Consider the following 72,089-nt stretch of genomic DNA (forward strand, 5'->3'; position numbering starts at 1 on the left):
CGCTTCGGGAAGCGTGGAAAACTAAACCCAAGGTACATTGGACCCTTCGAAATTACGGCAAGGATTGGTCAAGTAGCTTATAGACTTCAGCTTCCAATCAAACTTAGCAAGGTACATCCGGTGTTTCATGTATCTAACCTGAAGAAGTGTCTGTCCGACGAAACTCTCGTGATTCCACTCGAGGAAATCGAACTGAATGAAAATCTTAACTTTGTGGAAGAACCCGTCGAAATCATGGATAGGGAAATCAAACGAACTAAGCAGATTCGCATACCAATCGTGAAGGTTCGCTGGAATGCTAAGCGGGGACCCGAATTCACTTGGGAGCGAGAAGATCAGATGCAACAAAAGTACCCGCATCTTTTCCCTAGTCCATAAACTTTTACTTTGTAATTAATTTCGGGACAAAATTCCCTCTAACGGGGGGATGATGTAACAACCCGATATTTCGAATCAATGTAACGATCCAAAGTCGAGTTTGGTAACCTATCTTAATATAATAGGAATGATGCCAAAAATGAAATGTTAGAAAACCTCAATGTGAATGTACTAAGTGGTAGATATCGTATCAAGGTTTTCAAAAATATAAAGAACACAAAAATTCGAGTTATAACGAATAAGTTATGACCAATCAAAAATGCGCAACAAAACCGGCAAAACACTGTTAAGCGTAAATTACGAAATTTCAATAAAATACTTTTCAGCCTTAGGTATCTAAATGAAAGTCGTAGATATCATTAAACCGTAAACGTACATAAAAAGAACGCCCAAATCTGACTTCGTATGATGAAGTTATGATTTTTCGAAGTTTTAGACATAGCAGTAGACAGATAAAAACTCGAAATAGAGATCGAGCGACTTTTAGCCAACGCAACCTTGACGAGAATCGAAGATCTCAACAATAGTAGTACAACGGTAAAAAGACAGACAAAATCGGACGTCGGATGAAGAAGTTATGGATTTTTAACGGACTTTTCCAGTCCCGGCATGTTAAAAATATAATATTAAAAATAAAGTCAAAATTAGCCGACGGAGTCTAAATGAAAGTTGTAGAGCATAATCTCACCTTCGCGTGCATATAAATAACGTCGAAATCGGAGCTCGTACGCGAACGTTACGGATTTTACAAGTTCGGGACACAAAATCCGAGGCTGTCAGGCAGCTCACGACGTGAGCCAGAAGCTCACGATGTGAGTCTGTGATTGATGGGTTCCAGAGTTGGTAGCAGACGTCGTGTCCTTGGAAGTGGATAAGATCAAAACTCACGACGTGAGCAAGCCCATGCTCACGACGTGAGACCCCAAATTCAGCCTATAAATAGAACCCAAGGGGTTCCGGGTTTAATGCTCAATTCCTCTCTTCCTCGTGCTTATGCTCTGCGTTTAACCCCTCGAAGCCATCCCAGTTTGCACATCCAAGTTTCGAAGTAAGTGTTACGCTCCTGAGATTCCCGAGATTCCCGAGAATCCCGAGAAATCAGCTTTCTCCAGTCGAAGTTCTGCTCGATCTTTGTCTCACCTTCTTCAATCTACCAGGTGAGTTCATACCCCTATCACTAAGTTTTCAAATGCTTTTTAAATGCTTTTAAACGCTTTTAAGGGGGGGGGGGGGGATACAAGTAAACACACGGTTAAACTCGTGTGAAACACAAATCTTTTGCTATACTTTTCACACTGTTGTTTTAACTATCTTATGAAATTATTATCATGCAAAACATCATACATCGCAACTTTACCCTCATGGGGTACAATATGTTTTATAAATAGAAATATGTTTTATTTATATATATGCATACTACATCATACCAAGAGTAACCTTTTCAACTATAACATCATGTTTATATAAGAAAATGCAACTCATTATTATGCCTTTGTTAACACTGTAGAAAGGGTAATCATTTCAGAAATCATTCATATATCTTTCCAAATACGTGACTTAATTGAGAATATGTGAGTCAATCGTCTTCACCATACCTGTCAAGGTACCGCTAGAAAGCCATGTTTTATAACCAGAGTCTCTGTTGTGAGAACGTGATACGTGTATATAGATCTATACGGGACTGATGATCCCGCGCCCTGACTGTTAGCTACAGTCCGCGGGGTGACAAATATCATATCGCTTCGACGCCTGAAGAACGTCGCCGCAGGCAAACCCATCAAAGTACGGTTATGAAAACTCACATGATAGACAATTATTATGTTATTTATGTTTTTTGCGGGAAAAGTAATATTACAATTACTTTTACGCCAAATTACAAACTTCTTATAGTTTTGTTTACTAATAAAACTATGTCTCATTATTTTAAGTATGACATATTTACTTACAAAATCATAGTCTTGGACATTTGAGACTACTCTCCACTGTTAGGAAAATATAGGTTTTTCCTGGTTCGATACATTCGTTCTATACAAACAAAGATTCATAACTCCTTTTATGAGAAAATATCGAATTTTCTGGAAAACAAACACGAACTTTTGAATGGCATACAAATATATACTTATGAACTCACCAACTTAAATGTTGACACTTTTTCTTTGAAATAACTTGTATTCTCAGGAAATCGCTAAGCCAGGTAGCAACTAATTTTGAAGACTAACGCGCTGGCGTTAGTAACATATTTTTGGAACACCATATTGTATTTGATATTTAAACATGTAACACATACAATCATGTAAACTTTTCAAATATATATGTTATGGTGGTGTGTACTTTCTTTACTATTCAATTGTTATGATACTGAATATGACGTCCTCCGCCCCCGAACGTTTCCGCCGTTCTGGTTTGGGGGTGTGACAGCCACTAAAATTATGACAAATGTAATCGTTCTATATTTTTTTTTAACTATCTCATTAAGGTTGTCAAGTATAATAAATGAAGATCCATTTTGTCACATGTCAATCTCTCATGAGTTTTGACACTTTTCATTTTATGACTAGGCGTAACCTCGCGCGTTGCGCAAGAATGCATTTAAGTGGTTAAAATAATTATGGGAAAAAATAGAAATATGTTGAAATTTACGTTTTTAGTCATGTTTTGGGCATTAACCGAATTATCAAATAACATAAAAATCCATCAACTTATATTTTGATACTATCTAATATAGTTCATACCTTATAAACTTTACTTTTACTTTTATAATATCCAATATATATTATAAGTGTTTGTATAACATTAATATAATCTACTTTTCTTATGTCCGATAATATTTTTTGGATAAAATAAGAAATAAGTTGTTTTGAATGAGCTATTAATAAACAATATTGAACTAATAAACTTTGTATTACACTATTTATATTACACCAAAACATCCAAGTTTTTATATATGAACTTTCAAATATTAAACATTGAAATTAAGAATGAAGTCATACAAAATATATCATTATACATAAATGTCATCAAGAGTTTTAAAATAAGTCGATTAGTAAATATGATATTTAATTTTAATTACATATTTTGCAAGGCGTACGTTTGACTTTATGTTGGTGCGCCGAGAATCATCTTCCTTAATTTGTACCTAAAAAATTAAGGTGAATAGGAATATAAAATAGATATTACTAAGCATTAATATAAATAATTAAAAAGGGTATGTGGATCTCCTATTATCGGTTAAAGACAACATACATCTTTAGTGGTATCGATTCCTATGTGAAATTGAAGTAGTCATTCTATGTACACCTTGTTTTCTAATTACATAAACAAATATGAGTAACCAAACATAAAAATGTTATCTTTATGTAGGAAAAATATTTTAGTTAACTAACAAATTAAATAATATAAGTTTAAGAGTTAGGAGTTTCAAAACATTAATATTTTTATTAATCAATCAATTAAGTAACACATGTTGAAATTTTTACAATCATTATTAAAAAACATTTGAAATATTAGATTTTAAATGAATTTTGGTTGAAGTGTTTTGACCTCTATTATAATATATATATATATATATATATATATATATATATATATATATATATATATATAGAGAGAGAGAGAGAGAGAGAGAGAGAGATGGAAAGTATAACATATGTATGAGTTTTAATTAATTATCTTTTTGAAACGGTACAATTACAAAACAAATAAACATATTTAAAATATTTAATTAAATATTTTCGACATCACCCTATATAATATATGATTAATATATTAACGATTAAACCACAATATATAACGACTGTATTACAATAATCCAAAAACGAAGAAAATATAAAAATGAATTAGTATAACAAACTTACAAATTAAAAGCTCTAATATAATAGAATATCTCCAAAAGTGGTCATAAGACCTCAACCCAACTCAAAAACCTTTAAGTTTGTTTTCTTTATGAAAATTGTATATGATTTGTATGCATGTCTTCCCAAAAGATTGGCCTTTTATAGTAACTTTTCACTAAATGCTAATTAAACATAATATAAGTTATAAAACTTTTGAGTGTTAAATCATAATTAAGAAAACTTTTGAGTTGCATTAGTTAAAAAATGGGGTTTCAAATGAATATGGTTTGAGAAAGTTAAAAAATAGGGTTTCAAATGCATGGGATTCAATAAAAAATGTTAGCTTTATAAGTATGTATGATATTTTTGAAATAAATAATATCCACGTGTCAATTTCTAGGTTTTTCCAATTTTTAAAATTAAAAAGTCACATAATACTTATATATTTATATATGCAAAGTATTAAGTGTAATAAATATGATAGTAATTGTAATTAATACATTTTTTCTTATTTCAAAATTTTATTTAAAAAAATACTTAATGTTTACATTTTAATATTTAATTTTTTAATCAACTCGTGTAATACACGGGTTTTACACCTAGTGTAAAATTAAATAAAAATAATATTATAAGTCTTAATGGATATATATATATATATATATATATATATATATATATATATATATATATATATATATATATATAAGTTTGAATGTGTGTTTTGAAGTTGATGTGATTGTAATCAAAATCTACTCTAATAAATGACAATCTATTTTGCCACATGTCAATCTCTCATAAGTTTTGACACTTATCATTTTGTGATATTTTTGAAATAAATAACATCCACATGTCAATTTCTAAGTTTTTTTAATTTTTAAAATTAAAAAGTCATGTAATACATATAGTTATATAAATAAAATATTAAATGTAATAAATATGATCATAAATTGCAGTAAATATGTTTTTTCCTTCCTTATTTTAAAATTTAACTTTAAAAAATACTTAATGTTTATATTTTGATATTTAATTTTTTTTATTTAACTCATGTAATACATGGGTCTCACACCTACTATTATGAATATATCAAATAAAATTAAGTTGAATGGAAAAATGATAACACTTGTCATAGTTTTAATGAATAAGAATATTTGTAGGCATAAGATGTATGAGATAATTTAATTTCCCTTTTAAATAAACTTCCTACTAGGGAGAACTTTGGTGAGTAATTTAAAGGCTTTGTGATAATTTAATTTCCCTTTTAAATAAACTCCCTTTTCAATTTGGCACCAACTTGTGATATGGTGGAGTTTGTGTTTAAAGGTTTCTATTAAGGTGTACCTAGAAGGTACTTGTCTCACGATTAAGTGGTGTCGTTGTGCCTTAAGGAATTTGTTGTTGTTTAGTAAGGTTAAGCCTAAAAGACCGATTTTTTTTTTTTTTTTTGTTAAAATTGTTACTCAATCGCTTTTTGGATTTTCAATAGAAGTGGAAAGGTTAAACTAAATTGGGTTAAGATGGCTTTACGTAATCCTCTTTATTATTATTATTTTTTGTTTAGCTCATTGCTAGCTTAATAAAATCTCTAATGTTCTAAGAATTTATTGCTCCAAAATATTGTTTCTTGAAAAAACATCTCTAAATCAATATTTTCTAATTAGATGTGTTTAATACATCCAATAATTTAGCTCCAAACTCCTTTAAATTTTATTCGGTTCCCACTCTCATCAAAGTGAGCAATTACAACATAAATGTCTCTAATTCCATAAAACACCTTGTAATCCCCCCTTATCCCAACATAATCTACAATTCCCCTTGTGCCAGTAAGGACCTTTCAGTCATTTCACCACCATAAAATTATAAAATAGAAAGATAGATAACTATTAATTGCATTATCATGCTATAAGCTTTTTATCCACGACAACATCACTTGTGCCCCTTTTTCCCATGAACAATCCAACATCATATCATGTGCAACACCTTCAAGACACACCGGTTCCACACAGTAAAAACTCCCAGTCTCCTCAAGTCCTTTCTCATCCTATAAAACATCAAAACATAGTAAATTACCATTTTACCCTTTTGTCTAAAACACATAAAAACATAACATTTACTACCACAATGAAGTCATCGGCTGCACCCATGACAAGAAGTCGAGTAAATTCAGATGATGCAACCGGAAGTGAAGCATTAAGTTTTCTTAAATCAAACAATGGCATTCTTGAACTTTCTCTCATCAATTCTTGATAACTAAAATTAACAACAAAATGATTTTTTTTTTTTCATCACACAAAATAATCCATAAAAAAAAAAAAAAAAAATCATTAAAACAAACCGCAAAACAAGATGATCTTCCATTCCTTTAGAGAAAAATGTTTCTTTGCAAAGGGGTAAAGATGTCTGAAAAGCTTTGGCTGCTAAGCTCATTGTGACCTAAATAAACACCAAACGTATTATAACGACTTAATTTTACTCTCACCTAAGGAATATGATTTTGACTAAATGACAATTTTACCCTTGAGTCAATAGTGTACCTTAAAGGCAGCAATAGGTTTTGAAAAGAGATACCTCCATACTAAGCCACTGACCATGAAAACAGAACTTGTTAGCTGTGACACGTGTCAACAGGAAAAGAAAAGGGGATAATCGTAAAACATGAACAGCAACCTATTTCCGGTAGGCGGCACAGAGCAAACAAGCACAGCTCCGGCGAGTTCTGCATATCACAATTAAATCAAACCTAAATCGACTGAATTTCAATTTTCACATGAATCGATTCAAATTTCATCATATTCACAGATCTAAAACACACGAACCAGAGTATTCATTGGCGATGTAGTACTGGACGATGAGTCCTCCGAATGAATGTCCAATCAACACCGGTGGTGATAATTCCGTTTGTTTCTGGATGAAATCAGCAATATCGGCTGCGTGTGTCTATTGATGAAGCAACGAATTAATTACAGAATTTGTTGCAAAAAATCAGATGAATTATCAATGGCGATGATGGATAAAAAGTACCTGAAGAGAACCTGCCACCGAACCCTCTGGAGCATCGCTTTCACCCTGGAAATGTTCCAAATTGTGATTTGAATGAGTATAAAAATGATAAATTTGCACTTTAATTCGAGGTGATTATGAATTTTAGTGATAATTTGAGCCAATTGAGTATTGACCTTCGAATTTCACGTACATAGAAATGGTGAAAGCTAAAATTGAAACCCTAAAAATGAAACTACGGAGGAAGGGGGAATTGAACCTGACCCAAAAGGCTGAGGGCGTAAGAATCGAACCCATTTTGGGAAAAGAAAGGCAACCAGTGTTCGGCCCAGCACCAAGCGGCATGAAAGCTTCCATGGACGAACACTAATGGAGGTGGATTCCATGATTTCTGTGTTTTACTTTTATCATCTTGCAGACATTTCTGGTAGATAACCTCCATGTTGAGACCAGAAGGGAGCTTGTGAAAAATACGAGATTGCCCTTGCTTCAACTTGTATGGCGCCTTCATTTTGTACTCCTTGCTGAGAATAGCTTGGGGCATTTTGGTGATTCTTGTAGTGGGTATGCTTGCGAGAAGACAGCCATGAGCAGCAGCAGCCATTGTTTTGGTTTGAAGAAAAGCGTTTTTGGGTACATTTTTATCACTCCAGAGTTCAGAGTTTGAGATTGAGCGTTTTCTAAATAAACCCTTTGAATATCTATTTTTTCTTTTATACACCCTTTAAGATTTCATTACAACATATACACACCTATTACTATCTTAATTGGCAATTAACACCTATAGTGTTTGATTTCAATATTCTTTAGTAATTAGTTAGATCAAAACATGTCAAATACCATAGATTATTGTTATCAAAGAAATATATATTAAGTCGTGAAAAATTAAAAATTCTCCTACATTTTATTTCTACAATCCTCCTACCTACATTAAATAGTGACAAATAGACTAAAATTAAACCAATGGGGCATGATTTTCGATCAAAGTTATTTGGTAAGAAGGTAAGACCATTTGTTGTAGAATGGTTTGATTAATTTCTACGGTTAGAGTTAAAATAAATTTAAAATAATAACAATAATAATAATAATAATAATAAGTGGTGTTGTTGAGATCTATATATCCCTAAATAGCTTTAGAATTTCTTCATTTGAATTCTATTTAAATGAAAGGTAGAGGATTTTGAGGGTTATCAAATGATACATAGTGTGATACAGTCAAAACAAGGTATTATAGTACAAACCGAATAAATACTAGATTCCTCAGATACAGATAAATTTATCAACAAATTCTCTATCCTCTCTTTTTCCATTTAAGTTTCTATAATTATGTTCATTTTCATTATAAGATAACAAAATGATTAGAAATCCTTTACTTTTTTTTTCAACCCAGTTGCTCTTTTGCATGTTGTTTGTGTTGCTGCTTGTCAAGAGACATGATAAAGAAACAAAAGGTGGAAGAGATACATTTATAACAAAGACACATGGTGTGTAATAAAAGAAAAAGCATTGTGAAAACATCATTTGGGTAATGTTGAAAATTATCACCAACAGGGACAACAAGTGATTTCTATAAGTAAAGTCATTAGTATGTAAAGAGAACTTGAGCAAAATAATTATGAAATTTGATTTAATGCAACAATTCAAAGTTGTAGACCTTTATTGAATAACACATTACCATTTCATGATCATGATGAGTTGGATAACTCTCATTTAAAAGTATTTAAATGAATGTTCAAATACTATGTTTATCAAGAAATTTAGAAAAAAAAAAATTCAAGAAATGCTCATCTTCATACAAAATGCAAGTTCAACAACCAAAATAACTTAAGCCAAACAAACTAAATAGAAAACTTTCAACCAAAACAGTATTTTCCTACAAAGAAATAAAGCAAGGTCTGATTCTTTTAAGTTGAAATTTCAGACAATTAAAAAAACAACAAAAATGAAACACCATGAAATGACACGAATTCATACTTTTTAAACCTCTGTGATTGGATACTCAAACACAACATCTTTTCCACAAAGCTTCCTGTAAACACCCGCAAATGTCTCCAACTTGTACTCTGTGTCATTTCTTGCCTTTGGGTCCAAATAAATCTATAAAACAAACACGAAACAAAACATTTGAAAGTCAGTGATTTGTTACCCAAAAAACAATTAATTAATTGATTAATTACCTTGATGATTTTGGATCCATCAATTCTGAATCTGATACGTTTTCCAACAATCTCAGCTGGATAAACAATATCTTCCAGCATGGCATCATGGACAGCTGTCAAAGTACGTGAACGTGGCCTTGTAGCTGCTGAACCCTTCTTAGGTGGAGGCACCATTCTTCTTGTTGCAATCAGAACAACATCCTGAAATTTATTTAAATTATTAAATCCACTTTATAATTTTAAATTGATTCAAGAAACTCAAAAATTAAAAAGTTTACCTTTCCACTGAACTTCTTTTCAAGCTCCCTCACAAGCTTGAGATGAATCTTGCGAAAGCCTTTCCTCAATCTGTATGGAACATGAATCACTACAGCCTTGCGATTTGTAGACACATCAATTTGGCTGCAAAAAGAGGACAAAATAAACCACAATTAATCAATTATGAATTTATAATAAGAAAAATGTATTGGAATTGTGGGAAGGAGTATGCTTACGTGGCAGTGTTGATGTAGAGGTCTTTCAAGTCACTCTTAAGGTCTTGGTTTGCGTTCTCCAAGTCAAACAATGCCTAGATACACAAAGATAGAAGTTGGAGAAGATTGAAGAGATTATTCAAGAAAATAAGAAAAGTGATTGGATTGAAAGAGTGAATTATGAATTACCTGAGCAACAGACTCCTCGAATTCGGTAGGCTCAACATCCTTGTCCTTCTGAATCTTCTTCCTTGAAGTATACATTTTGAGGGATCTGAGTAACTGAGAAAAGGAATTAAACAAAGTAGATAACAATAATGTGAAGTTGTATATTCATGCTGCAAACAAGATGGTTCATGAAAAGTATGGAGAGGTTATGATAATCATATATCCGAGGAGAATCCTTTAACATGTGATCATTATAAGAACAAAGCTCAAGGATTTATGTTATGACTTCAACTGATGTGATATAACTTGAATGTTTCTGGTAAGAGATATTACAAAAGGCTTCAAATTAACGACTTGAGACGTTTAATTTGAGTATCGGATCGATGAAGAGTATAAGCTAACAATTTACATACGAATTCACCATAAACGTTTCACCAGCATTAAGGATGAAAACAAAAATCGTTAAAAAGTCACAACTATACTACAAAATTCCTGTGTAAAGAAATAATTCCGTCGAAATCATCAACACGGAGTTAAGAACAGATTCAGATCGAAACTACAATCTACTCAAGTGTAATAAAATCAAAGTATACAACTCTGAACAACTAACGATAGCAGAAAAAACGATTAATCTACGCAACTGTCAATCACTATTATAAAACCAGTACAAAATCTACTAAATTTTTGCAAAGAAACCATGGATAAGAGAAGACGCACCTACAATGGAAAACTCCGGCAGCTGTGAATGTAACCTCTGATGCTAGGAGTCGGCTCAGAGAAATGAAAACCCTAACTCTATTATAATGCTATTTCAACAAGTGTAATTTGGGCTGGGCTTTAAAGAATTGGTATAGGCCCATTTGGTTGTAGAATACTGTCTAGTGGGTTGGGTCGATTATTGATGAATTGAATACAAAGAGTTTGGGATTTGGGGCTACTTTAATTAGTATAATTAAACAAAAATAAATATATATGATTTTTTTGGATAGGCATATATATTAGGGTAAATTACACAAATGGTCCCTATGGTTTTAGGTAGTTTGCACGTTTAGTCCCTAAAAAGAATTTTTAACTCGGACCATCCATGTGCTTTTCTTTTGTTTCAGGGTTGGTCCCTACATGACATAAAATGACATTTATACCCTTTCTTATTTTATTCTTTATTATAATCTTATTAGAAAAAAAAAGTTAAATAAAAAAAACGTATGTGGGCCCCACCCCAACCCTAACCCCTTCTTCTTCCTCTGGTCGTCGTACAAGATATCCCTCCATTTTCTTTCCCGATTCCCCCCTTTCTCTCATCTTAATGAAACACACAAAACCCTAACTCCTTCAAACACCATGACAGCCACCACCATAACCAAGATTGGTAGCCACCACCGTCATCAAAATGTCGTCGTCCTCCATAACCGGAAAGTCACCTCCATCGATCTCCTTCCTATCCACCACTGTTGCATCTTGTTCAACGTCGTCAATCTGCGCCCTCCCCTGCACAACTGTCGCACTTTGATCGTTGTTGTCGACATTATCCACACCATGAGTATTGTATTGGAATAATCTCTCAATCTCTGGATTTGGTGGGGGTTCTCGAGCAATTTTTTTTTTTTTTTTTTTAGGAATAATTAACCCTGACTACCATTCGTTTTCACTTGATCGTTGGAGGTGAAGACGGTGTAAGGCACCTGGGCATGGAAATGGGATGAGCGATGATGATGGGATAAGAAGGGGGACTGTTAAATTCAAAATGGTGGTGGATCTTAGAAATCAATTTCAACTGGTTTGATTCAAGTCACAGATCAAAAATCGACCTACCTTTCCCCTAATTGAACTTTAGTTCTCTCTATCTCCTCATCTTTCTCCTGTATTACCGCTCAATCAATCAAAATCAAACTTGCAGGTTTCGGCGAGAAAAGCGGAATGAGAAGCGACGACAAAGGATTTTAGAGTGGGCAGTAGAGTGACGGTGGTGTTGTACTCCGACAAGAGTAGCGGAGGAGGGCTGTCGTCGACCAAAGAGAGTAAAGAGAGAGAGATACGTAGGTTTGGGTGAGAACGGAGAAAAAAGGACCCACAAATCTAATTACCAATTTTTCTTATTATTATTAATAAGTAATAAATAATAAAAAAAATAAAAAAATATCATTAAGGGCAATATGGTCAATTCAAGTCGGAAAGGGACTAAGCACGTAATAAAAACATATTATAGGGACCTTCCGAGTTAAAAAAAAGTGTTAGGGACCAAACATGCAGATTACCCTAAACCATAGGGACTATTTATGTAATTTACCCTATATATTATTGCATGTTACAAAGGCAATGTAGATTATAAAGGTACTTTTGTCCGGCCATAATCGGGCCCTTAAACCGGGCTTGGGTTTGCTTGCTCTCTTATGACCAAAATGTTTCAGGCTTCGGTTTAAACGTTTATCAAATTGGTCGATGAGGCCAAAGAAAAGCAATTATGGGTTGGGGCGAGGAAAACATGTTTTTTTTAAATGTAACGTTTTATAACCAAATGAAAATAAATTTATATTATTTGATTATAAAGTAAGAAAAGCTAAGAATTTTAAAGTCATTGTCTTCAGTCTTATCATCTTTGTTGTTTTAGTTGCTTTTATCACCGTTTAGTGTTAGGGTGTAGGTTGTGTTCTTTTTAGTGAAAACTCTACCATTAATTATGGATGGTTTTGTCTTTATTTTCATGAAATGATGTTGGGATGTCATGTTGTCACCCAGTGTGAAATTGTGAATTCTATGCAGGAATTCTATGAGGCTGTAAAAATTCTTACAAACTTCAATTCGTCTTTCATTTCACTAACTCCAAAAAAAATGATAACCTTAGGCTAGTAATTAATTTGAGATATATATTAGGGTTCAATAGAAAATTATTTCCAGCTATTTGGCAAGTAGACTTGCTCAGTTGGTATATTGAACAGTTAGCTTTCATGAAGAGTCGTCGAATTCTTGATAGCCCTTTAATGGTTAATAAGATAGTTGATTGGTACAAGAAAAAAAATGTTGCTATAAAGATTTATGACTCCTTATATTGGGAGTACTTGGGTTAGATGTTACTCTTTTCAGGGGTTTTGGGTTTTGGTAAAGAGGAAAATAGGTTTGGTGGATTTAAGCTTGCTTATGGTCAACTAGGTCGTATGTGTTTTTGAATGACAACCATTTGTAAGATTTTCAACCGGAAAGAGGCTTGACACAAGGATAACCAATGTTTTTTTTATGGAAGGTCATCATATGGCCATTGAAGATGTTATAGTTGTGAGTCGAAAAGGTGGGGAATGGTGATTTGACCATTTTACACCTTTTTTTATGCGAGTAATGTGCTTTTCTTGGGAGAGTGGTCAGGTGAAGACGTATCTAACATGGTTTGGATGTTAAGTTATTTTTACTTGGTTTATGGCCTTAAATTGAACATTAGTAAATCAAATCTTCATGGTGTTGATGTTTCATTCGAAAAAGTCGGTAATTTATGGGTCTTAGAAGTAGCTAAAGTTGGGAAACTTCATTTCCTTTATTTAGGCATTTTGATGGAGTGAATATGGCCATGGTGCAAAGGTAGGAAAAGATTATTGACAAAGTTCAAAAAAAAGTTATCCAAGTGGAAACCCATAATTATTTCCATATGTAGTAGGGGTGTGTTGTTGACCTCGAGGACGGGAAAATGACTTATAAGCCCAACGAAATTTTCAAACCGTTCAAAAAACCTCAATTATGTTTTGTATGTTCAAGAAAACCCAACGAATTAAACTTTTGTCTAAAAAAGTCCAACTAACTTACACTTCTCATTTAGGGTCAACCAGCTAATGAAAGTCAACGAATGACATAGCTTATGACGTGTAATTAAATACCGAGAAAATGACTTGTAAGACCAATGAAGTTTCGATACCGTTCAAAAAACCTCAATCATGTTTTATTTGTTAAAAAAAATCCAACGAAGTTACGTTTTTGTTTAATTCTCATTAGAGGCAACCAAATTCATTAGGTACAAAATTAGCTGACAAATGACATGACATTATATTTAATGACATGGAATAAACATATTAGAATTGCCCTTTATATATCGATTTAGGGCTTGGAGAAGAGAAAAACGAGCATCATCTGTCTTCGATCTCTTGTAATAGCTACTTCTTATTCTTCCTCTCAATCACTGATGTCCAACTCAAGATCTACAAGGAAGATATTTGATGATGAAAACCCTTGTGGATGTGGACGCCCTTATTGGATTTGGACATCTAGAACAAATGATCATCCAGAGAAAAAGTTTAGGGCTTGTTCGAACAAATGGGCAATTCCAATATGTTTATTCCATGTCATTAAATATAATGCCATGTCATTTGCCAACTGGTTATATACCTAATGAATCTAGTTCCCTCTAATGAGAATTGAACAAAAGCGTAAGTTCATTAGGTTTTTTTCAACAAACAAAACATGATTGGGGTTTTTTGAACGGTTTTGAAACTTTGTTGGTCTTACAAGTCATTTTCCGATATGTAGTTACATGTCAAAAGCCATGTCATTCGTTGACTTTCATTAGCCGGTTGACCCTAAATGAGAAGTGTAAGTTAGTTGGGCTTTTTTAGATAAAAGGTTAATTCGTTGGGTTTTCTTGAACAGACAAAACATAATTGAGGGTTTTTGAACGGTTTGGAAACTTCGTTGGGCTTATAAGTCATTTTCCCATTTGAGGACCCTTCGGATTTATTTCATTTCTTTGGATATTACTTTGCCTAATGTAAACACGGTTCAAGATTTGTTTGATTGGGTGGATTCATTTCGGTTATCTCGATCTAGAAAAAGGAGTCCTCAGACTCTTCAAATGGTGGGGTGTGTCTTCTTGTGTTGTTGTTTTTCCTAAAGCTTCGAAAGTGATACTCAAAGAAGTGATTCTATTTTTTATTCAATTGTCAATCATTTGTATAATTGGTTTGTTTATAGTCGTACACTACTTTCTTGGTTAACTAAACTTCGTGTCTTCAAAATCCAGCAAATACAATTCATTTGTAATACACAAATCTTGATACGATGTATAATCTCATTTATTTCATTTAATATAACTTTTGTAATTATCAAACCATGTACAAAACATGAGTCATTACTACACCACATAACATAACGTTATATCAACGGTGTTATGTTCATAAGAACCTTATTATTGACTCCAGCTCTATACAACTCCACCTTTGATTCCGTACTCACACAAACCTCAGTCCCAGCAGGTGCAAATAACGCGGAACCTTCCGACACTGATACTGATTCTTCCGATGATGATGTCAGCATCGTTCCTTCTCCTGATATAACCACAAAAACCGCGGGCCCCGGGACAGCCGGAAAAACAACCGTCGCTCCTTCGGTCAACACACACCGGTCAACCTCAAACTCTTCAAATGGTGGCGTGTATCTTCTTGTATATGGATTTAAAGGCACCCCTTTCAAGATTTCAGGTAACCCCTGATATAGATTTAATTTAAAACATAAAATTATTATTATTATTAAATAATATACATATATATATATATATATATATATATATATATATATATATATATATATATATATATATATATATATTGAGTATTTGTCAAGATGGAAAATTACAGGAAAACCATATTTTGGTGCAGTTTAAGTGTTTAATCACCAAGACCATCTTCAACCCATTACACCTTTTTTTTCCAACTTTTGATGATTTTCAAAACAACCCTTGTATTTACTAGTTTTTTACAAATTTGACCCAGATACTTTTATTCCAAGAAGTTTATAAATTACATTATTAGAAAAGTATAACCAATTCAATATAAATAATATTTTATTGTTTAAAATCAAATCATAAACGTTTTAGACATTTTTCCATAAATTTTTTTCCAAATTATCCGTTTTGTCTTGTTATATCAAATTTCACAAGTAATTTTTTAATTTTTTTTATATCGATATTTTCCAAATTAACAAATATTACAAGAACTTTATAAATTGTATTGTTAGAAAAGTATAACCAATTTAATATACATAATACTTTATTTTTTCCAATCAAACCATAAAAATTTCACACGTTTTTCATAGTAATTTTCCAAATTAACCATTTTGTCCTGTTATATCACATTTCACCAGTAAAATTTTTAATTTTTTTTGTATGGATAATTTTCCAAATTAACCAAAACCGGTTAATTCGGAAAAATATCTGAAACTTTTACGGCTTGATTAGAAAAAAGATAGTATAAATGATTGTTAAACAGAAAAAATTCCCAAAATACAATGGTTTTTAATTTTTTATGTGACATGACCATTTGTGAATTACCCAAAATACCCTTGAAGAAATATAGGGATTGTGAAGTAACCTGGTTATAAGTGAGCATGGAGCAAAGTATTTTTACGTCCATATACTTTGGAGTAAGGCCAGCACGAACAACGTTGTCAGAAGCAGCCATGCATTCGACACACTCACCAGTTAAATAGGCGTGGGGCTCATTTGCTCCTATGTATAAAGCTTCACCAGGGTTTAATTTTAAATGGTTAAAAAGTAAGGCGGCTAAAACACCAACATCATTTGGGTATTGTTTCTCAAGCTTCAACACCAATTCTTCTTTACTAGTCAACTGCCTTATCTAATAATAATAAACAAAAAAAAAATCATTTGTAAGTAAAACCACCACAATTTAATATAAGTACAACTTTTATAAATAAAAAATGTTAAAAACGAGAATGATGATTAAATAAATCATACCTCCTTTTCCATATTTAGACGAGTAATTAATCTTGACAATGTTGTGGAAATTGTCTCTCGATCAATTGACATGAGTTTTGTAAAAATTGACCAAAGAACTCGGTCTTCTTTCACATCCCCAATCACTTCATTAATTTCTGGAACACTTTCAAGCACAAGATCAAGTTCCTACAAAGTTTAAAGGAAAATTATGAGAAAGTAAATCATAAAATGAATAAAAAGTTCAAATTTTACCTCAGAACTAATGAACCCACATAAGGCTTCAAATTCTGTTAATGCTAAAGCCATTTCAGGCTTATGATTTGCATCTTTATACATATTTGGTTGCAGTTTATGAAGGATTCCTGCTAATTCTTTATCTGGATGAGCTTGAATTGATAATGATCGACCCACTGAAAGAACCTGATACACGTGTACAGTGGATTTCTATTAATAGTAAGGCAACAAATATATAACCCAAATAAGGAAAGTAATTATTAGTGACCATAATCGATCATTCTTCTACACGATTCTTAGCTGGAGGTGAGCTGTGGATATCTATTTGTTACAGATTTTCTAAAATTAGCTTTCAAAGTTTCAAGATTTTGGAAAGCTTGTTGCAGATGAATGTGAGAAGCCATTTTTGACCATTTTATAGATTATTAAACTGATTTTCATAGAGGGGTATTCGATTATAGACCACTTTGTTAATCGTTATCAATCTTACAAGCAATCATTCAAAAAATTGATTGTAAATTGGGAGTAAGTAAGCATAATAAGGAAGAAAAGGCGTCAAATTTGATCATGGAAATCATAGTAACGATGTGATTGCAACTTGCAAGTGTTCTCTAGAAGAATAGGAGTCGTTCGTTATATAAATGCACAAATTGTAGAATCCTAATGTCGTAATTGTAGGTTTTTATCATGAATAAACAAGAATTGACTGAACAATTTCATGTTCCCTTTCGTGATTTCATAAAATTCGAATACGTTGATTCCACAAACAACAGATACAATTATAAATTTATCATAAAAACAACATCGAGGAGTAAGTGATTAGATTAATTACCTTTAACAAGAACGGAAGATCACGTCCCCACTTCTGAACAACAACATCACCCAAAACCTTAGGGTTTTGCAAAATCCAGTTCTTCAAACTCACATTATCAGTCTCTTCAACAAACGAGGGTCCGGAAACATGAGTACCAATCCAAAACTCTGCGTAATGCTTGTTTTCCTCAATTTGACCCCCACAATTCCTTTCAAACAGCCTGGCAACCCTCGAATCGTAGCCAATTCGACCCCAATCGTAGTTTTGAACCGAACATTTGAGCTTCACAAGGTGTTTTTCGGGATTGTCTCCGTTAACCTCCATCGTTCGTTTCTGGAGATGGAAAGATTGTTGTAGATATGAAGAAATGGGGAGCTGTAACCGCTTTTTAAAGAGAAGTAGAGAGAGGGAAAAGTAGAACTGAGAATGTCAATGTGTGTGCGTTTCCATGAATGACGGTGGCATTTTGGAGTTTTGAAGTCATCGTTTTCTTGGGAGTACCAAAGAGATTTGCATTGGAAGACTCATCTACAAGTCTACAAGAATGGTTGAGATATTTGCCGAAATCATCTTTTAGGTTTAACACCATACCCAAATTTGCACCTCCTAGATAGGCTTTTGACATAAATAGACTATAAGATTTTTAGTATAAAGGGGTTTAAGCAAAAATGTTTCGATTTGTTTATTGGTGGTATTTAAAATCTTAATGATTGTTTGATATATATTTTTAACTTGGGTTGATAAGAGGTTAGGTTTGATTCTCAAATTCAAAGTGAAATATTTCTAGTTCAGTCTTATAACCTCTTATATGTATGCTTGTACATAACCAGCAACTATCAAATAACTTCTAAAATACAATAATATATTTGATTGTTTTGCAGTCGTTGACAAAGTTTGATACTTTGATGCGAAATGGCCAAAGGTTATATCTACATATTTAATGCTGATTAAATATGTAAATTGTTGACCAAAAGTTATATTTATATATTACTTACAAAGAGAAAAGAGAAGAAAAATGTAGTTGGGTGTGATATATTTGATATATTAAGGGTTAAAACATGGGTAATATGTAATTTGGTTTTTTATAAATAATACATATTTTTATAAATTAAAAAGAACAATTCATTAAAAAATATTTATTTAAATTAATATATAATTTTATATAATAAATTAATAAACACTTAATAATCTTGTACCACCTCTAAATAATTAAGTTTTGATTTCATAAATCATAATTTGTTGTAATCAAATGTCAACTTTAAACAATTATGCATTGGATTATTTTGTATATTGAAGTATTCAATTTGGAATGTTTGATAAAAGGTCACTTTAGTTTACTTTTTATATTTTAAGAGTGAAACAATCAAATTGAAAGAATCATGTTGGAATTTGTGGAAAAATGTCATTGAGGTTAAATGTGGAATTACATGACCATGTTTTATGTTAAACAAATGATTGTTTCATTATTAACTATAGTTTTTCATGTTTATAATATGATAATATAAAAATATATGGTATGTTAGTTAAAATTAGTTGGTATTTGAAAATTGAAAGCCAAGACTGGCTTTTATTTGTTTAAAAGTATTAAACATAAAATATAATCCTAGAAGCTTCTAAAATTTATATGAGAAAGTTTTTAAATATGAAGTTTGTTATTTAAAATAAAAATTTTAAAATCATACTCTCGCATAAAGCTTGCTCCTTAAATTGAGATTCTCTTAAAAATAAACAACTTTTAAAATCTTTCAAAAATTCGTTGCCTAACATATTATAATATGCTATTTGTATATTATTTTTTGCATTTGAATTGCAATTGAGGATATGTAATATTATGTTGCTATGTAAATAATCTTTTTTTTTAAATATGTTTCTTTAGTTCTATTTATTACGAGGGGCGGATCTAATATGTAGTAAAGGTTACCCATAATTTTTTCCGTCAAATATAAATTTAGTGAAACCTCTTAGAAACCCGTCACGAATCTGTCACAAAGTCTAATAGGTGTGAACTTAATGTAAATTCATTGGTTTAGTGACGATTTTGTGACAGAAACTATCGTTAGAAATGAATTTTTTTCTAGTTACAAAAATTGTGCAACCCTTAGATTTTCTTTATGGATCCGCTATGTGTATCAAAGTAAAACCCAATTTGCTAGACATTACAAATTAATATTTTATTTTAAAATCACAACAACTAGTCTCAATCATTAAAAGATATTAATTAAAACTAATCTTTATAATAGAGCTTATTAACAAAAATAATATTTTTTCGGTTTTTAAAAAATAACCATTTTAGTCATGATGTCTAATTCGGACATGTTGTTAAAATTCTTGTATTATTTTTGTAGTTTTTTTTCTTTTTTCTTGAAAATACTATTTTAATAATGTCTCAAAATTTCATCCAAGTGTTTTTAATATCACATTTTCAATCAAATATATGATTTTAAGCCATTTTATTGTCTACACTTTTATTTTTCTATGTCTATTTAACATTTTGTTAGATTTTAGTAATATATATATATATATATATATATATATATATATATATATATTTGAAACTCCAAAATTGTTTATCGGATTTCAAACTTATTATTTAAATTCCAGATTTTATTTTTCTTAGATTCAGAATTTCAGACCATGTCGATCTATAATTACTCATTTGTTGTGAGACTCATGTATTACATGTGTTAATTTAAAAAAAAAGTCAAAATATTTGAAAACTTTGAATTTATAAGAAAAAATAAGAAAAAAAATAATGAATTATTATAATGGAAATGTTTTTTATCTTTTAAATTTAAACAAATAATTTAAATAAATTTTTTTTGAACCAGCAAATACAAATATTATAATCTACTCCTAAACTAACACCTAATTCCACATATGTCCACCACGATACTTGAACCATCGACCTCAAAGAGGGAGGACACCACCTGATACCACTAGGCTAGAAGCCCTTTGGTAAATAATTTAAATAAATAAACAAAAGAAATTAATAAGCTTTAATTTTGGAATTTTAAAATTAAAAGGTAAGTTGATTAATGAACTGATATCAATTTATTACTACATTTATTGCAATCATTATATTAAAATATTATGCGGAATTTAATAAAATAGAAAAACTTATAAAATGACATGTGGAATAAAATTAATTCAAAATAACTATAAAATGACATTTGACAAATTAAATGAGAGTGTGACAAGTGGCAAAAAAAACTTTATTTATTATAGTAGATTTCAAACTTGATGGTATTTTCAAAAAAAAAAAAACTTTAATATTAATTCAAATTACGATTAGTTTTACTAATAACCACAAATCAATTAGGGATGTCAACGGGACCAAACGGGAGCGGAAATAGTTGCCCCCGCCCCCGCCCCCGAAATCAATTGTTGCCCCCGGTCCCGGTCCCGCCCTCGAATCCCCCGTTTACATAGCCCCCGGTTACCTCCATCGCCCCCGGTCCCGCCCCGGTTCCCCCGGTTTATAGGCTTAAAATTTGATTTTTTTGCTAAAAAATTGCTTTGTTTTAGGCTAAAAATACTATTTTTAATAACTTTAAAAGCTTAAAACCTAATGTTTTAGAAACTAAAAAATTAAAAATCCAACATTACAAATCCACAACTCCAACAATCTTACAAATATAAAATACGACAAATCCAACATTACAAATATAAAATACTTACATGTCCAAAAATATATAATAAATTCACTACATCTTCAATATACATTAATTGGAAACGGGAAAGTGAAACCTAACCTAAACATAAAATTAGAAAATCTATTTTGTATATGTATTTTATATTAAATATATATTTTTTACATGAATGTACAACCGGGGCCCCCGTGGGAGTACGGGACGGAAATACCGACTCCCGACCCCGGTCCCGAAAATAAACGGGGTTTAATTCTGCTCCCGCCCCCGCTCCCGCTCCCGCTTTTTTTAAAAATTTAGTCTCATATGATATCGGGGTCCCACGGGGGGTTTTTGACATCCCTAAAATCAATCACTTTACGTATCACTCCAATTTGATAGGGGTTCAATCAAAACTCTATAAATACGAAGGGTAGTTACTGCAATTTGATCAAACTTCGAGGGTGATTGAAGTATTTATGACTTCATTTAATCGCCGACGTGGCGTGTGACGAGAGCAGCCGTAAATAGTTAGCGGTTGGGTTGTGCACTGGACGTGGTGGCGGTGGGATGGTGTATTCTAATGGCGTGGGCAGTTGCAATTGGGATTTTGACGGTTGGGCCCACCTGATGGCGACATAATGCAATTGGGCCTACTTTCAGGCCCATTTTCGAGTATATCTATATATTCTATCACATGTGGTGTTTGGCACATTTTTTAAGTGGTTTTGTGATCAGATAAATCGATTAGATATTCTATTTTACTACTCGTTGTGTTTTGACTTTGAATGTGTCTTTGGTTTTGAACTTGACAAAATCTATCATCAATGTAAAATATAAGCTTAATTTATTATAATTACCTTTCATTGTGACATATTTATGACCCGGAAAGAGTGTGTCTATCTAGATGTAGTAGAAATTATAAATTTCATGATAAGGGTGTTATTTTAAATATTTTATTTTGATTTTTTTAAATTAACTAGGCGTATATAAAATTATGTTTTGTTTTTTTATTAAAACAAACACTAAATACGTTAAAATTCGTATATTTTGATTATCTACAAATAGGATTCAATTTTGGCATACTTTTTCAAAATTCAAGAGTTTTGTAATTTGATTCGTAACAAATTTCCATTAACTTAGTGGTGCAAATTATGTTAGCACTAACATATGAAACACAAATAAAATAATGATTAAATAAAATTAATTATTTTCTTAAAGTTGTGAGTCAATCACTTTAAGATCGAATAATAACATGGTTCACATGTAATCTACAATCCAAATTTCAAACAATAATTTTCAAAAAAAAAACGTTTTAATTTATATGTGTTATTTGTTGAAAAAAAAAACAAATTTTTATATATACATTTTTTAGACAAAAATAAAGTGTTTTTTTAACGAAATAAGATTTGGTGGCAAAAAGTTTAATGATTAACCAACCACTAACATGTTGATATGTGGCCGGAGGAGAGGGAGCATCACGTGGTAGAGCGTTTAATTCGTGTAGGCTCAACATGCATTTTATATTTTTCTCATTTTAACCTTTCTAAGTTTTGGAGAGAATCATATAAATGACATTGTGTGTTTTCGGATTTTTGTCGAACAAAAAAACAAATCTCAGTCATTAATTGGATGAGATAGTTATAAACATTGGATATTAATATAACTATCTTTAGTGCAATTCAACAATTATCGTTATGATAAAGGAGCAAAAGTCGCATTAGAGAACATGTTCTACGCACAAAAAAAAAATCAAGTAAATTAATGTCTATGATCCATAAGAATTGAGAAGTAGTTGTCAAATGATTCATTTTAGTTATTGTTAGTATTTGTAGCCTTGTAGGTCTAATCATTTCCCATAATTTTTTGTGTATATGGCATGTATTTTTTTTTCTTTTTCTTTTAGGAATGAGGGAGTCATTCCCTCACAACCCACTGAACCCACTGCTACATCAGTTTTTCTCTTTCATTTTTCTTCATCTTTCCCAACCCACAACACACGGAAACCCTATCTTTTTAAACTCACTCAACACATTCAATTAAAAAAAATACAAAACAATCAAGGTAAAATCTTAATTAGCAATAGAGTTACCGTTGGTACCACTCCCGCTTCAGCACGTTGTTTAATTGGTTTCAATAACCCACTTCATCCTCTCTCTCTACTTTCTTTCTCTCATTTTCTCTTGTACCATGTGTTTTAAAACTTGTACCGTAGTTGTTTTGTATTTTTTTTTTAATTGAGTGGGTTGAGTGTGTTGAGAAAGATAGGATTTATGTGTGTTGTGGGTTGGAAAAGATGAAGAAAAAAAAAAGACAAAAATTGATGTGACCGTGGGTTCAATGGGTTGGGAGGGAATGACTCCCCCTCCCTTACGAGGTATCATATGGAAATAGTCAATCTAACTAGTGGGAGTGCATAAAAAATAAGTGATCCAAGTCAAAGTGACAAATCTAATTACAAATCGACGACCATACTAGATATCAATCACAATTGAATTGGATCGGTTTAAATTTTCAAAATCCGTTTGGAATGGATCGGTTTTTTGATGATCCTAGAAATCCAATGGATAACCAAATCAAACTGATGAAGTGTTTATCCAATTAGATATCTAATATCATCATCTAGTAAATATTCAAATAATATCATTCAATAATAAATAAATAAAAATGATCCGATCCATCCAATATTATTATCCAATTATCATAATTATTTATGTTTGGTTTTTTAATTGGATAGAAATTGTATAAAATTAGGTTGGACATTGGATAACCAATAAAAAATATCCAACAGATAAAACGGATTTAATCCAACATCTAATTGAATCAGGTCCGATTGTCTATACCAAATTAGATTGGATTTGATTGATTGACAAAATCTGATATCCAATGGATAATCGAATTGGATCAATTCAATTAAAATATATCGAATTTTAAGTGATGAACAACACTACTACCTAGGGCAGAAATATAATTGTTTACACCTTCAATCATCCTACTTTGTCGTGTGGGAAGTGACTATTGTTGTATAATAAATAAATAAATAGACTCATATTGTTGTGAATTTCAAAACGACATAATATATTGTAACAAAATAGCTTAAGATAATAGAGAGGAGAAAGTGACATCATCTAGAAGACTAGAACATAATCAACTCAAATTGTAGTATCATACAAAGATGAAAGAGAATATATACTTAAAGTTTGCTTGTGGCTTTATATGCTCGAATAATTATATACGATATATATGAAACGTAGTCCGTTGGTTTTCAAATAAGGAATAAATAATATATAATCATTGAACTTTTATGATATTTTTTGGTAATATATCTTTATAAATAAGTATATTATTTTTTCTTATGTTGTTATAACCATTTCGTATTATTTGAATTTAATTTCACCTTCCGACATAAATAAACACAATAAAAGATGATAGTTCTAACATGTTTATTGATAATTTCCCCACAAGTGGTTGGTGGTCTGGGCGGAGAAAAAAAAAACATAATTTTCCTTTAAGACTATAGAATGTATTCCTCTATAGCTATAAGGAGTACTTATCACTAACCATTTAGATGGTGTTTGGCAAATGAGTTTATTAGCTTATTAGCGGTTCCAAACATGTGTTTGGATAAAAATAGTTTATAGTTATGACAAACTGTTAATAAACAATGTTTTCATAAGTTACATTTCTCTAACTTATTAGCTTATAAGCTAATAAACAATAAGTTGTTTTGTCAAACACCCCCTTAATTAAAGTAGTAGCCACCTTATCACCACATACAATCAATTAACATTTAATATATCTACCTCTCCATATCATTTTTTATTTAAAATTAAATCAAAAACACATTATACACATAAATTTTTTAAACTAGTTTTTCATTCATTAAAAAAACAAGAATTAAAACAAAAGACAAAATTTAAACATAAAAAATTACCTCCTATTCTTATATTTCGCTTGGATTGATTATATCATTGCGAGAAAAATCTTCAAATCTTCACCCTCGTAGTCGTCAACTTTCATTTTCAATATCTTCAAATCGTTTTTCATTGGAAACATCGTTTGCACGTCTTGAAACGACGTTGCACATCTAGCATTTTTTGTTCCATGTAACTTATCATCAACGTTTGCACTGATTGGGATTGTTGTGTAAAAGGTTGTTGATAGGGTGGGAAAGGTTTATAAGATTGTTGAAAAAGTTAAGTTTGTTGGACAGGGGAACCTCCTTGAAGCAAATTCTTAACATCACCTTGAGGTGATTTCATGTTTGGGTATTGGCCATGAGTTGTATCTAATGCAAAAGCGTTATCGGACTTGCGGTTTCGATAACTTTGTAACGTCCCAAAAATTTCAATTTTTATATTAATAAAACCATCATTCATATCAATACCATAAAACCATAGTGAAATCAGAGTATATCAAATAACATCTAAAAACATCAAAGTCATGTAAATGCGGAACAATGTGGTGTGGGCAATGCAGTTATCCCGAGCACTCCCCCTTCGAACCAGAAGTACCTGAAACATAAACTAAAAACCGTAAACACAAAGCTTGGTGAGTTCCCCAAAATACCACATACCATACATATCAAACATATAGTGGGCCCCGCCCGGCATCGCGGAACAGATTTGGCAGTCATCAGGCCCCACCCGGTATACATACAAACACATAAACATATGCACGAATCACAAAGATAAATAGCATACAAGATAATCATCAGGCCCCGCCCGACATCAGGCCCCGCCTAGTATACATATAAACACATAACACATGCAAGAGTCACGCAGACAACTAGCATTATGATCATAAATAACCATAGGTCGGCATTGGTGCCTTCGACCAGCTAAACACAATGAGGAAACTCACATCTAGCTGTTGAATCTCTCAAATAAAATCTCGGTCTGCTGATCCGAAAAATCCCCGCGCTGACACCATCAAATAATATCCAGTTAATAATTGGATCTCGACCCATAATCAAGAATCTAAATTACTTGACTAACATCCAGGGTAAAAGACCATTTTACCCTTTTCTTACTTGGCCCAAAACCAAGGCCCAACCCATTTGCTCAATAAACCCAAATTCCTAAATGACAACCCAAGGCCCAATATGACCCAACTTCCTAATTAGGCCCAAAAACCATCATGGACCTAATTCCAAGAAAGCTCATAGTCTATCCATGATCCAAAGTCAGAAGTCCAATGGCCCAATCAAGGCCCAACCATAAAAGTCCAAAATATGGCCCAAACTCGTCAAAGTCAACCGAAGGTTGACCTGCTGAGTACGTTGGGTGTACTAAGACTTACACTTAGTGTACTCCTTCCGGGACCAGTACGCGCAACGTACGGGCAGGGTACGCCCCACGTACTCCGCAGACAACCAATTAAACTGTCACAACTAGCATTTTAGCTAGGAAATTCTATTTTCATGTAAACATCAACTATTGTAAGGGTTGTACTTTAAGTGAATATCATGTTATATGCTAAATTGAAATCATCCATTTGAATCAAAACTCATGAGTGAAGTTCAAAACCTAATACAATACATCTCATATATTCAACTATGGGTTGAAAACCCTAAAACTCCCGGTTCAAGTTTATTGTGGACTAGGATCCTCTTATTGGGCCTAATGGACCAGTAAACTTTCAATTTGGCTATTTTGGGCCAAGGAATCCTATTTGGGCTCTAATTGGACCCACATCCATGAAACTAAAGTATTTTGGGCCATGATGGGCCGTAAATGGTTTCATAAGCCCTGATGGGCCGTAAACTATATTATTGGGCTTCATTGGGTCGTAAACCCTTTTTCCTTATCACTATTGGGTCGTGGACCCCCATAAGGGCCCAATGGGCCGAAAAATCTTCATCTTGGGCCTCCTAAATTCGAACTAAATCAAGAAAGGGCCCAAACTCTTTCATTCTCTCTTTCTTTTCTCTTATACTTGGCCCAACAACAAAAAAAAACAAAAACAAATGGGAGGGAAGGAGAGAGTTGACACCTCAACAATACCTAATAGATATCCATGCAAGAGTTCATATATCCATGCAACCTTCAAATCACTCTCTTCATAAGTCAACCCTCCCCTCTCTTATCTCTCTCTAACTCTCGGCCTCTCTCCCTCTCCAACCTCACTCACCATTTCAAATTCAACACCTTTTCTCTCAACCTTCAACACTTTTCCACTCTCTATCTCTCAAGAAATTTGTGAGTATTAGGTGTGTTTTCAAGAAGATCACTTCAAGCTTCACATTGTGGTAAGATCATACAAACTCAAGTTGATATACTTCATTTTAAGCTCAATCACTCCTCCTAAACACATGTTTTTCGTGAATCATGCTTCCTAGAACTTACTAAGTTCGAAAATCTTCTCAAGAACACATCTAGGGCCGAGATCTTCCCATTCCCTCACTAAAAACCAAAAACTTCAAAGCAATGTGAGTTCATACCCCATATTTTCGATTTTTACTTTGTTTTGGGGGAGAATACAAGTTGTTTTGTGTAGATCTATGTGTGTATGCATGAATTTGTGTGTTTTCTAGTTATATATGTGTTTATGTGTTATAAACTTCATGGACTTAAAGATCTACTAAAATATGATGATATTGGTTTGACATAACACTTATTTCAACTCATCTTACAAGAAAAAGGTTTAAAATACATTTAGTTTACTTGAAGCTAAGAAAACTTCATGAAAGGGGCTAAAATCGACAACATGACAAAAGTATGGGTTATTTATGTAACTCACAGCTAGTAAGGGGTTCAAAAGGAAATTTTTGCTAAACAAGTGTAACGTCTGGTTCCTGGTACGTATTTAAATTCTTAAAATGTTCATTTTATAAGAACTACTCGACGAGTTGGTAGCCTTAACTCGTCGAGTAGGTGCCAACTTAGTCGCGAGATTTAAATGGTCTACTCGACGAGTCCATGCCTGGACTCGGCGAGTAGGTCCATCAGGAGGAAACCTTAATTTGTGGGGTTTGCACCCTATTTAAGCAACATAACAGGCCTCCACCCCAGCCTCCATCACCTCCACATCCTACTCTCGAAACCCTAAGCAACTTTTGTGTGTTATTAAGCTTTTCTTGCCTTTTGTGTGATTTGAGGATAGAAGGAGGAAGGAAAGGTTAGAAGATCTAAGGAGAAGACAGAAGATCTGGTGTTTATGTTGCATTTCAGGACTCTTGAAGGTATAAAGCTTGTACCTTGGTTTCTTTCCACTTAGATCCTCATTTAAGTTGTTTATGGTCCTTCTGGGGCCATTTCTAAGGTCAATTCCGAGTTGAGAGCTTTTGGGGACATAAGGACTTTAGATCTAGGCACTCTTGAGCTCCAGAAGCTCAAAGTTGCCACCTTTATTCAGCCATGTCCCCATTCCATGCATTAGGTTCTCATGTTTAGCTTGGTTTTGGTGTTCTAGATTTATAACATCATGCATGCACGTAAAGTTAACGACTTTACGTGAAAGGCTAGCCTAAGGTGTCCAAATCTATGAGTTGGAAATGCTTGAATAGATTAAAATCGACTAAATGGAAATGTCACAGGGAGGACTCGATGAGTTGTTCTTGGAACTTGGCAAGTCGGGTGGTGAACCCTTACACATTTTATGGTTATGAGTGAAACCACGGAGTCTAGGAGATGACTCAGTGAGTTGGACAAGATTAGGACTCGGAAGGTGAAGAACTCGACAAGCAGGAGTCGATATGTCTCGATGTTATGTCAGGAAGGACTCGACGAGTCTGTTAAGAGACTCGACGAGTGGACTTAGTTGACCACGGGTTTGATTTGGTCATGAACTCGCCGAGTTGGGAGAGGACTCGAAGAGTAGGGTTGGCTGGGATTTGACTTTGACTTTAACCTTGACCAGGGTTAAAAAGGTCATTTTACCCTAAGAAAGGATTAGCAGATTCTGACTAAGTGTTATATTGGAATTATTAGCCGGGGAGTCGCCGGAGCAGCAAACAGGGATCTCTCACTAGGGTTCAGCAGTCAGTCTTGCAAGGTGAGTTTCCTTCAGTAGGAACGGGTCTACGGCACCAAGGTCGGCCCGAAGCTCATAGTAGTTTAGAATGGGCGGGGGCCGATGCTTATATTATTACTTGAGTATAGATATGTGATTGATGGATATATGTACTTGTTGTCTGTGTGATACTTGTATGCACGTTAGTAGTGGAGTGTGGGCGGGGCCCGAATCTCCTAGACAGCAGAGTGTGGGCGGGGCCCGAATCTCCTAGACAACGGAGTGTGGGCGGGGCCCGAATCTCCTAGACATCGGAGTGTGGGCGGGGCCCGAATCTCCTAGACAACAGAGTGTGGGCGGGGCCCGAATCTCCTAGACAGAGGAGTGTGGGCGGGGCCCGAATCTCCTAGATAGCGGAGTGTGGGCGGGGCTCGAATCTGCATGAGAGTGGGCGGGGCCCGAATCTCCTATACAGCGGAGTGTGGGCAGGGCCCGAATCACCATGAGAGTGGGCGGGGCCCGTATCTCCTAGTTGCATGTTATTTGTAGGGTATGTGGTAGTTTGGGGAACTCACTAAGCTTCATGCTTACAGTTTTCAGTTTTGGTTTCAGGCACTTCCATTAGCAAGGGGAAGGGCTCGGGATGATCGCATGGCACACACCACAATTTCATCCTGGGATATTTAGACTCTGATATTTTCTCATATGATTTTGATACAGTATTTTGACATGATGTTTTGAGATACACTATTTATGGTTTTCTCTATGATGATGGATGACTTATGGTTCTATTATAAATGATTTTAAAAAGAAATTTTTGGCATGTATATTTGGGATGTTACAAGTTGGTATCAGAGCCTTGGTTTGAGGGATTCAGGCACGCTCTTGGGTGTGTCTGAACTCAAACTAAGGAATTTGTATGAAAATTTTCAAAGAAAATCATTTTCATAAAAGAACTTTTAGAAAAAGAAAATAATTTTTAAATGAGAAAAGGGTGTGGTGCATGCAATCAGCCGAGCTCAAGTAAGTATTCCCAAATTACCCATACAAGTTTATGTTATGTTATGATTATCAGCTTTATGAGAACAGTATGCTAGATTAGGACTAAGGATCTAGGAAGGATGCCTTATGTGCCTATTATATGTGTATCAGCTTTATGAGGATTGCATGCTAGATTAGGACTAAGGATCCATGAAGGATGCCTTATGTGCTTGTTATATGTATCTCAGCTTATGAACTGCATGCTAGTACATATTAGTCAGGGGTAGCCTGAAAGAGATATGCCTGATTATGTTTACTCGATGCTCGAATGTTGCTTGCTTTGTGCTTTTAGGAGTCTTAGTTATCTTTTACTAACTAATAAATGAATACGTTACATTACATATTGCGAGGATTAAATAATTTCAGAAGGTTAGGTCTAGCTCTATTGCGCAGCTCTTGTTTGAGTCCAACCGTTATAGGATTTATGAATCTGCGTTAATTATAGATAATTTAGGAAATGATGTTTTGAATATTGATTCGTCCACAAGTTTGGACAAAGCATGCTTGTGGCATTGTCGCCTTGGCCATGTTAACAAGAAACGCATAGCCCAACTCCAAAAGGATGGAGTTTTGGAGTCATTCGACCTTAGGGACGATGACGTGTGTGAGTCTTGTTTACTTGGGAAGATGACCAAGTCACCCTTTACTGGCACATGTGAAAGGGGTGAGGGTGTATTGGATCTCATACATACAGATGTATGTGGACCCTTTAGATTCACCACAAGGGACGCTTGTCGCTTCTACGTGACTTTTACAGACGATTATAGCAGATATGGATATATCTACTTAATTAAGCAGAAGTCAGAAACCTTTGAAAAGTTCAAAGAGTTTAAGAATGAAGTGGAGAATCAGCTGGGTAGGAAAATCAAGATGCTTCGATCTGATCGAGGAGGAGAGTACCTAAGTCTTGAGTTTCACGACTATCTAAAAGAATGCGGAATAGTTTCAGAATTGACGCCTCCTAGAACGCCACAATTGAATGGTGTGGCTGAGAGACGTAATCGAACCTTGTTGGACATGGTTCGTTCTATGATGAGTCGTGCTTCGTTACCAATCTCATTCTGGGGGTATGCCTTAGAGACTGCCGGCCATATCCTTATCTTAGTTCCCACCAAGAAGGTTGCCAAAACACCTCACGAGATGTGGATAGGGAAAGCTCCCTCGTTAGCACATATCAAGGTTTGGGGTTGTGAAGCTTTCGTAAGATGAGAGACTCATGACAAGCTAGAACCTCGTAGTGAGAAGTGTTATTTCATCGGCTATCCACAGAAGTCTTTTGTCTATCTCTTCTATAGACCAAGTGACAATGTTGTCTTTGTTGCTAGGAGGGGAGTTTTCAGAGAGAGAACTCATAAGTCAAGGAGACAGTGGGAGTCAAATTGACCTTGAAGAGCTTCAAGAGTCAGGAGATGAAGGAACCTCTGACACTGGCGCTCAACCTGAGGAGGAAACTCCTGTTGAACCAATTGACCAGTCCTTACCTCTTAGACGTTCCAATAGAGTTAGTGTTCCACCCCAGTTTTATGGTTTCCATATTACTACTGACGGGGATATGTTTATTAGTGATAGTACACTAGTAAATCTGGACGAACCTAATAGCTATAAGGAAGCCATGGCAGGCCCAGAGTCTGCTAAATGGAAAGAGGCTATGGACAGCGAGATTCAGTCCATGTATGACAACCAAGTTTGGAATTTGGTTGATAATGTACCGGGTCGTAAGATAGTCGGGAGCAAGTGGATCTTCAAGAAGAAGACAGACATGGATGGGAAAGCGCACACTTATAAAGCGCGATTGGTCGCGAAGGGCTTTACTCAAACTCCTGGAGTTGACTATGATGAGACCTTCTCACCAGTTGCTAAGATAAAGTCTATTAGGGTAATGCTCACAATAGCTGCATTTCATGATTATGAAATTTGGCAGATGGACGTAAAAACCGCTTTCCTAAATGGGAAGTTGGTTGAGGATGTTTACATGAATCAACCAGAGGTTTTTGTTGATGCGAAGCATCCCAATAGGGTGTGCAAGCTTGAAAAATCCATTTATGGATTAAAGCAAGCATCTCGCAGATGGAATCTTTGTTTTGATGAGAAGGTCAAAGAGTTTGGTTTTCTGCGAAGCGAAGATGAGTCATGTGTGTATGTCAAGGCCAGTGGGAGTATAGTGAGCTTCCTCATATTGTATGTCGTTGACATACTGCTCATAGGAAACGACATCCCAACCTTGCAGGAGGTCAAGTCCTAGCTTGGGAAGTGTTTCGCTATAAAGGACCTCGGAGAGGCTTCGTATATTATAGGAATAAGGATAGTGAGAGACAGAAGTAAGAGACTGATAGGACTCAGTCAGGATACATACTTGGAAAAGGTACTAAAACGTTTTAGTATGGAAAATTCCAAGAAAGGGGAGTTGCCAATCCAATGCAATACCAAACTGAGTAAGACTCAGAGCCCGAGTACAAAGGCAGAGATAGCTGATATGAGCCGAGTACCTTACGCTTCCGCAATTGGCTCGATTATGTACGTTATGACATGTACTCGTCCTGATGTGGCCTTCGCTTTGAGCATGGTCAGCAGATATCAAGGGAACCCTGGTAGAGCGCATTGGATTGCTGTCAAGAATATTCTTAAGTACCTACGAAGGACCAAGGAATGGTTTCTAGTCCTCGGTGGGAGTGATGACTTAAGGGTGTGAGGGTACAGTGACGCTAGTTTTCAGACGGATCGGGATAATTACCGATCGCAGTCAGGCTGGGTCTTTACCCTGAATGGAGGAGCAGTGACTTGGAAAAGTTCCAAGCAAGAGACAGTAGCTGATTCAACGTGCGAATCAGAGTACATTGCGGCAAGCGAAGCGTCAAAGGAGGCTATATGGTTGAAGAACTTCATAGGAGACCTTGGAGTTATGCCATCCATAAAGGAGCCCATGGAAATTTTCTGTGATAATGAAGGAGCGGTTGCCTTGACCAAGGAACCAAGGGATCATGGCAGATCTCGACATATCGACAGGAAATACCATTTTATTAGACATCGGGTAGAAGAGGGACTCCTCGTTGTGAAGAGGGTATCGTCAGAAGATAACCCAGCAGATCCCCTTACGAAGGGACTGAGTAGGGTTAAGCATTTGAAGCACGCTAGGAGCGTTGGGCTAAAGGATGATATTAGTTTAGATTAGATAGGTAGGAAATTTGTAATGGAAAATTTTGTATTCAACATTTTGATGATTAAATAAAGGTGTGTTATTTATAAGAAAGTTACTATCTTGTGTTGATTATTTATCTGTTATTTCCAATTTTGCATGTTTTGACTTCCTGAATAATAAGATTGTTCGAACAATCCTCAATCGCTCATATGTTGGAAGTAGATATGAAAGAAGATTGTCATAAATTTGTTTGTAGATTGTCTAAAAGGTTTAGACATAACAAATGTTTGCTACAAATTTTATGAGTGCTTATGAAATATGTTTTGAGCATTGGAATAAACCCGCACTTGCTAGTATCACTTCATGAAAGTTATCACAAGTGATCGCAAGATGATAATATCAGATAATCTTTAAACCTAGAGATATGGTTATTGTTTGTTAGATGATTATGCATTGATAATACGAAAACGCATCAGTAACTTGATGTTATAAAACGTATTATTGTGTGTAACTTAGCTGGTAGATAATAAAAGCATATAAGTCGAAGTTTTCTGTTCCTTTTATTCTAAGAGTATAAAAGCGATATCTTGGCCACTTGATGATTTGGTTTGACTTATGTGTCGGGCCCGGTCAGAATGAGGTTGATGTGTTCAACTGAATTCTATGTCGAACAAATCAGAGATCGAGAAACAAATGCTGGACAATAAGTATTGTCAGCATGATATCTAGAACAGAGGATTATACGATCCCTTATCTGAAGGACAGGATTTTGGTCAGAGTTGACAGAAGCGTATAAGAGCTACGATTGCTAACCGGATCCTGAAGTCGTATGTGAGATATAGTTACTAGACTTATCCAAGTGGGAGACTGTTGGATTAGTGTCTAAGCCCGTAACTATATTTGGTATGTACTTGACCTGGTTATGCATGGTCCTTTTGGGTTGCCTTCACGAAAGCAACTTGACAAGGTAATTTAAGGAAAGAGAGAGGATATTATGGTTTATTAATATATTATAAGAATAATATATTAAAGGAGAAATCATTTATTTAATTAGTATTAGTCATAAATTAATTAGGAATTAATTTGGTGACTAAAAGAGATTAATTAAATAAAGGGGCATAAACTGTCAAATATGTGATAATTGAGTTTTGGGCTGGGAAACCTAATAGACTAAGGGGGAACGAAATTATGATGAGGGATCATCATATTTTCGTCCAAGGGCCCTATTCCAGAAGGTTCCTTGGGCTACTTGGTGGCTAAGGTATCCATTATGGTTTAGACTGAAACCCTAGCAGCCTATAGTATAAATAGAGACCCTAGCATGTAATTTTCGGCCACTGATTCCCAAGAGAAACCCTAGGGCCGATTTTAGCATTGTCTCTCCTCACTCATAATTGCCTTCTTGCTTGTGTGGTGCTTGTGATCCATTAGAGGAATTACAATTGTGATTCTTAGCTCAAGAGAAGAAGATTCAAGCTACTATTGGAAGAGGTAAACATCTAGATCTGATGTTACATGTTAATTTTGATATTATGTATGCTAGATTAGGGTTTGCAAGTCTTGGATTCATTGCATGTACAATATAGAAACCTAGATCCAAACATTAGGGTTTGTATGAGCACATAGGATTGTTCTTATGCATAAAACCCATCAAAAACACATAGAATCTAAACCTGTAAAGCTGATGGAAATGGTAAGATTCATACTTGATTTTCATTGTTTAATTTTTCATAGATTGTGCTTATATATTCATCAGTTTGTATTTTTACAAGGTTAAAGAGATCAGAGCATGGTTAAACAATCACAGGGGAAGTTTTGCAATGTTTCAGACCCAAAGCATGGTTAAACAATCATATGATTGTTGAGTTGAATTCTTATATCTGGAAGTAAATTAATGAATTATTGTGCTGCAGATTTGTTTATTTTCTGGGATTTTTTTCGTTCCATGGTTATTTACTTATCAACTGTCTCTTATATACCCTTTCTGATTTCCTTTTCGTTTATTTTTATTTGTATACAATTTAAGCGAAAAAAATACCACACCCCATGGCCCCATCTCCATTCAATAAAGACAACTAGTCAATTAAAAGAACATGTTGCTTTTTGTCACAATGATTTTCTGCAATATGGGAATGTTACGATCAATGAAGAGACAAAATCCATCACCCTAATTGTGATTTCATTTATGTTCTGTTTTGGTTCTGGATTGATTCATCATGATGGGTAAAAATGTCTTTTTTGTTGGATAGCATATTGAAATGAATTTAATTTTCAACAGGATTACGAGTACACGAGCTACAACCCTGTAGCTTATGATCTTCCGAATCATTTCTGTGAATAGGCTGCAACTTATCACACTGATACACCTCATGTTTTGGATTATAACATGTACCGTGGTAAAGTTTTCTAATTATCCTTTTTAATGCAAAATCTCAAATTAAAAGTTATTATTTGTTTCAACTGGCATTATTTCAACATGAATAGATTTGGGTCCATTTTTTTTTAATTCTTGAAGGGTATTTAACTATTTTGGATAATTTTCGCCAACAACCAACAACTTTCTTTAATTTATGTATACCTACATTTACGTGGTCTATCACCGTCACACATCAAAAGGTCATTTAAGTAATATTACTCAAGCTGTAAGATGTTAGATGAAATGAGGTTTTTTTCTTTGTATCTAATCTTCACAGGAAGTTGAAAGTAATTTTCATGCACAACACCTGCTTGATAAAATGCCTGAACCAAATGTTATTATTATTTTGTTTTTAAAACCCCATAAAATTTTCCACAACTTCTGCTTTGTTGCCACATATCTCTCAAAAGCTAATGTTCCGGCGTGTATAATTCATTAAAGAATTTAATAGTTATTTCAAAATGACTTGATGGATTCATGTTGCAGACCAATTGTTTGTTGCTGAGATGAGTATGAATGATTCTTGGTTCCGTGAACTGTTAACTTCCTCTTCCATTTCACTTTTCTTTTGATCAATTCTTTGTGTTACTTTTTAATTTCTTATTAAATAATCCTTTTCTTTTACCCTATAGTTTGTTGTAAGTGAGTGGAAATCAAGTTCAGGACATAATGTTGCTGATATTGATTGGAACTTCAATAGTTGGCGAGGCCAGCTTTGTATTTTAATAGTTTTAGATATTTTATTTTATCAAATAATAAATATTATCGATACATATTTTTGAAACTTCAAAAGATTTACATCATGTATAAAAAAAATAACACCTACGTTTCCATCCTCTTAAATTTTTCTTAAAAGATTTCCATTAATTTTGGTTTTGCTTTTTCCTGTTAGATTCTTTCAATGGAGAGGATTCCCTGTTTTCCACAATCCATAATTCTTGAAGGTGGAAGCATTCATGTAGATGCTGAAGGTCACAACTTTTATATTGTTGTTTGTGTATTTTATTATTAGGTAGATTTTTACTAATTTGATATCTCATATTTTTTTCTTAGGGACATGGCTTACTACGGAAGAATGGTTATTGAACAAAAACAGGAATCCACATCTGACCAAAGAACAAATAAAAGATGAACTTAAAGCCTATCTTGGAGTCAACAAGATTATTTCGTTGCCCCGATGAGTATTTGGTACATTTTCAAAAAATATTAAATGCAAAAAATAATAATGTATGGTTTTTTTAACTCTATTATTATTTTTATACCGGTGATGATGATACAAATGGGCACATACACAATATGTGGTGTTTTTTAGTTCTTACCTTATTTCTGTTTTTAGTTAGAAATTCAGGGAAAATGAATTTTTTTTATTATTATTTGGGTTTAAATTCTTATCGCTAACTTTTCTGCAGGTTCTGACATTCTAATAGACAATGAATGAAATTTGAAGCTAGCAGATTTTGGCCTTGCCCGTGCAGTCTCAAATGATCACAGTGGGAATCATACAAATCGTCTCATCACATTATGGTATAGGTATCCACGTCAGCACTCTCTCTCTCTCTCTCTATCTCTCTCTCTCTCTCTCTCTCTCTCTCTCTCTCTCACACACACACACATACTCTCACACACACCAAAATCTTTCGGTTTCTAACCGGTTGGTTGTCTAATCACCCTTTGATTTCTTTTATTTTTTTTATTTTTTTGTTTTTATATTGCAAAAAATAGCAATGTACTTAACCTCTATGCTCTAATGTTTACCGATAATCGCAACATACTTAGAATTTTCAATCGGTTTTGTTAATGGACAACCTCTCATATTGTATCTTCTGTTTATCGCTTCAATAAACTGCTTATTGAGACTTTTTTTTGTTGTAGGGCACTCTAAATATTATGAAGATTCAAGTTCTCAAACCGTTGGAATGATTTCATTATAGGGACATTTTAATGTTGATTTTTTTTTAAAATATTAGTTATTATTTTGTTCTTCAACCAGATCTGACTTGTGTTCGAATAATTTGATTTAGGGGCAGGGACATAATCGAAAAGTTGATGGTAAACTTCTATTCCTTTTTTTGTCCGGATGTTTGTAAAATGTTTGTATTATTTACAGTTGGTTTGTTCTTTGGAGGAATCACGGTTGTCGGTTATTTTTTTGTTTCGACATCCTTTCGCAAATTGATAAAGGTAAGCTACTTGCTTACCTTTGTTTTCTTCTTTCTAATAAAAAGATTTACTATTCCTATGAACATTCAATGGGTTTTAAAATATTTTTAGGTTAAATTTTTGTGTTTATCTTTTTTTATTTCTGCAGGTATTTGCTAAAGGAATGGATTTTCACTTGCTATAACTGAATAAATTTTTGGGTTTTAATAATTTTTTTTTTGTTAACGCAAACATATATTTTGTAGATAGACTTTCACTTGCTATAATTGAATAAATTTTCCAAAGTACAATGATGCAATAGGAAGAAATGGAAGCATGTTGCTATTTATTGTATTAACACATTTTTTTTCCTACTTGTAGGCTGAAGGTTTTTTTTGGATCAATGTAAATATTCAGGAAGAACATTTAACGGATCAGTTGAGTAGTCGTATGGTCCGGTTAAAGTATGTTGTTCTTTTGATCTAAGAAAATGTTCTACTTTTGAACATATTGTACTTTAACAATTCAACAACATACTTTACAAAGGAATACCGCACAATTGTTGCCATACTACAACATATTTGACTATTATGTATTTGTAAATGAGTGAATTGTAGACAATAGCAACATACTTTACTGGTCTTAACCGAACCCCGCGGAGCGGGGTTTCCCGCGGGGTTTCCCAGCTAGTTAACTTTATGATAGCAAAACGAATTCTTTTAAAAAATATATAATTGTGATGATAAAAATCAATATGACAATAAGTAAAAAGTGTTTAACTTATTATTTTAAAAAAACCGTTAATAGTTAAAAAACTTATATGTTTTTTAAAATCTTATTATTGAAGTTATTGAAAAGTTATTTTAAAAAGTATTTTTAAGTTATTTTAAAAAGTTATTTTAGAAAGTATTTTTAAGTTCGCAAAATATTATTTATTTATTATTTTTTAAAAGTAATCACGAACACCCCCTTAGATTTTTAGTAAACTCTAATTCATAACCTTCTTCCAAATCGAGTTAGGGTTTTGTAAAAAAACCGTAAACCCTCCTTCAATCACGACTGTAAATCCTCTACCGGCGGACAATGGCGGACGCCATTTGTAGAGTCCTCCGCGACGGAGCATTAGAAGGCGAACACGCAACGTCTCTCACCATAAACGATTCTGTTGATTCACCGTTCGGTCCCATCGTCTTCGATTACATTTTCACTCAGCTATCATCATTCATATCGTCGGAGAAGTCTCAATCTCGGTAAAAACATATCCTAATCCCTATGAGTTTAGCTTTTCAATCATTGATTGAATTGAAGAGAGCTATATACATTATTTCTAAATTGCACGGTTTCGAGTTTCAGAGGCATCGTGCTCATCTCTTTCGCTAGAAGTCCTTCGTCCACAGCTGAATTGCTCAACACCAAAGGAACTGATATCGCCACATCGCATCAATGGTAACAATATTATCCCGTTTCGAATTACGATCTGCTAAATCGATTATCATTTCATGTCTATTGTTCTTCGTAATTGGAAATTTTGGGACAGGTTGAGTGTTTTGGATTGTTATACCGATCCACTCGGTTGGAAAGCACAGCTCAAAGAGCGTGGAGCCATTAAAACTCCATCAACAGAAGCTTCATTTAATCTTAACTTATGCAAAGATGTGAGAAACTTGGATGATCTGTTCTCTCAAATTCTTGTGTTGGGGAAAGGTAGATACGAAATCATGATCTGTATTTCTTGAAATCCGAACTTCATTTCCAAATTCTATATTCAATCATTCATATGATTTGTATGACTTTGCAGGACTTATTGGAGAAGGGAAAACTCGCTTCTCAGTTGCCATAGACTCTGTAATCCTTCTTTTTCCCTATTCACAAACTCAAACCTTCTTGATTTGCATTCATGAATGTGTATAATCGAGTTCTTCATATTGTGTTCAGGTAAGTGAGATGTTAAGACACACATCCTTATCTTCAGTTTCTAGCCTTATAAACAATCTTCGAAGCCATGGTATGTTTATAACTTTATATTATGATTATCATAACAATCTTCTTTTTCTATAAAAAGAAAAAGAAAATCTCATCATGTACATTATTTTCAGCCCAAGTATCAAGTATCTTCTGGCTACTACATTCTGATCTCCATGATATTAAAACCACTTCTGCATTTGAATACATGTCTTCAATGGTGGCCAATGTAAAACCACTTTCTACAACAGCAAATGCAGAACAAAATTACAAAAAAGGACAATTTCATGCATCTTTAAAACGCAGAAATGGACGCGTTAGGGTTATGGTAAATCCCTCTTTCTCTCTCACCATTTACACACACACATAAGCATATTGAAGATTTGAAACAATCATAAAAACTTTTCTTTGTAGGTTGAAGAGTTTTCCAATGAGCAATCACAAATCAAATTCACATCTATGAATGCTGTGGAGAATGCAATCACTCAAAGCCTTGTTCCTAAGGTAAAATTGTGTCTCGTTTTTTATCAGTTTTTATAAAATATATAATTAAAATTATATGTTTTGGTAGGTGCAATTTAATATGCAGTTATCAGATAAAGAAAAAAGTGATAGAGCAAAAGTTGTACTCCCATTTGAGCATCAAGGTTTGTAATTTGTATGCTTTTGTAGGTTGTGATTTTGTTGATTAATTTATTAATTTGTTTTTTTTTTACAGAAATGGATAAATCGGTTCAAATATATGATGGGAGGAAATCTTTGACTGAGGTCAAACATGAGTCAAATGATGAAAAATTGCAAAAACAGGAGGAAATTGAAAGGGGGGAGATTATTTATTTTCGTGATTCTGATGATGAGATGCCTGATTCTGATGAGGACCCTGATGATGATTTGGATATATGATTTTATAAAAATTTTATAAAAACAAATGATTCACCCGTAGACAATTTAGATGATTGTGCTTTTATTTTTCATAGTGTTGTAAAGATCAAATACCACATCCGCACCTTGTTAATTGTAGCATTTAGCGTAATTTTATTCACATTTAATTATTCCCTTTTATTTTAATAATACAATTAGTTAATTACCTTTATATATATATATATATATATATATATATATATATATATATATATATTAAGGTAATTAATTTGGTAGGAATCTACCGTCATGTTTTGAAAACCAGACCGGACCGGCCGGTTTAACCAGGATCCGGTCCCGGATCTGGTTTTTAAAGGCCAAAAAAACGGTATTCATGTGAACCGGTAAAAACCGGTTCAAAGCAGGAATTTTTAAAAAATATTGGTTTTTTTCATTTTTTGTATTTTTTGTATAATTAAAATTAATAATAATGCAAGTATGATATCATCCGGTTTCTCCGATTTTTGAGATCGATTGAACCATCGAACCAGTAAGACAGTCGGTTCGGTCTCCGGTCAAGGTTTCATCTGCTCAACAAATCAAAATATTAATATTTTTTTGACACAAGGACATGTTATTACCAGATTCAGTGTGACGGGTAGAACCATGAAAATTACCAAAAATTTAAAGAATCTTGACCCCACCATACCTATTTATGAGTATTATTTGAAAGAACGAAATCACTAAAGATGTGTGGAAAGAACAAAATCACTAAGGCGGCTCGGTATGGGTCCTCCACGCAGTAGAGGATCCTACGTGGAAGGCCTATAATGTCGTTAAGGCTGGGACAATGTCACCCCGGGTTTATGTTATCTTAAGCCTCGTTGCCATCATAACATGTCTTGAAGTTTAAATTAAAGGGGTAGGTGTGAGTTTGATTGTTCGAAATTGTTATATAGGGAAAAAAAATTATTTTCCTATTAATATAACGAGCTACTAGAAGATGTAGCTCTTCTACTAACAAGAAGTGTGAGGTTAAATAGAACCACGAGGAAGGACACGGATGTCTATATCACAATTACTTTGCGGATAATTGTGCATACAAGTCAAAAGATTTCAAACGAAGGTTTGGCTTGAATAAGAATGTGTTTACACGGATTACCACGCATTGGAAACAGACATCATTTCCTTTATTTTTATACATTTTAATATATCCTTATACAAAAAAATTACATAATTTTACCTATTAAATATATGTTTAGGTATAGTTTTTTTCAATTGAGATATGATGCTAGAGTTAGGCAAGGATTCACAGGGTTGCAAAGTAAATACATATATTTTTTCAATTTAAATGATATGTTTTTTAATATTATATAATTTATTTTTATAACTATTGAAAAAAATTTTAAAAAAAACATTCGATAAAAAAGGGGGAAAATATGAGATGGAAATTAAAGTGGTGTGGAGGTGTAATGACAATTTCCTACCTAAAATGGTGTGGCGTAGAGGATGATGTTAAGACATAGACCCATACCTACCAGCCTAAGGCTATGTGGTGCGATGCTAATGAACCACATGTTATGCTGACATGGAACCCTCTTAACATGTTATAACATGGTCCCCCCCCCCCCCCCTTCTCGAGCAATGCTTACGTGGAGTGGAAGTGTGTTAACCCGATAACATCTCTCTCTCTCTCTCTCTCTCTCTCTCTCTCTCTCTCTCTCTCTCCTTAATGTCATCATCTCCTCTAGGTAACTCTCGACAACATCTCCGACAAACCATTTTTTTGAAAACATTGTCTGTCATACTTTTTAAAATACACATAACTCACTCATATGAAGTCAGAATTACTTAATTTTTTTTTCCAACATGTAGTTTGGTGTTTGTCCTTCATTTTATACTGTAAAAAGACATATTTGGTTAAATATTGAATCAAATACAGTCTGGAAGACAACATACCAAGACAACATACCAATATTGCATTTTTTCTGTATCAACATTTTTTTTAAAGAAAAAACTATCCCACTTTATATCGTTTTTTATATATGAAAGTATATACTTAGTTTTTCAATTTGTGGTTATTAAAAGTGCATTGTTATTCTTGGTTCCATTTTGAAAGTGCATCGCTATTCATAGTGCATTGTTGTTATTGGTGCAAATAACAAAAACCGGTTTTCTTCTAAATGCTAATATAAAATGATTTAAATGTATTAAAGACACAAAAGTTGACAATTTGGTAAAATAGTAGAAACTAGAAAGAATAACTTGAAACTTATAATTCAATTTGCATATCCACAAAAATAAAGTACATAATTCACAAAATATTTAACTATAAAGGTTACAAAGCAATCATATGCATAAAACCCTCAATAATCAAAAGGGTTGAAAGAATGAGATTAAAAGTTAGTGCATCAAACACCACATGAATAAATCCAACTCCATGAATCAATCTGCATATATAAAAACAATTATTTTATTTAATTTAACAAAATTCAATAATCTTTTATTTAATATTTTCTCGTATAACAAAAGAATACCTCATGTTGATAAGATAACAAGCCCAATATACACAGAAGCACTTAGAAAAATGAAAGAAATCATTCCCCTGAAAAAAAAATCAAAATTAAAAATAAAATATGAAAGTATGTTGCCTAAATTGGAAAGGGCAAAATTGTCATTTACTAAAAACTGACCATATGACTCCCCATGCAACACCATTACATGGGCAAGGGCAAATTTCTGCAAACTTCTCAGCATCACTAGAATTAACTCTCCTTGAAATTAAATCATCATAAATATCTGCCAATAAAAAAATTATTTTTTATTCCATATATATAATAATAATACTAAACTTACATAATTACATATAATGATCATTCATAATGATATAATTTGTTAAATTGTCAGTTTTGATGATTAAAGAATGTTTACTTACCATAAACCGAAAACAAACTGTTCATGACACCTGTGAAGAAAAGGGCAAAATTGTCATTTCATAAAAAGGACAAAATGGGAAGAGTGATATAAGATCATATTTATAATTCATACCAATGAACAAAATGACATAACGAAGGATGCGAACTGTGGTTTTTTCTTGTAGGATCCAAATGACAGCAAGAAAGATAATAAATCCTGTGGAAAAATGTAATTTTTAAAATTATTTAATATTTTTGGTATTAAAATTATTAATAAATATAAAAAAGTTATAAAGATTTGAAGTTACAGAATACAGACCAATGCAAAGTCCTCGAAGAGTCCACTGTTTCAATAAAACAAAGCAAATGGATGATTTCAAATTCGATATATTCAAATTACAAAATTAAAAAGGTTAAATAGTTGTTGAAAAATAAAAATATTTTTACATTTTTGGCAACAAAGAGGACAATAAGTAGAGCAACTCCTAAACATCCAGCTGCAATTCTTGAAGTAAGAAGGCCAGTTGATGCCAAGATTAGAAGCATACCCCAGAAAGATGAACCAAGATCTATATAAAAAAAAAAGATTTATTTAGATTAACAAATAAATGGAATTTAATAAAGAAATTGAAGAGGAATGTAATACATCCAGCAGGTAGGATCAACCAATATACACCACCACGTGTCTGTGTTACTCCTCCTTCATTGGCGTGAACCTCCATTCCCATTACCTGATAAAAATGGAGAAGATAAAGGAAAAAGATGTGTGCTTGAAACTTGAAAGATGATGTATATGGAAAGAAGATGAAGGGTTTTGTTGTTTTTTACCTCTCCACATGTGAGTTTACAGGCGATTGCATGACTTGCTTCATGAAGAAAGACAGTGATGAGCTTGAAAGGGGTAAGTAGAAATGTTCTCCATAACTGTACAATTCATTCAGATTGACTGATTGAGATAACATGGAGTGAATAAACATGGAAAAGTTATGTCAAAATGATTTCAGAAGATTGGGGGAAATTGCAATTGGTAAATCAAACATATTCATGTTGAATATATGTTATTCAATGCACCAATGAGAAGTACTGTTTCTCTCTATAGAGTTAAATGCTTAAAAGTCCAAACCCTAGTTTGTTGACCTAGAAACCTGATGAGAAGATGAGACAAATTCCTTCCATCAATTACTACTGTAATCAATTAACTTTCAGAGCATCACGATTATCACATTGAACTTGTTAACAATCTAATTTATCTTATGATAGAGTTTAGGGCTTTAGGTTAACACAGCAACATTCTCAATACTTTCAACAGCAAATTCTGAGAACTTTCCGTAAGAGATGATGTTAAATTATAAAAACAACGTAACTACTAAGAAACACTAGAAAAATCCAGAGAAGCAGTGTATGCATAGGAACACACCAAATTTAGGGTTAACTACAAACGGAAGAAGAAGAAGAAGAAGAAGAAGAATCTGATGAGTAAAAGATAAAAAATAACTGAATTACAAGAAAAATATGAGTAGCTAACCGCGAGAATGACGAGAGTGAAGACGCCTACGGTGGCGAGAAATAGTTTCTGGTCTTTATCGCAACAATTCTGCAGCTCCCAATCCGGCTTCATCTGCGATTCTCTCTCTCTATTTCTTTCTTTCAAGTCGAAGATAAGTCGGATTTCTAGAGAAGGACGAGGGGGTTTTGGAAGAGTAGTATGTGTGTGAATGTGATCGGAGAAATTGGGAATTTGAAAATATGAATCGCCGGAGACGTTGAGGAGTTTGGTGGCCAACTGGCGGATGATGGAAGTTTCCGAAGACTCCGTCTCCAATTGGATGGACCATCAAATTATCATTGTAAACGGTCTCCCAATGGACCCAATTACCGTGTGACGACTCAGCACCAATTTTAGCTTTTAATTTATTTTTTTATTTTTAAAATTACAATTGACTTTTATCACTCATTGTCAAGTGGTTAAAATATGTATTCGAATAAATTGGGTTTGAATGTCTGATAAAATAATCTACGTTAATTTTGATTGTAGAATATGAATTCGAATATATTTTAAATTAAATTTAAATATGATCCGAATAAACATTTTTAAGAATAAACATTAGAAATATAAATAAATTTGTTTAAGAGGCAAAAGTCTCAAACAAATGGGCTAGTCCCATTGTAATATAATTTAATATCATACATGTAATTTTCTTAAAAAGTAATATTAAGGTTTTCTTATTGAATAATTTTTTTAATATATTCAAAAAATAATCTAATAAATTAATAAATAATATATATATATATATATATATATATATATATATATATATTAAAATGTTATTAGATTTTTTAAACTATTTGGTTTTTATTTTAAAAACCAACTCTTATCTGAAATCTAAAATGGTAGTATCGTTTTGTTGAAATCATTCTAAAAATCCAAACCATAGGGAATATACATTACAACATCACCTAAGTTTAGGTACTAAACTTCTAAAATATGTTGTTTTAACATGCTAGATATACCCGATTTGGTTTCACTTGGTAAATATATCATCCTCCACAACATTTTTTTCTTTCATTATCGTTTTACCATCCCTGTTTTCTTTCCTCAATTATCGTTTATTACTTCACCCAAGTGAACATTACTAAACCCTAAACCCTAAATCTAAACCCTAAACCCTAAATCTAAACCCTAAACCCTAAACCTAAACACTAAACCCTAAATCTAAACCCTAAACCCTAAACCCTAAACCTAAACCTAAACCTAAACCCTAAACCCTAAATCTAAACCCTAAACCCTAAACCCTATTGTGTCGATCTAGAATTTACATCTTGAAGTATTAATCGTGAATCCATTAACCGTAATCTTTATATAGTAAAACAATGTATTTTCAAGAGGTTTAGTACCTAAGCTTGGGTGGGGCTGTAATGTATATTCCCTTTTCCCATATATATATATATATATATATATATATATATATAATATGTTCGAAACCTTTTGATGTTAATTGCACGCGTTCAAAGATAAAATACTTATTGTGGAAAATCGTTTTAGTTATTAACGATCTAGTGTGAATGATCATTTTTTTATGTTTTGACGTATTACACTAAACTTAAATCAAATAATTTTTAATATAACGTCCAATTTATTTTATTAAAGTGATGCATCATATTTTTAATTTAAAAGAGACGCTAGAACATGTATTTTTTATAAGATATTGGGGGTACCCTAAAACGGAATAAAGATTTTGTTATGAATTGTTGTAAACCTGATAAAATACCCGAAACCTCACAGGAAAACCTGAAACCCAATGGGGCGCCCCGATAAGATACCCGAAAGATATCGGGTCGGGTTTGGGAAACCATCCCCGCCCCGAACCCGCCCGTTGCCATTCCTAAATTCCAATACAAATTGCTCAATTTGACATTTCAGTTTTATCCAAATAATAACAACCTAACATGTGGTATTATTTTATTATGATTTTTTGATAAATATGTAAATAATTATTACATTCTTTCTAATTTTCTTTTTATTTTTTTTTTATTTTTAATTTTCCTATTAAGATCTAAATCTACAACTAATTTTGTCCTATTTTTCCACTCATTCCATAAATTAAATTTTTGGTTTGTATTTTTCTGGGTTTCAACATTGATGGGTTGTGATTTGTAGGGATTATTTCAGATTGTTCATAAAACAATTTTTCGGTTTGATTTTACACATATACAAAGAGGGTAACTTACTCCGATGGGTTCTTTTTGTAAGTTCTTTCAAACGGCGTAATTTAATCTACGCTTGTTTTGGTCTCACTTTGGTTCGATTTTGGTCATAAGTCGGTTTGAACCGGCCTTGGACCACAGAATAAAGTTTTGTGTCAAATACACAACGTTCGATTAGGAGCAAGACACACTATCATTTATTTGAAGCTAACGACCATCTCATAGATGGTTTTTTTCCAAGCCTAATTCCTAAATGTAATGTTATTATATATATGGTTCTAAAAAGTTCGTCATAGCTCTAAGGTTTGTTACTTGACGTCATGCATTGAGAAAATGCCGCGTTAAGTTATATATGTATATAAAAATAAATAATGGTTGAAAAAAATATATAAAATTGTTAATTATATACAAAACTGTTGTCTTAAATCATGCTTTAACAAAAGTCATGACTCGTCACGACTCACGTTATTTAGAACATTGATTATATATAACTATATGTCTACAAATTCATACACAGATGATCTTTTTTCATATTGAAAATGTATGAATATAATGTTTCAATTATCACTTTAGATGTCATACTCAAGGCTTGTGGCTTGATGTCCCAATTGTCATCTTTATGTAAGTTTAACATTCTTGTGTGATCGATGCTTTTGATCGTAAAGGCTTACATATCGAATCGGTCCAAGCAAAAAGAAACCTGATCCAAAGCTGGACCGAGACCAGATTAAGACCGTCCAAGACTGAAAAAATTTGGACCGCTAGGAAGTATGTGCCAAAATCAGTTTAATGGAGACCAAATTAAAAAAAAAATCGAATTTTTGAGTTTCTATTTTTGGTTAAAACCTAACCGGTGTTTATCTAATATTTTCTTAACCAATTGAAAATCCGGTGAAAAAAAATCCGATAATCTAATTACTTGAAATCCGGCTACAAATCATTGGGTCAAATAAAACCTATTTGGTTTTAGAAAAACTAATCTTATACAAAACCGGTTCAATTTTTTCTTCATATTTTATTAAAACCTTGGAACCGGTCCAAGCTGTTCACCTAATCACGTATAAGTTGAAACTTAGAACTTATCAACAGAATTCTTAATTCGTCTTTAATTTTTGGTGAAGAAGGCCCAAAGAAATTGGACCTAATTAAAGAATTACAAGAAGTCTAGAACCCAACTACCCACAAGGCCACAACGAGGGCTCTTATTATTCATTAACTATTATTTATTTTGGATGTAAATTTTTAAACACTGTTTTTTTATTCCATTTAGGGCATCTCCAACCCACCTCAAACTTCATTTCTTTCTCCAACTCTATCCCATTTTCACATCCATTTTTGGAGATATGAATAGTATTCCCCCATATATGAGGGAATACTATTCATATCTCCAAAAATAGAGGTAAAGTTTGGTTGCCAATTTTAGTCTCTCTCATTTTTATTTTATACATTTCTAGTTTATTTTATCTATTAATTATAATTTAAATACAATATTTAATATTTATAATATCATGTTATATACTAATTTATATTAATTAATCATAAATATAGAGTTTAATTAGTAGAGGGGTGTATTTGACAATATATATAAGTTATAAAACTAGAATATTCTAGGAATATACTTTTTGGGGTAAAAAATTGGGTAAAAAATAGAGTAGGGTTAGAGATGAATCACTATTTACTCCATTTTTTATTTCATTTATAGGGGGGGAAGAAATGGAGATGGGTTGGAGATAGTCTAAGGTTTAAATTTTGGGTTAATATAATAATAGAATTAATATATTAGTTTTTTTTTTTCATATTAAACCTTCACTTCATTTTATTTTTTCTGACAAATAACATGTATTTTCTTTTCCAAAAAAACCTCGATTTTTTTTTTCGAAAAAACTCTCAATATTTTAATGTTTTTTGAAAAACCCTCAAATTTTTTTCCCAAAAATAATCCTTACATTTGACAAGTTTTTCGGAAAAAAACTGTTAAAATTGCAAAATCGGAAAAAATGAAAAAATTCAAGTTTTTTTTTCAAGCAAAAAATAAAGTTTATGTTTAATTTAGAAAAAAATATATAAGGTATTTTATAATACAATGTCTGTTAAAAAGATTTCTTGTTAATATATATATTTTTTTACCTTCATTCAAATCGTAATATTATGTTTCGTAGTTATCGGTTAATTTATTATAAAGTATTTTAAATATTTGATCGTTAGACAGAATCTTATGTTACAACATATATATAAGTTCAAACATTATATTTATTTGGGCCCAATGAAATATTACCTAACATTTTGTCTCCAGATTTCATATCTTCTACTTATTATTATTATTATTTTTATATTTTCTCATCCTGACCTCAGTCGCATTTAACTTAAAACTTCTACGCGTTGCTTTATTATATCTTTTATGACTTTAAACACATTTAAACGAGTAATCAGCATCAATACATGACATATTTTACAGAAAGAAAAAAGATAAAAGGAAATAAAAAAGCAATACTTCAAAGTTCAAAAGGAAAAAAATAAAAGGATGAAAAGGAAAGCGGGGCCATCGCCTTTTTTCCCTATCAGCCCAAATCAATGATGGTCTGGATGGATAAGTAACATGATGGAGCCCAACACAAAGACACTTTATACTTGCACAATAAAATGAAAAAATAAAAGTAAGGGGTTGTTTATATGCTTATTCTGGGGTAGTAAAAGTCCAGAGTTTGAATCGATTAGATTTAGACAGTTTGATACAATAATTAGAAATTTTTTATTCGGTCTTATAGTATTTGATATGTTTTTTTTCTAGGTCTGATAAAAGGTTAGGTCTGACTCTATCACATCTAACTCAACCAACAACCATCAAAGAACCCTTAAATTTATTTATAAGGTATGTTTGTTGCGTTAGCTGAATAACTAAACTAACTTGTTATAAGCTAGCTTATTTTGCCAAACAATTCCTAATTAGTAAATGAATCAAAATCGATATATCTAATCCTTATTTTGACACAAAAATATTTTGATGTATATGTCTTTAGATATCTTTGAAAAAAAAAAGGGGAAATTAATATGTAAGAACTAAAGAAAAGTTGTTATTTTAGCATCTTCGTATACCATGCATTTGAAAAGGACACCAAATGAAACAAAAGGAGGTGGACCAGCTCTTCGCCATTTCACATGCCATACCCCAAAAGAAGAAGGGGGCAAGTGCAACTCAAATTGAAAAGGTCAAAAGCTTCAATTTGATTAGAAAAAAAAGGAGAAGAAAAGGCTTATAATTATCAAATCAATGGTAAAGTAACATGTACTTGATAACCAGCTTGTAATAATCATATAACTTAACACGTAGACAGCTCAAAAATCTTGTATGTGAGTCATGTTGATGGTATTATCGTTTGTTGTGATTCATAGTAATTTCTTGGGTTATTTCCATAAAAGACCCTATATTTTGACTTTTTTCTTTTTAGACCTAAAACTTTTTTCTTTTCCGAAAAGACCCAACTTTTACATGTTACTTGTTATTTTAGACCCTAACAGGTCATCAAAAGGGAAATTACGTATTTTTATTTCATAAAAGACCCTATATTTTGTATTTTTTTCCAGTTTAGACCTAAAATGTTTTTTATTTCAAGACTAGTTGTATAAAAACATGATTATATCCTTTTAATTTAAACATAGACATCGATTTAAACAATGTAATTATTATGGCTACATTTATTTATGATTGGACAATTCTTTGTCCACGTATATTTAAAAAAAAAGTAGTTGTAAAAGTTATTTCTTCACTATACCAAGTTCATGTAGCTTAATTTCGTCACGGCATAAAAAACATAATTATATTCTTTTAGTTTAAATAATAGACAACGATTTAACTTTTGTATCTTTTGGCATCGTATTTATTTACGCATGAAACATTTTTTTTAACTATTACACATACAACGATTTTTAACTTTTGCATCAATTTATGCTCAAATGGTTTCATTCCCATAATATAGTTTTATGTATTTATATGTGATGTTAACATTTTTTAAGAATGTCTTATATGACTTTGCTTTAGGAGTATGATAGTGAGTGCATTTGTTAACTGTTTTAAAAAAAATGATTAAGAAATTCGACCAAAAAAATAATATAGAAATGGGAGAGAGGGAAATATGTCCAAACTCACCAAATAAGTATAATAGACAAACTAAAAAAATTTATTTTGTATACAGTTTGTTAAATTACGTGGTATGTATTTTTTTTCTACAAATAAAAAAAGTTATTATTATGCTAAAAGAATCTTCCTAGCCATGTATTATCCATGTTACCAAAAAATATCAAATTAACATCAATCTTTTTATTAGCGGTAATAATAACATTTTTTATAAACAATATATCAGGTTTAATGATATAATATATATCCAAGATAAAGTTTAATTATATCTTTTACACAAAAATAAAATTTTGCAATTTTTCTAGGTTATATTCGCTCAAAAGATAATAGATTAGATAACATTTTTTAGTTTATACATGTATACTTTCTTTTTTCGGTGTAGTTAAGAAGTACCTTATATATTTGGTATTGAAGATTATAACCAATTTTAAAGTTGAGTTTATTTAAAAAAAAAACATTTTAGGTCTAAAATAGAAAAAACTATAAAATATAGGGTCTTTTATGAAAAAAAAAACCTAATTTACCTGTTGGTGACCTGCTAGGGTCTAAAACAACAAGTAATACGTAAAAATTGGGTCTTTTTTGGAAAATAAAAAAGTTCTAGGTCTAAAAAGAAAAAAAGTCAAAATATAAGGTCTTTTATGAAAATAACCCTAATTTCTTTTGACAAACTTGCAAATTTGGTCCCTATGATTTGTTATTTATTTATTTATTTATTTTTATTTTGGCCCAACAACTTTTCAACTTGTAGATTTAGTTCCTAAAACCATGATTTTTTTATGGTTTTGGTTCATAGAGACAGTGACAGAGCCTTGAACATTTGAGTCGGGGGGGGGGGGGGGGGGGGGGGGAGGGCGAAAGTAAAATATATATAAAAATTGAAGAACAGGAGGGGTCGCAGTCAAAATTTTCAGTTTTAGGTGTAATATGTAAAATCCTTAATAGTAATGGACTAGTTCAAAAAAAAAAAAATCAGGGCGGGCCACAGCCCCCCCTTGCCCTTAAGAAGATCCGTCCCTGCATAGAGATAACACCAATTAATCTATTATGTATTATCCGACCCATGTGTCCATTACATGAGGGTAAAATAGTTTTTTCATGTGTCTCTTTCTTCTTCTTCTTCTCTCTCTCTCTCTAACATGCACACAACCAAAAAAAAAGAAACTCCCCCATCTTCTTCTTACTTGCAAAAAAGCTACAACCTAGGATACAGACAATCCATATTTGACAAAAAAAACTTTGCAAAGAGAACCCATCACATAGGTGGGTAATTTGTGCTCAAAGGCAACCGATCTACATGTCCTTTCTCGCAACCACCTATAATCCCACACCAATTCATTTGCTTTGGATGGCTTGTATAATTAGCATAAGAAGAAAAAAAATACTCTTGTATGGCAACATGTATGGTTTCAAAGCATGTGGAAGACTCGTATTGGACTGTACGTGTAAGGTAAAATTATAATCTCTAGTTCGTTAGACTATATATGAAAACTTTAGAGCCTCGTGATGGAGATCCATCTACAAATGGTGAAATTCCCCAACAAGGTGTGATGCATCGTGTTGGATCCATTGGAGATAGAGTTATCCGATGTCAGAATAGATGGAAGGATATACAAAAGAAGGTTTAAATTAGAGACAAAAAAGTAGGTTGCAGAAGGTGGAAAGACGGTGGTGTGGGGTAGGACGCATGGCGAAGGAGTGGTGGCGATGGAAATGTTGAGCTACAGAAGGATTCTTTTGACAGTGTCGGAAAATGGTGGAATTTAGGCATACTACATAAATGTCACACCCCCTGTCGAGGCGGCGAAACATATCGGCCTGTGCGACTAAGTTCATGGATCACAGATAAACTAAATATATAGCACAAGTACATAAATAAACAAAACAACATTTATATTCCATCTTGGTGTTTGAATACATGGTTCTTACAGATAATAGTCTACTATATGAATTGCCTTAAATAGTAGGGGGACATAACAAAAAGGAGTAAACTAAATTGCCTGAGATCCCTAATTATCCGTCGTCTAAATTTGCTTGATTACTGATTTCATGAGAATACATGTAGTTTTGAGGGTCAACACAAGGTTGGTGAGGGTCACAGGTTTTCTGCTAGCAGCAATAATGATACTTTTAAAAGCATTTCAAAAAGTATTTTCATTATAAGTAAACCATATTTAAATAAGCTTCTGAAAAATCCAAAAGGTGTCTTGGTATAAGTAAATTTATGCTTAAAACGGTTTTTAAATGATTCAATGAATGATTTGTAGTAAGAGAGAGAGAGAGAGATATTCAAGTTAATGTTTATAGTGAGTTCTATAACTGAGCTATGTGACTGAGTGTACCCTGCTACAACGCTTCAATGGACGTTGCAGTAATGATCGTAGACACTTATCACCCGCTTCGATTGATCGGTCGAGGTTGTAGCTAGCAACCGCAGGTGGGGATGTCAACCCCGTATAGATCTATACATATGTATCTCGCTCCGAAGATTAACAGTTATAGTAGTGTGGGTATACTAAGTGTTTAGACCCAACTAATAAATAACGTCTTACTAAAAATCCCTTAACTAAAAAGTATGTGAATAGGTCTCAGCCCTAACTTAATTATGATTAAGTCACGAGGCATAATGAATTTCATGGTATAAAGTTTAAAAAAGCCGAGTATGTTTGGCATGCATGTAAAGTATAAGGCACTAGCTTTTATAACAAAGTATGTTTCTCGTATAAACTCCATAGTAAGAAGGCATATGTTATTTCAATAGTTGTATTATTCTAACAACATAACATACTGGTATATTGAAGTTTAAGATGATATTGTTTACTTATAGTATATAAGTGTTAAATAATGTTTTGTAACTACTATGTACAGACGAGGGCCAAAAACGCTCTCAGAATTTCCATCGGAGGTGTGTAAGTGCATCAACGGATCGATTCAGTTTTACGTGATTAAAGAAAACCAATGTTTTACGGTCTGTTTTCTTAAAACCGTCGTATCTTTTGCATACAAACTCCGTTTTGGACGTTCTTTATATTTTCGGAAACATGGGAACATGTACTATAATATTTTTAAAGTTTGGTTTGCTAAAACTACTTAATACGAAATTTTAGTTTTCAGACGCATTAATCAGTGTTGCAGTTTGAGCTGTTTGATTCGGCTGACAGATTACACATTTGGAAGTAAGGTATCATCTGATATCTTATAATATTTGAAATAAACTCATTTATTTTACATTAGATGCACTAAAACTGAATGAGTTAAATTACGAACAAATTTACTGTAATTTAGTCGTTTGTAGTCTATGCCATAAATTTCGGGATGTTACAATAAACACCAAGAGGAGTCCACAGTCAATGCTCGTGTGCATATTGGGTCCCATTGATTTTAAGACCAAAATCTTAAAAACAAGGAGAAGAAACGTCAGCCATTAGATTTATTTTGAATGGTAGAGATTAAAATTTAGTGATCCATTTTGGTGATCTGAATAGATATTAACCAATCAAAAACTTTAGCTTTATAAACCTAAAAATGCTATCTTTTTTAAACAATTATATTAATACACTTATTATATTTCTCCCGCTTGCCCTTCTCTTCAAACATCGCTCTCTCTAAAAAAACCCTAAACAACACTCTCATTAGAAAACCCTAGCTTTACAACCTCTATCACCAGCCGCCACCGGCCATCACTCCGCCGCCAACCATCACGTAGAGGTAGAACAGCTAAAGCACGCCTCAGTTAATTAGATGCGCGTCTTTTGGTTTCCTTAAGATATGTTTCATTCGCATCGTGTAGTTTCTCTCCATCTTTATAAAGGATCGTTTAAACCCTTCTCCATTCTATTTCCACAATATTTCTTAGCCTCTTATCTCACTTTTCTCTCTAAAAAAACGTGACTGCCACCAACACTCCCAGTCGTCCCTGCCACCGTCAAGAAAGCTCTCTACTGCAACTTCCGTTGCCACTCACCTCCTCCACCTCCCCTCGCCTCCATCATAACCCATGCGTAACTTCACTTTATCTCTCTGTGTGCCTCTGTTTCTGCAAGAAAACACTTTCCTAAAACAGTCGCATGTACCAGCACTATCCCTTTCTCTCATCCTCCTACCATCATCAATTATATTTCTCTATATTTTGTGATTTAGCTGGTTTTGCAGGTCGTTGCTGTTCCAGTCACCAGATTTATCACTGCATATCTTTTAGGCAGACTATTTCAAATTGATACACATGGTCGCTGAAAGAGATCCTGATATGCCTCTTGATAGTGGCAAGAAAAGGTACAATGGAAATGTATACTTTATTGATTTTTTTGGTTTTGATTTTTGATATATTTTTATGTTGCAGAGGTGGAATACTCCATGCAAATGACGAGAAGAGAGGTCGACATACAAAGATCCTGAATGATATTTGTATATCAATAAGTTTTGTTGTTTTAGGTTGTAGCATTATAGGTTTGGAAAGAAAACTAGATTGGTAGCATGCATAACATATAAAGCTATATCTTTTAAAATATTATTTTCATGTAAGAGGTAGAAAAATTACGAACTGCCATTTGGTGGATTTTATTATTTATGTTACAAAATGTCGTTTTTATGGTTTCCAAGGCATTAAAGTCTTCTTTGATATCTACTAAAGCAACGATCCATATAGCTACTTAGAAAACAGTGCAGTTTATATTTCCCAAGCACCACAATGTTAAAATATCCATCGTAGGCACAACTTAACCTGGCAACACTCCACATCTATCTTACCCTACTACCCTCTATCCCATTTGACAAGTCTATTCAAAACCATACCTTTCTCCTTCCACTAACACAACACCACCAACTTTACATATATTTGATCATATTGCCCTCAAAGACAAAAAAAAATACTGTTATAAAACGTAACCATATTTTAAAGATATACATTTTTTTAACAATAAGTTTCATATAATGAAACCTTTGAAGACAATCAATATTATTATTATTATCCGACTAATAAAATATTCAATTTTAGTAAAATTCCTCACAATATACACAAATCATAAAAATCCAACTTAAATAGACACGCCAAGTACTTAGATTTCATGTAGTTCGGTACTTGATTTGGGATTCTGGAGTGAATTTGGAGGTTTGATTATTCAAAAGGAACTGATAAATCAATTATATGTTTTATAAAAGTTTAATATATATATAACAAGGTAACATATTCAAGTGTGTTATGTTTCAATTTTTCATACATTGAAGTAACTCTTGAGATTTGTGTAATATATGTTTTATATCTTTAAAGACAATCAGTATGTTTGTTTTGATTTTTAGATTTTCTTTTATAGTTTTAAAATCAAACTAAAGTACTAACAAATGAAAACAAAACAAATGATGGTATTTAATATAACAGAAAAATAAGACAAAAAATAAACGAATTTAAACCCTAAAATAACCTACGGAAAGGAAAGTAATAACATTTTATTTTGAATATAAAATATGCCAAAGAAAAATATTAGCTTCCCACAATAAAACTATTAACCAAATGTAAACTATTTGATGTTCCGCCGAAAAGAAACCAATGGTCACGATGAAACTAATCGTTGTCGCCGTATCGCGCGGGTATGCTACTAGTATATATATATATATATATATATATATATATATATATATATATATATATATATACATACACGAGAGACAAATAAAAATACTGATTCACTCTCACGTGAGGGGCACATAGGGTCTACTAACATAAGAAGTTCGCAGGTGTTATCTTCATGGACTAAATTCATAACTAAAGATGCTTTTAAAGACAAAAAATACAAGTTGAAAAGTTATTGGATCACATCCAAAGAAAATGGGAAACTATAGGGACAAAATTTGCAACTTTGTCTTTTTTTAGTTTTATAAACAAAAAAAACTATATGGTTCTAGTTGATTCTAGTTTGTATGAGTAATATGACTATAGGTTCGACCTATTGGATCTATATGATCAAGATTTATTTTAGAATGATATTATAACATATGATCATATAGGATCACACATTTATTAAGTAGTCACTTATTGAATATTTATTATAATTTGATTACTGATAAATATTATCAAATCCTGTATTTAATTGGGAAATTGTTATTTTATGAAAATAATAATTTCTATGAATGTAACTAACTATTATATCATAATGTATGATTTAATATGTTGTGTAGAAGTTTTTGGAACTTTTGCAAGTTTATTTATATAATGTATATAAACTAATGTATAAATGGGAGATAAGATTGAGTATAAGAGACTCAAGATCTCTCTTACTTCTCCTCTTGGCTGAAAATCATGAAGGTGATGGGAAGGATGCGTTCAATCTTTCTTCTTACGCATACCATACTCTTTAATTGTCTCACATTTGACATTTGTAGAGGTATGGGTCTTAGATATGATGTGTGGACATAAATAAGATGCATGAGGCTTTCAATTGTTGTTGACTCTTTTGTTCTTTCTTCCTATTGTCGATAGCATCTCCTTTCCTCTTTTCTTATTCTCTTTTGAAGTGTAGTGAAAGAAGTAAGTGCTTAAGTGCTTATCCTTTAAGACTAAATGGTGTTTACTTCTTAAAGGCTTAAGAAGTATTTAATTCAAATAAAGAACTAGCATTCTTAGTGACTCAAACTTGCTGGTGGATACATTAGAGGAGCTCTCGTTTGGGCTTTCTTGCCATCTTCATCAACTCCTCAAAACCAAATGGAATCAAAATCTTCAAAAGTTGTCATGTTAAATACCCTATAGTTGTTTTATAATCTTTATAACTCATGTAATTAGATCATTGGTGGTTTTTTTAAAAATGATCTTAGAATAATAATTATTTTAAAATTGTTTTCGTTGTCGTTTATAATAAAAGTATCGGTTTTAGCTATCAAAACCTATCACAAACAAGATAAATTTAAGTAGTATAATAAGATATTTAAGTTATCAAAATGATCAAGGGAAATCTTTAATGTCACAACTAATCGGAAAATTATTTTTTTTATTGTATTTGGTGGCTAACTTATTTTTGAGTATTATAAGTCATTAAAATGTCATTTTACTTGTAAAAAATGTCATTATTGGAAGGAAAATGTGATAATCGGTTACTAGGGTGAGATGACGTGTCACATTATATTTTCTCAAAAGTCTTTGATACATGACGAATAAAGCCTAAACCAATTAACTTTTAATAATTAATCATAATTAAGTTATAAAAACTTTTATTAATGAAAAAATAAGTTCTTATTTATTTTACCATAATAACGAATGAACTCTTAATTTTATTTATCAATAGTTGATAAATAGTAAATATTGTTATACACTATAACTATTACTATTATTTATTTTTCGTCTTTATGATATCAAGTGTATGGCCTCGTTGATTCACAAACAAATAACATATTTTTTTAGCACTAAATCCAACAGAACGGTTGAAACACCCTTTCTATTGGCTTGAATTAATAGGGTTATCTTTTGCAAACAATTAAACATTTAAATAGTCATTGCAAAATTTAGATCCCAAAGTTTTACTAACACAATCCAAGTTTGGTATATTTAATCCATTTGTCTAACAAAATCATCAATCTTATTAGAAAACTTAAGTTGCGACAATTGGTCACAAAAGGTTAACTCCTTTACGATCTTTAAGTTTGTCATATCATATGAGGGTGCAACAAAATGAACCAATAAGTAATGATTTAAATAAACGAAGTACATACAATGACAACTCATTTATAAGTCTTGTAAATGGTCACCTCTAAATTCTTCAATTATCTTCCTAGTACGTGTCAAAATACTAATGTTAGGCTTGAGAAGCCTAATGAGTAAATTCGGAGTTTGAGTTTTGAATGAAATTGAATAATGATAGTGTGACAACCCGAAACTTTTCCCGTTATCCTTACCCAGTTTCCGTTAATAAAATTTGGGTTTTTTATTAAATTCCGTCAAATTTCTTAGTTTGGGAAAGACTTTATGTTTTAAATAAATAATATATTTATACGAGTCGGAATAAACCAGAAATCACGCGAAAAACTCGAACGTCCTCGAAAACCACCGAGTTCACGGTCAGGACGAGTTTACGGTCGGACCGTAAACCCGTTTACGGTCGGTGTCAGGTGGACCCCACCACCGACCAAACCCCCAACCTATAAATACTGGACCCCCACCCTCATTTGAACCCTCTTGACCGGAAACACCCACTTTCTCTCTCTAACTCCCTTGACCGTAAACACCAAAAAGCCCTCTCTTCACTCGAAAAATGCCGGAAATCGCCATTTGGGGCCGTATGGGAGCCTCTGGAAAACTTTTTCGTCGAAAACAAGCACCCTTGTTCTTGAGTTTGCGGTCAGTCTTCATAGACCATAAACCCGTTGCGACCGTAAACTCACCAGATCTCATTATAGTCTATCCAAATGCATGATGCCATGCAACCCAAATGGACCATGCCAGGTCGGGTCAAGTCTTACCAATTATAGTTATGGACTTAGACATTAATCCAACAGTCTCCCACTTGGATAAGTCTAAAACTATTATTGCGTATGACTTCAGGAACCGATCAGCAATCGTAGCTCTCAAAAGCTTCTGTCGAACTCTGACCTTGTCGATGAACTCTGACCTTTGTCAATGACTTGTCCATTAGATAAGGGATCATATATTCCTCCATTCTAGATATCATATGGACTGAGACATGGATTATCAATCATTCTCTCTGTCCATTTGTTGTTTCCCGATTTCCGATTCATGATGACTGACTGATTGAACAAATCAAATCAGTCCTGGCTTGGCCAAGCACTCACATGTATCATCTTTAAATCATCGAGGGGCCCACATATATCGCTTTTATCCCGAAGGTAAAAGGAATGGATAAACTTCAACTCATATGGCTTGTTCTACTACTTGTTGAATCATACACAAAGGCACGTTTTATAACATCGAGTTACCGAATGCGTTTTCGTGCAATCAATGTACAACCAACTCATAGTAACAACTCATATCTCTAGGTTTGAAGAATATAAGATATTATCGTCTTATGATCACTCGTGATAAAATCCATGAAGTGATTCAAATGAGCGTGGGTTGAATCCAATACTCAGAACTTATGAGCACTCATGAGTGTTGTAACACCACTTTGTCCACCAACTTGGACCTCTACAAACCAACCCATGACAGTCTTGATTCATATCTACTTCCAACATATAACCAACTGTGGATTGTTTGAATAACTTAATCATTCAGGAAGAGCGACTTAGTTATTCTGGAAGTCAAAACATGCAAAGTGAAACACAAGAATAAATGAATCAAATATGGTATCAAACCCTATGAATATAAATAAACACTTTTATTTATCACCATACTGATTACTCATTATTCATTGTTTCGGTTTTATCAACTTTATACTTGAATTAAAAACACTAGTTGTCCCATGCTCCAAGCATGTACACTATGTTTTTTTTAAACAATAGCTTTGCCATACACCAAGTATGCAATCTATGTTTGTCTATGATCCTTACTTTGTGAAATAAACCAATTGAACATAATTTCAATGATTCTAATTTCACACCCCCAAATCCTTATCGAAAAATGTGAGAATTTCAAATTCCGATCATTTATCGAAATCTGTTTAGATTTTAAACTTATATGCACTGACCCTCTTGTAATGAATATGTACAAAGTCACAAAGACTTGTCAACAGTCATTATAAGGTATTCCAATGGAGATCCACTCCATGGAAACTAAGTCTCATATTCAAAGTACATTGCTTTGAACATGCTTCTTGCATTAAGTTTTCTAATCTTACACAGATAACTTCCACCTATGGAGACAACTCCATATTCTCATTTTGACTATCACTTTTGAACAAAAGATGCCTCTTTTTTCAGAATATGTCAATATGGTCCTTCTAATATTAACAGTATACTTCCAACTGTCATTGAGCAACCAATCTTTGGTAAACCTTAGATTGTCCTCGACAATTGCTTAATCCTTTTAGTCATATCCAATTCTAGACCTTTTCCCTTCTTAATGCCCCAGACATTTGGAAAATTTTAGAAAGGACAAATATTATAGCACATGCAATCGATCCTGTACCCAAAGCAAATGGGACACGATTCATGATGTCTCACATAAAGACATGATTCTAGACCAGTCTTTTGCTACAATATTTTTATTTGCCATGTTTTCAAAATTTGATTATGAAGAGGGATGCCGTAATCATAATCGAATTTTGAGAACGCAATATATAGAATTTCCTTAAGTTGAACCAATCCAACATGAAATTCATATATATATTCTTGACTAAAGATGATTAAGGTCTCAATTTAAGCCTTTAGAACTGAAATGAAGTATATCCTCTCCCTTAATTATAGCAAACAACTCTTTCAACCCCTGGCTGCCTCACGAATTGAAACTTTTGTTTTCTATAATTAACATTGCTAACTTGCAATACTTATCATAATTATCATGCTCCCACTAACATGATGATTATCAGCATAATACTTATGCTCCCACTAGCTTTGACATGTATTCAGAAATTAGTGGACTTCTAGAAATCAATACTTTATTGACTTTCTTACCAAAGTTCAAATTTCTGATACTAGATTGCTTTGATAAGACTTTATCAAAATCATACACCTTATTGTAGATAGCCTACTGGTGTGTCTAAACAATTTAAGAACTATGAAAAGGGATGTCGTAATCATAGTCTCAATTGGTTAGACCTTTACTATTTCTCATAAGTCCATGTTAGTGTACTCTACTAACGACTTTGAGAATGCAAAGATTACTATCTACTTAAAAAACTACTTAGTGAAAGTGTTTCCTCACCATCATTTTCATGAATCGGAGAGAAACCTTATGACACTTAGATTTTTATGGTGTATGAGTTCCTACCCATATGAATTTGTCAAAACCATAATCATAAGACAAGGTTAGTGACAAATCCAAACTCATATGGATTGAACTTGTGCAATCTTAAGTTCTTGCCACCTGGCAGCACAAGGGCCTGCCATAGCTTCCAAGTAGTTGTGCAACCAATTGAAAACTCTCAGAACTACTATGCAAAGTCAACTTGAATAGGCACAGAAATGTCAACACGATAGGTTATACACCTCAAGTCGTGTGCTAGTGAAGAATTCCAAGTTTTATTCTTGATTAGGTCTTGAAACTTTCAAGAGCTTTAGGACTCCCACTGTCCTCTTGACATATAAGACTCACTTGCCAAATATACAAGAGATAGTGCGGATTCTTTAGCAAGACAAACACTTCACACACTTGGTCTAAGTTGGTCTCTGTTTTATCCAAAACATCACAACTTACCAATTTCAAATGTACAAGAGTAGATAACCTTTTACTCTTCCATTTGACTAGTGTTAATAAACCTTCTTTAAGATATGTCACTCAAGTTACAATCTTGGAGTATGACTCTAAGAATTGTTTTGGAACGAAGTATGACTCATCTTTTTGATTTAACCATTTCAACAATTCATGACTCCTCTTCTTAGTCATAAAAATGCACTAAGATGACCTTAGAGGATCAATTGTGATATGGTATCTTAATCATTAAGATGATCATAAACATGATACTAAAGTACTCTCCCATCTTTTCAGATTTGAGAAACTTTTATCTTTCTGCCAAATTTGATTCTTCTCATTCGTTCTGCCATACATTGAAGTATTTTCAATGTTTTTCAGAATTATACCTAAACTTGTAAGTATAACCATATTTACTAAGCTTTAGTAAATCATGACGAATATTCTTGTCCATCTTTTGTGGTGAACTTTGACTAGTGCACATGAATGTGTACTTGATCCCTTAGTCCTTCTCTTGAGTCACATATACATGTGAACAAGTAACTAGTCTTAATTTTTCCAAAGTTGAAAATTCTCATTCATCATACTATACACCTTGTATGATTCCAAGTTTCGGTCCAATTGAAACTTGGGTGATGAGAAACTTTTCTTATTTGGTAAATTAAGACACTACCACAAATGAAAGAATCAAAACCATTTTCCTATATTACTAGCAATGGAATCATATAAGCAACAAATTTTTTTTTCCCACAAATGCCATTGTAAGGATACTTAAAATAAATAAAATAAAAAATTTTCTTTTATTTTAAAAAACTTTGTGGAAAAACTTATCCTTACAATCCACATGGAAAATTGTTGTTATCTATTCCTTAGCAATATATCATAATTTCTTAAGCAACTGCTCAAAATTCTGATGCGATCGAAATCCACCTTCGCGATCAGAATCAGCATATACTTCCTTTAAGATTTCTCTCTATTCTTTGATTCTTAAAACATCAACATGTGACCCAGTCACATCATGTAATGAGGATCTCGGAATAGAACTTAACATAGTTAGATAATGGGCTCTACCTGATGTAGAGTCAAACTTATTGACTTTAACATCCTTAGGTAAATTTGGCAGCTTTGCAATCAACGCCCCTTCCTTTGGCAAAATAAACATATGGACCCTTTGGTAATGGGACTATCTCAGACTTAGCCTTTCTCTTTACCATTTGGTCAACCGAGTTGACTATGGTCAATCCCTTTCCATTGGGAAGAGAATGCTTTTTCTGGATTTCCAGTGTCACCATTGTCACTGTCCATAAAGTTTTTGGGAAGTTGATCTTCTAATCAAATTTGCTTTACTATCGTTCCAAATCATTGCTGATTCAGCAGCACCAAGCAAATAGATATGATCATTAAGGTTAATGTCATAGTCTGTTTCATAGTAGTCCCAAAGGAACTCACTATGTGACTTAGAAAGTGATTGAACATCCAACTTTCTCAAGACTTTGACACCCAACTCTCCCGGCTTGTCAATATGTGACTTCATCTCTAAGATGTGATCACACATAGACCTTGCTTGCCATTAGGGCTTGAGTGACCTTGAACTTGTGGGTTAGGGAGAATAATTGGAGGAGGTGGAGGAAGTAAAGTTCCAAGAGATTTGGGAAGATCATAGATGTCTGAACTAGACATCTTTTGGGAGATATTCAAGATAGTTGATCTAAAGTCCTTAATATAACACCCAATATGAAATATTAAGGCTAGGATCCAACAACCTATTTATAACTGGAAGAGGGATGCCGTAATCTGAGTTATAAAATAGTTGAAGGTAGGTAAATGACGATTTACCAATTTCCACCATGAAAAACGAAATAATGTAATTAGGTTTTTAATTGGATTTGAAACTCCTAGATCTTTTGAGATTCATTGAACTTTTCAATGGCATGTTTCAATCTCGAGTGTGCCCTTCAGGTTTTGTGACTGGGATGCCGAGGATCACAAAACAAAGTGTGAAGTAACCATGCAAATATACTTGGTACCCTTAATATTTACCCCTCAATCGATGTACCGGTTAACCACACGAGCTCCACCGATACTATGATAAATATTAAGTTACCCTTTGCCTACTTTGTTAAATCCAGGTTAGTGTGCCGGTTAACCACACACGCTCCACTAACGGTTTAAACAGAGTGCAAAGTGTAATTTCATGGATTAGCACCTTATTCACATTTTCCTAAGTAACTAAGATTGGGAATTTATAAGTGTTTAGTTACTTAGTATTTATCATTAATACTTTTAATGAATGGAGAATTATAGTCCTTGTCCTACCTGTTCGGCTAACGACCCTCCACCAGTCAAGGAAGCGGTGGGTGAGAGTGGACACCCATTAAACTGTCATTTTATAGGCAGTAACCTTATACCCCCTTATAGACAGGCTTCGTGAACGAGGCCTACTAACGGTAAGACTGACTTGCTCTTATACATATATTTATTATTAACTTATAATACTATAAAGTATAAGGGTTGAATTTTAACTTTTAAAATTCTTAGGGCTAACTTGGAATTAAAGTATTCATGGGGAAAACTTTACAAATTCCAAAACTTGAGGGCAAGTTTTGAAAATATTCAAAACTAATTAATTCCATAACTTATGTGTTTAAAGTAGTTTTAATTAAAAAAAAACTCTTCAAGTTCCATAACTTGAGGACAAGTTATGGAAGACTTTAAACTAATAAAAGAATGTAACTTTTCTTTATTTTTGTAACTTATAGAACTAATTAAGGTTACACATTTTATCATTTAATGAAGTGACTCTTGAACCTCCATAACTTGAGGACAAGTTATGGAGTCATAAAACCATTTAATGAGGACAAGACTCTTCATTTTTGTAACCATTGCCAACTTTTTATGAGTTTTATGAAACTTAAATGTGACTTTTCATATAACTTGAGGACAAGTTACAAAAACACATTTTAGAATCAACTCTTAGATTAAAATGGATTGAAAACACATAATCAATTAACTTTTCTATTAATCTAATAAACTCATATGAACAAAGATAATTCACATCAAATTTTTTTTCAAGTAATTAGCATAACTTTTAAACTAATACAATTCGATTTTTCAGCTAATTTTGCAAGTATAACAAGAAAACAAGCCTTGGCTCTGATACCACTGATGGGTTTTGAGCATTCTAACACTCCTAAGTGTACATGCAACCCTAAATACCTTGGATCTATGTTTTCTCTATTATACATGCAATTATGAACTTTCCAAGGTATTACCCTATCTAGCATACAATACTTGATACTTGGGTAATCAAATGGATAGAATACATACCTTTGTTTGATGTAGCTTGTCTCCATGAAGCTTGAGTGCCTAGTGCCCCAAGTGTGACACCTCAAATGGTTCACACAACACCAAATGCACATGGAATGACTTGAGAGAAATGGAACACTCCTTGAAATCGTCTAGCCCTCATATTCACACATTAGTGCACGATTTCTTTAGCCATGGGATTCTTTTATATGGTGGCTATTAGGGTTACACCATGTAACTCATAACTTTACCCATTCCTTATGCTCCATGTATTTTAACCTCCGTGGAGTATCCATGGGTCACCCCATGGACTTAGTCCAACATAAGGAATCTTGGATCACAAGCCCATATATATAAGAATGAATGATTTACACAATCAACCCATATATTTAATTAGTCTCCTTTTGATCACTTAATTAGTTCCAAATTAATTCTTGATCAATACTAATTAAATAACCCTATTAATATATTAGAACTTATAATATATTAACCAACCTTAAGTGTTATTTCTCTCATTATAGTCTATCCAAATGCATGATGCCATGCAACCCAAATGGACCATGCCGGGTCGGGTCATGTCTTACCATTTATAGTTATGGACTTAGACATTAATCCAACAATATCAACCAGTAAAAGATATACAACTATAAATAGAATGGGGCCGGAGTGCTCTGACTAAAAGTATACTTTAAAAAAAATAAGTATTTTACGAGAAGTATACTAACAAACATGCACACTAAGAACAAGTATCACAATAAGAACAAGTAAGAACAAAGCGAATAAAAGTATTTAGGTGTTGGACACTACAGTCATACCTAGGCAGTTATGTAATCATATCTGGAATAAATATAACCTGATCAACTATATTTATTCGAGATACGACCAACATGTGTTTGGGAGTGATAGTGGTGTTGCAACGAGCCTAAAACTTACCTAACTCCATATACAAGAGTATCCTTAGAACAAAACATAAAGATAAAATAATATAGGAGTATTTTAGGCACTATAACAAACTTGAATAAGAACTAAAAGACCTTTACTGGCAGGTCTATAGTTGCGAAGTACATGCTTCCATGGTTATATATAATTGGGATCTTATAGACTCAGAATTTGTGATCTACGCTCTACTACCTGTTCCTTGTTTGGTTGTGGTTTTGGAGTAGGATCACCTATTCGAAGGTCTAGTCACTGACTCTTCCGACCGCAAATGCAATGGGCTGGGAAAATTTGAAACAGATGATGCTGAAAGAGTACTGCCCGAGGGGCGAAATGCAAAAGCTAGAGCATGAGCTGTGGAATCTCACAATGACAGGCTCAGACATAGAAGCCTACACAGACCGATTCAGCGACTTAGCTGCGCTATGCCCTGGGATGGTTACCCTGGAAAGTAAGAAAGTAGAAAGATTCATTTGGGGACTACCTTCTCCAATCCAAGGAAACGTAATAGCGGCAAAACCTCTTACGTTTGACAGTGCCAAACGCCTGGCTCGGACCTTGGTGGACTATGGGATCCTCCAAGGCGTAATGGACCCCGTTCATAGGACAACAAAAGGAGATGATGATAATCAAGGGTCCGAGAGCAGAAGGAAGAGACAGTCAACACAAGAACCCTCTGAGGAACAACAGACAGGTACAACCTATACCGCCCCGACGCCAACCACCTCAACGCCTGACAATCGTTATGCTGGAACCCTCCCTAAATGTAATAAGTGCAACTTCCATCATATCGGAAGGTGTCGGAAGTTGTACTGCAAGAACTGCCTCCGAAGGGGACACACCATCCGCTTCTGTAGGGCACCAGCACGACCAATCTCTCAGGTCCCATTTAAGGAAGCAAGTCAGACCTGCCATGAATGTGGTGAATCGGGACACTTCAGGAGAGATTGTCCCGTGGTCAGGAACCCTGGTGAAGATGGAAGAGTGCTAATGATCACCACAGGAGAGTCTACCCCAGAGACCCCCGAAAGTAGCGGTACGCCTCCCAACTCGAATCTTTTTCCCAAACCTACATTTTCAAGGAAAACCATTTCACGATTAAGTTCTAACAATAATAATTTCTTCCTCGTTTAAACTAAGCACATAGTTTATATATAGAAACTAAATACTCTTTCTGGTAAGCTATAATGGCTCGTTGTAAACATTAGGGCTATATATAATTAGGAACCAATAGACTTAGAGTGCGTGATTCCGCCTTATTTCCTGTTCCTTGTCTGGTTGTGGACTTAAGGCAGGGTCACTCAGTCGACTGTCTTATCACTCTTAATTATATATGACTTGTAGACACCAAGCGATTATAGAAAGACTGGATAGGGATCATAATATCAAGTAGCACTCACCAGAAAAACCTTTTAGTTAATACAAACGAAGGGCAATGCAAAACTATTGTAGTAGTAATTTCCGAATCGAAACAGGAAACACCGAGAATACACCCAGATGCACCAATGTTCTAACCAAGTACCCTTTCCAAACTAACTTAATCCGAAACTCCACGACATCTTTCCGCTGAGTCCGAATGATTATGCATTATACCAAACCCACGTGTCACCGAGGAGACCCTTTACCTTAAGCCGACTGAATAACACAACTCTCGTCACTCATAACAATAAACTAGATGCGAACCCCCGAAATTTCATCTCGCCTCAAACTCTCAAAAGTATTCATACAAGGAGTATGGTATCCAACCGTAACCTTCCTTAAGCACCCTCAACAGACCATTTTGGAAACACCCCTCGAGCAACAAGTCAAGTTCAAGCACAGAGGCTAGGGACATATACGGTTAGCCTATCAATGTTAAATGTGCATGCGAGAGTGGTGTATAATTAAGATTCTGCAGACTTAGGATGTGTGTTTCCGCCCTATCTCCTGTTCCTTGTTTGGTTGTTGACCTGGGGCAGTGACACCCATCCGACCGTCTTATTAATCTTAATTATATACGACTTGTGTACATGAGGCAATGATAGACGGACCAGGTATGAGTCCTACCATGAACTCAAGGGAAAAGGTTGCTCAGAACTACGAAAGAACATCCTACCAGTTGGATGAACGTGGTTAGGCAACCCCAAACTACACATCATTCACAGATCAGAATAGCAGATACAACAGTGATGACCTGCTGAATCACCCAGCAAGAATTTGAATTCACTAGAGAATGCGAGAGTTGTATGAAACCCAAGGGCTCTACCGATCTTGGAGAAACGTCGGCCCGATGAGACACTTGTGATAACCTTCATCTTTTTCTAAAATCCAGGAATTTTATTACGTGTTCGAATTTCGGGACGAAATTCCCTCTAACGGGGGGATGATGTGACAACCCGAAACTTTTCCCGTTATCCTTACCCAGTTTCCGTTAATAAAATTTGGGTTTTTATTAAATTCCGTCAAATTTCTTAGTTTGGGAAAGACTTTATGTTTTAAATAAATAATATATTTATACGAGTCGGAATAAACTAGAAATCACGCGAAAAACTCGAACGTCCTCGAAAACCACCGAGTTTACGGTCAGGACGAGTTTACGGTCAGACCGTAAACCCGTTTACGGTCGGTGTCAGGTGGACCCCACCACCGACCAAACCCCCAGCCTATAAATACTGGACCCCCACCCTCATTTGAACCCTCTTGACCGGAAACACCCACTTTCTCTCTCTAACTCCCTTGACCGTAAACACCAAAAAGCCCTCTCTTCACTTGAAAAACATCGGAAATCGCCATTTGGGGCCGTATGGGAGCCTCTGGAAAACTTTTTCGTCGAAAACAAGCACCCTTGTTCTTGAGTTTACGGTCAGTCTTCATAGACCGTAAACCCGTTGCGACCGTAAACTCACCAGATCTTCATAGACCGTAAATTGCCTGTCGACCGTAAACCCTATTCACGGTCTGCCGACCGTAAACTCCATTCACGACCGTAAACAGCTCTTTCGTGAGGAAAAGCCTGTTTTCTCAATTCAACCAAGTCTCGGTAACATTCCTTAACCGAAACCACGTGTTTATCTAACTCTTTATCTAACGAAATCGCTAATTTAGATACATATATGTTGTTATTGGATATTAGGATTCCGTTAAGTGCAACGTACACCAACTCAAGGATCGTCCAGTTCAATCCTTCGCATCCGATCAACTGTGAGTTCATAACCCTACGCTTTTCCGAGTTTTTCATGTTTTCAGGGGGGGAATACAAGCAAAAGTACAAGGAAACTTGTGCTCAAAATATATTATTTTGTTTAAGATAATTATATTCTAGTATGCTTTTAACACAGAAAACAGTTTTACCAAACTATTAAGAAATCAACTCATAGAAACAGTTTTCTAAACTAAAGCAACGAACTCGTGAATCATATCGTAAAATGTGTTATTTTATAAGGGATTCATGCAAATTATAAACAGGATTTTCTATACTATTACTTGTAAATTTGTTATTTTAAGTTGGAGACACGTCCTTGGTAACACTCTGTAACATCCAAAAATTTTACGCCAAATTTAAACTTTTCAAGCATAAATAAAACCCAATAGTATTGTTTACAAAAATGTTTTCAATTCATTATTCAATCAGAGTGTCCCATAAGCCAGATCATAAGGATGTGGAGCGGTACGGTCACGCCTTCGCCTTGCCATGAACCCCAGAAGTACCTGAAACAATAAACTGAAAACTGTAAGCCCGAGGGCTTAGTGAGCTACCCCCTCAAAATACCAATACCACGCTCATAATACCATATCCGTAATAATCAATCAATCAACATGCATACTGGGCCATCGGCCTGACTGGACCGCCCTACAGGGCCTACAGTCCAACTGAATCTATACCGAGCCTTCGGCATGACTGGACCACGTGGGCCTACAGTCTTCCCGGACCGCTCATAGGGTGTGTTGGCCTTCAGCACAAAGTAGGACCGCCTCAACCCAAGCAACAAGCAAGTAACTATGTGCGCATAACTAACATATACTGGCATATACAACCATCAAACATATCTATCTCACTGAGCATCAAACATAGCAATCTCTTATAACTAGAGCACTGACCTAGCAGGTCACTAACACATCAATCCCTACGGATCATAAGAGCATAACATACTGTCTATCCTGATTCTGATCTAACAGATCACATCCACATGTAGCATACCATAACGATAACAACTAAAAGGGCCGGCCTTGGTGCCTTAGACCCTATCGATATAGTGAGGATAACTCACCTTGCAGATGTCGACTCGGTAGATAAACTTCAACCCTCGGATCACTGCCACAAAATCCACCACCTATAACCAGAGTATAATCATACCCATAAGCCAACTAATCAATCCTGGTCAAAGTCAAAGTCATCAGTCAAGGTCAACAGTCCATGTTGACCTCGACTCGCCGAGTACCCCCGGCTACTCGCTGAGTTCCTTGAAGTGCTAACCCACTCGCCGAGTCACCCGAGTGACTCGTCGAGTTCCTTTGGTTTACGATCGAGACCCTAAGGCCACTCGTCGAGCTTCCTTCTTGCAACTCGACAGTTACCCGCGCATACATAAGTTGGGGCAACCTCATCCGACTCGCCGAGTTGTTCATACACTCGTCGAGTCTACGACAATCTTCATTGGACTCGCCGAGTTGCTCTTCCAACTCGCCGAGTTCATGCTTATCTTCATATGACTCGCCGAGTCGACCATGCGACTCGCCGAGTCCCTTCAGTCCTTTTTGCCATACAGACTCATTTGAGCCATGCAGCGGCTCCAAACTACAGATCCAAGCTTCTAAGGCATGCTTTTCACGTAAAGTTGCAAACTTTACGTGCATGCATAGCTACAAAGGCTCTTAATGTCAAATCTATGCTTACAATGGGGGTTTCGTACTCAAAGAGGTTTCATTCACG

At 33.7% G+C, this 72,089-nt stretch overlaps 5 protein-coding genes and 1 long non-coding RNA gene across 8 annotated transcripts; 2 read left to right on the forward strand and 4 right to left on the reverse strand.

Moving 5' to 3' along the window:
- Positions 1–5,891: 5,891 nt before the first annotated feature.
- Positions 5,892–7,868, reverse strand: LOC145166840 (alpha/beta-Hydrolases superfamily protein). The gene is made up of 8 exons (XM_079085885.1): positions 7,468–7,868; positions 7,230–7,274; positions 7,025–7,145; positions 6,876–6,924; positions 6,743–6,791; positions 6,544–6,641; positions 6,326–6,458; positions 5,892–6,249 (listed from the first exon to the last, which is right to left on the reverse strand). Exons 1-8 carry the CDS (start codon positions 7,810–7,812, stop codon positions 6,109–6,111), a joined length of 981 nt encoding a protein of 326 aa, XP_078942011.1. The 5' UTR covers positions 7,813–7,868; the 3' UTR covers positions 5,892–6,108.
- A 1,112-nt stretch (positions 7,869–8,980) lies between these two features.
- LOC145166842 (small ribosomal subunit protein eS7-like) lies at positions 8,981–10,849 on the reverse strand. Of its 3 annotated transcripts, none has more exons than XM_079085888.1 (6): positions 10,726–10,849; positions 10,030–10,114; positions 9,862–9,935; positions 9,646–9,769; positions 9,386–9,568; positions 8,981–9,305 (listed from the first exon to the last, which is right to left on the reverse strand). In XM_079085888.1, the coding sequence occupies exons 2-6, from the start codon at positions 10,102–10,104 to the stop codon at positions 9,186–9,188; spliced, it is 576 nt and encodes a 191-aa protein (XP_078942014.1). In that variant the 5' UTR covers positions 10,105–10,114; positions 10,726–10,849; the 3' UTR covers positions 8,981–9,185. The 3 variants fall into 3 exon arrangements, with proteins under 3 accessions (XP_078942014.1, XP_078942012.1, XP_078942013.1); XM_079085886.1 differs by having other exon boundaries at positions 10,030–10,122; positions 10,726–10,815; XM_079085887.1 differs by having other exon boundaries at positions 10,030–10,122; positions 10,730–10,800.
- A 4,185-nt stretch (positions 10,850–15,034) lies between these two features.
- Positions 15,035–18,293, reverse strand: DIN9 (Mannose-6-phosphate isomerase, type I). The gene is made up of 5 exons (XM_079085889.1): positions 17,784–18,293; positions 16,970–17,137; positions 16,736–16,903; positions 16,350–16,616; positions 15,035–15,468 (listed from the first exon to the last, which is right to left on the reverse strand). Exons 1-5 carry the CDS (start codon positions 18,087–18,089, stop codon positions 15,136–15,138), a joined length of 1,242 nt encoding a protein of 413 aa, XP_078942015.1. The 5' UTR covers positions 18,090–18,293; the 3' UTR covers positions 15,035–15,135.
- A 20,760-nt stretch (positions 18,294–39,053) lies between these two features.
- Positions 39,054–41,090, forward strand: LOC145166844 (elongator complex protein). Its single transcript, XM_079085891.1, has 9 exons — positions 39,054–39,326; positions 39,430–39,522; positions 39,614–39,780; positions 39,875–39,921; positions 40,012–40,081; positions 40,173–40,366; positions 40,453–40,542; positions 40,610–40,685; positions 40,757–41,090. The coding sequence occupies exons 1-9, from the start codon at positions 39,160–39,162 to the stop codon at positions 40,939–40,941; spliced, it is 1,089 nt and encodes a 362-aa protein (XP_078942017.1). The 5' UTR covers positions 39,054–39,159; the 3' UTR covers positions 40,942–41,090.
- A 2,070-nt stretch (positions 41,091–43,160) lies between these two features.
- On the reverse strand, positions 43,161–45,648 carry LOC145166845 (peptidase M50B-like protein). The gene is made up of 10 exons (XM_079085892.1): positions 45,340–45,648; positions 44,643–44,738; positions 44,461–44,545; positions 44,262–44,383; positions 44,134–44,158; positions 43,948–44,031; positions 43,835–43,864; positions 43,593–43,698; positions 43,437–43,504; positions 43,161–43,349 (listed from the first exon to the last, which is right to left on the reverse strand). The coding sequence occupies exons 1-9, from the start codon at positions 45,430–45,432 to the stop codon at positions 43,438–43,440; spliced, it is 708 nt and encodes a 235-aa protein (XP_078942018.1). The 5' UTR covers positions 45,433–45,648; the 3' UTR covers positions 43,161–43,349; position 43,437.
- Positions 45,649–55,213: 9,565 nt separating this feature from the next.
- Positions 55,214–56,244, forward strand: LOC145162746 (uncharacterized). The gene is made up of 3 exons (XR_013739293.1): positions 55,214–55,720; positions 55,804–55,923; positions 55,991–56,244. It is a non-coding gene; the product is annotated as an uncharacterized LOC145162746 (long non-coding RNA).
- Positions 56,245–72,089: the final 15,845 nt, after the last annotated feature.

Source organism: Lactuca virosa, chromosome 3 (assembly GCF_052849685.1).
Source record: "Lactuca virosa cultivar CGN04683 chromosome 3, Lactuca_virosa_CGN04683_v6, whole genome shotgun sequence".
In the NCBI taxonomy this organism is placed as follows: domain Eukaryota; kingdom Viridiplantae; phylum Streptophyta; class Magnoliopsida; order Asterales; family Asteraceae; genus Lactuca; species Lactuca virosa.

Excerpts from the sequence above, each read along its gene's own strand:
- DIN9 (XM_079085889.1), bottom strand. The coding sequence starts at position 18,089 with ATGGAGGTTAACGGAGACAATCCCGAAAAACACCTTGTGAAGCTCAAA. Across the intron at positions 17,138-17,783 it reads ATCTTCCGTTCTTGTTAAAG|GTTCTTTCAGTGGGTCGATC; the intron begins GTAATTAATCTA and ends CACGTGTATCAG. Across the intron at positions 15,469-16,349 it reads CCATGCTCACTTATAACCAG|GGGTTACCTGAAATCTTGAA; the intron begins GTTACTTCACAA and ends AATCTATATCAG.
- LOC145166845 (XM_079085892.1), bottom strand. The coding sequence starts at position 45,432 with ATGAAGCCGGATTGGGAGCTGCAGAATTGTTGCGATAAAGACCAGAAA. Across the intron at positions 44,032-44,133 it reads TCTTCGAGGACTTTGCATTG|GATTTATTATCTTTCTTGCT; the intron begins GTCTGTATTCTG and ends ATTTTTCCACAG. Across the intron at positions 43,505-43,592 it reads GTTGCATGGGGAGTCATATG|GGGAATGATTTCTTTCATTT; the intron begins GTCAGTTTTTAG and ends TTTTTTTTTCAG.
- LOC145166844 (XM_079085891.1), top strand. The coding sequence starts at position 39,160 with ATGGCGGACGCCATTTGTAGAGTCCTCCGCGACGGAGCATTAGAAGGC. Across the intron at positions 39,523-39,613 it reads ATCGCCACATCGCATCAATG|GTTGAGTGTTTTGGATTGTT; the intron begins GTAACAATATTA and ends ATTTTGGGACAG. Across the intron at positions 40,082-40,172 it reads AAACAATCTTCGAAGCCATG|CCCAAGTATCAAGTATCTTC; the intron begins GTATGTTTATAA and ends CATTATTTTCAG.
- LOC145166840 (XM_079085885.1), bottom strand. The coding sequence starts at position 7,812 with ATGGCTGCTGCTGCTCATGGCTGTCTTCTCGCAAGCATACCCACTACA. Across the intron at positions 6,925-7,024 it reads CATCGCCAATGAATACTCTG|AACTCGCCGGAGCTGTGCTT; the intron begins GTTCGTGTGTTT and ends TGTGATATGCAG. Across the intron at positions 6,642-6,742 it reads AACCTATTGCTGCCTTTAAG|GTCACAATGAGCTTAGCAGC; the intron begins GTACACTATTGA and ends GTGTTTATTTAG.
- LOC145166842 (XM_079085888.1), bottom strand. The coding sequence starts at position 10,104 with ATGTATACTTCAAGGAAGAAGATTCAGAAGGACAAGGATGTTGAGCCT. Across the intron at positions 9,770-9,861 it reads CTCTACATCAACACTGCCAC|CCAAATTGATGTGTCTACAA; the intron begins GTAAGCATACTC and ends CTCTTTTTGCAG. Across the intron at positions 9,569-9,645 it reads AAAAGAAGTTCAGTGGAAAG|GATGTTGTTCTGATTGCAAC; the intron begins GTAAACTTTTTA and ends AATAAATTTCAG.